General features: G+C 37.5%; 4 protein-coding genes across 4 annotated transcripts; all 4 read left to right on the plus strand.

Moving 5' to 3' along the window:
- The first annotated feature begins 6,370 nt into the window (after nt 1–6,370).
- On the plus strand, nt 6,371–20,982 carry LOC122051198 (probable receptor-like protein kinase At5g18500). The gene is made up of 8 exons (XM_042612186.1): nt 6,371–6,846; nt 7,895–8,569; nt 8,670–8,774; nt 9,021–9,143; nt 9,334–9,504; nt 9,594–9,723; nt 11,720–11,929; nt 20,571–20,982. Exons 2-8 carry the CDS (start codon nt 7,914–7,916, stop codon nt 20,703–20,705), a joined length of 1,530 nt encoding a protein of 509 aa, XP_042468120.1. The 5' UTR covers nt 6,371–6,846; nt 7,895–7,913; the 3' UTR covers nt 20,706–20,982.
- A 7,403-nt stretch (nt 20,983–28,385) lies between these two features.
- On the plus strand, nt 28,386–29,508 carry LOC122051202 (transcription factor MYB2-like). Its single transcript, XM_042612189.1, has 3 exons — nt 28,386–28,615; nt 28,689–28,818; nt 28,920–29,508. The coding sequence occupies exons 1-3, from the start codon at nt 28,507–28,509 to the stop codon at nt 29,398–29,400; spliced, it is 720 nt and encodes a 239-aa protein (XP_042468123.1). The 5' UTR covers nt 28,386–28,506; the 3' UTR covers nt 29,401–29,508.
- A 770-nt stretch (nt 29,509–30,278) lies between these two features.
- On the plus strand, nt 30,279–33,517 carry LOC122051200. The gene is made up of 8 exons (XM_042612188.1): nt 30,279–30,593; nt 30,709–30,817; nt 30,942–31,086; nt 31,407–31,455; nt 31,535–31,681; nt 31,810–31,903; nt 32,787–32,913; nt 33,039–33,517. Exons 1-8 carry the CDS (start codon nt 30,306–30,308, stop codon nt 33,502–33,504), a joined length of 1,425 nt encoding a protein of 474 aa, XP_042468122.1. The 5' UTR covers nt 30,279–30,305; the 3' UTR covers nt 33,505–33,517.
- A 465-nt stretch (nt 33,518–33,982) lies between these two features.
- On the plus strand, nt 33,983–39,981 carry LOC122051199. The gene is made up of 2 exons (XM_042612187.1): nt 33,983–34,139; nt 36,665–39,981. The coding sequence occupies exon 2, from the start codon at nt 36,770–36,772 to the stop codon at nt 39,725–39,727; it is 2,958 nt and encodes a 985-aa protein (XP_042468121.1). The 5' UTR covers nt 33,983–34,139; nt 36,665–36,769; the 3' UTR covers nt 39,728–39,981.
- The last annotated feature ends 32,108 nt before the right edge of the window (nt 39,982–72,089 follow it).

Here is a 72,089-nt window from a genome sequence, read left to right on the forward strand (position 1 = left end):
CCCCTATATATGCAATATAATTGATCTCTTGATAGATCTTTTTAACTAGCGAATCTGCATAATTCCACCACTACAGATCTATTGCTCTAATGGTATTAAAAAGACATTTTAAGACTTATCATTTTACACTAATGTCATTCTCATAATTTCTTAGATACCATAATATATCATATATACGGGTACATATCAATACATTTTATGCAATTAATTCAGTGAGCCCCAATTTGAGTATTTATATCTAAATACCCCTACATTTATAAGCTTCATTGGAAGATTCGTGACCTTTCAATGTCTTATAGAGATTTTTCAATTTTATCCCATTAGGGCTTGTGGTTTACTGAGAGGAAAACTTCCCCTACGATTTTCAAGATAAACTCAAAATTTATCAATATAGCTTTATCATCTTCTCAATGTTTTTGCCATCATTGTTGATTTGAAGTGAATGTGATATAAGTGATTATTGAATGTTGCTTTTCTCAAGAAATATTCCTTGAGCAATATCCTTCATTCTCTTCCTCAATCATTATAGATGATCTTACTTAGTTGATTTTTTTCAACTACATTTCTAGTATTTTTAAAACACTTCAAGGCCCTCAATCTTGTTTAATTCAAGTCTCTATAATTCTAATCTTCTAATTTCACCGAGTTAAAACTGTGGTTGTCTAATTAGGATGATAACCAATATTACACTTATTCTTAAAAAGTGCTCAATCTAGAAATTAAATATACATCACATGACCTTCCAATTTCACTGAGCTAGAGCTATGATCGTTTGATTAGAGTGCTGACCATGATTCATTTAATATTCGAGAGACACTCAACTCAAGAAATATACATTCTTTGGTCTTCCAATCTCATCAAGCCAAAACTATAATCGTTTGATGAGAGTGTTCATCAGGATTATATTTACTTTTTGAGAGACACTCGACTTAAAAAATATACATCTCTTGGTCTTTTAATCTCATCGAGCCAAAGCTGCAGTCATATGATTGGAGTGTTAACCATAATTGTATTACTCTTCGAGAGACACTTAACTCAAGAAGTATATATCCCTTGATTTTTCAATCTCATCGAGCCAAAACTCTGGTTACTTGATCAGAGTGCTGACCAGAATTGTATCACTCTTCAAGAGACACTCAACTCAAGAAGTATACATCCCTTGGTATTCCAATCTCATCGATCCATAATTGTAGTTGCCTAATTGGAGTGTTGACCATGATTACATTTATTCTTCGAGAGACATTTGACTCAATTTATTAGTCAATTGCAACATATGTGATGCAATCCTTTTAACTCATCTATTTTGACCTCTACTTGGGTCTTATTGAGTTAGACTCAAATCTAGTTTTTTACCAAGTGGGCTTAATTTTCTATCTGAAAATTTTCATTATCCCTCTTTTTGGATAATTTTATAGTCTATCTTTTTAAGACATGATTTTTGCATAGTAAAATTATATTCTTCATTGTGATTAACTCTCTCATCACTTAAGGTTCACTTTTAGATGCGCTAAGACATCTTTTGATAATAACATTAAAAGGTACATTTTCTTCAAGTAATACAATGTCTTTTACTATCATCGCTTGAAGACAATTACGAAAAATTACTCCAATTTCTCTCCAGTAGGTGTGAGACCCACGGTTGCCATAACTGTCAATATCGTCTTAAGATTGTTAGAGGTTTTTATATGGAGATGTGAATTTGCAATGTTGACCAATAGTTGGGCCTGGTTAGTTATCTCGATAATGAGTTGATGACTCTAACCGGTGGAGCTCGATATGGTGACATGGACTTTGTCTCATTTAAACTCTCGACATACCCTTTCGGTTATCGAGACACCATACCCTTTTGGGCAATAGACGTATCATTCTTGGTATCATCATTACCAACTTAATCTCGTCAATCATTGAATTATCCCTTCAGATATTGACACATCTATTGGAGCAATCCCAATGGTCCGTGTAACCATATGTTTTGGTGTTTAGGTAAAGAGTTTAAGTTATGTTCATCCTTGTATTTGATATGTGTATGTGAGTGTGCAGGTTTGCAGGATAAACATATAACTTAGCTTGATGGCTTCGGGTCCGGTAAAGCATGGAACATCTGAGGGACCATGGATAAGGAAACAAGGACAAGGACCGAGGGAAGCGACTTCGAGGCATACGCGAAGGATGACATTGGGGGCAATCCGTGGGCTTGAATGTATCCGAGGGACGAGAGCCAAATGAAGTAGGCTTGAAAACAAGAGGCCAAGGCTGCAAAGAAGCGTCAAGTGAGTCATAAGGATGAGAGTCCGAGTGCTGAGAGACTGTACTCGAGGTACTAGTCGACTGATGGAAATGACAATCAACTGGGAGCGAACAGAATGCTTCTATTCGCTCAAATAGTGTAGAGCAATTGACTGGTACTTTCACCAGTCGACTGGTATCAAGACGTTGGGTTGTAACGGTCAAATCTCCCCATAGGGCAATTGACTGACACTTTCACTAGTCGACTGGTAGGCGAGATTTTCCAACCCGTGGCCTATATAACCAAGCCTTGGAAGCTTAGTTAATGTTGACGAAATTAGTTGTGGATAATCTAATTAGTAGTCAACAAGTACTCAAGAGTTCTTTGAAATCCAAGAGGTCTTGGTGAGTGTGATGGTGAGTTTTCTCCACCCATAAGGAGACTTGAGCTAGTCGGAGTTTGTTGGGGACTAATCCACCAACGGATTGAGGGATCATCCATCTTACGGACAACCGTAGAGTAGGAGCAAGTTATCTCTGAACAACGTAAACGAGTTTGTTAGCGGTTTGCATCTCTTTCTTAGTCTTTAGCTTGTTTGTTTTGTGTTATTATTTCGCTATGCAAACTAACAAGTGTAGGAAACGATCAATTGGGGGCGTCGTCTATCCAACTCCCCTTCTAGCCGGCCATACAAGATCCCCAATAGCACCCTCTTTAGGTAAACTTATCCTTACAGATAAGAATATTAAGATCGAGGTGAAGGCTAGACCTTCTTTCTTTAAGACGATATTTTCCCGCTAGGTGCTTACGATTTATCGACAATTATACAACTTACGTCTCAAAATAGGAGCACTGCAAATTTTGAGCCCTGTCGAACTTTCAAAGCCTTGATATTCTTATGAGAGGAGAGAGAAAAAAGAACTCAATAAGAGAATTTATAACTTAAGAATTGAGTGTATAATTTATAACTTAAGAATTGAGTGTATTAAGTGGAAGGAATGAAGTTTCTTTTATAGAGACGAAGGGCTACTTCTAAGAGAAAAAAGATTTCTTCCCAAAGATAAAAAGACATGGAGTTTATCTTTTCACTTAAACCTTTTCAATTATTTAATAATTAATTCAATTAATTAATTTAATTAATTAGTTACTTAATATTTTATAAATATTAATTAATCAATTAATTAATATCATAATTATGATTAATATTTTAATCAATTAATGAAATTAATTATAATTATAATTTCACAACCCTCAATGATTATGTATACTCGAGTTATGTTCATGTAATCTCATATATGAGTTCAACTCGTGTGCGAGTTAAACTTCTGTCCGATCATATCAGATCATCTTTTAATTAAACATTAATTTCTCATCCACTCGAGAAATTAATTTACTATGATGTACCCATAAAATAATCATCTTATCCCTATTTAATTTGTTAGTCACTAAAATTAATTTTTCAACAACTTCTTCCTCTATATTTTCTCTTCTCCATTTTTCTCAAAAGCAACCGTATTCTTTTTATTTTTTCCAAAGTGTAACCCTCTACAAGCAGCAGCTTTTTTCGTCCATACGTTCTCTTCTCAATTTTTCTCAAAAGTAACTGTATTCTTTTTATTTTTTCCAACATGTAACCCTTTACAAGCCGCAACTTTTTTTCTCTTTGTCTAATTACAATAATAATTCAACTCTTTCTTCCTTCTTTCATATTTCATTAATTGAAACAGAGCGAGTGATACAGTATAAGATTTATTTTATTAGGTAGTGAGTTAGAATGATTATTTAGATAAAATAAAAATTTGAAATGCTAAATATTATGAGTAGACGAGAACACAAATGATTTTTTAATTTTGAGTCCTAAATAAATTTCAACTTAAAATCAAAGATTAAATATTTTGGGTTGTAAACCGTTCCCCACCTTTTTCCCTCTGCTGCAACTGCATTCCTCGATTCCACATCTAAGCGACTACGGATACCCATCTGCTTTGGCTTTTGAATTAGTTTTCAGATCTGGGAAAAGAGTAAAGTGTTTCCCTTGTTGTGTGCTTTGGAATCCACTTTGAGACGTTTCCAAATGCCACACTTAATTTTTATTCATTAATCATCAAAATAATATCCTTTTTTACTTTTATTGATCCGAAAGTTATAGTAAATAAGGGCGTCGGAAAGTGGGGACGAGCTAAGATTTTTTAAAAAATTAATATTATACCTCATTGTCATTTTTATCGGCCGATTCATCATTAGTCGTCATAAAAAAATTAAAATTGATCAATGTTTGAAAAGCCGACTTAAATTATCTATTAATCAGTATCAGGTTTCTAAAAAAATATCACTATTTATAAGGTTAAATATTAAAATTTAAAAATAAAATATATAATAATAAATAGACAATTAAATCGTACAATAAATATTAAATTAAAATTAGATCGGATTCCAACTAAATCCAATAGTTAAATGTAAAGATAAAAATTATATTGATTCAATTAATTTAAAATTGATTTAGTCTGAATCAAGTTTAAGATTATTTTAAACGTGTTTGATGATTTAAAATAGATTAAAGTATTTTTGAAAAAAATTCTCTTTCTTTTTTTGTTTTCCCCTGTCTTTTCTCCTTATGCATGTTGCAGCCTCAATCATATTGCAACCCTCACCATGTCGTATAGTACACTACCATCGTGCTTTCATCCATCTCTCTATTTGATTTTTTCCTTCCTCTTTTTCCTCGAACTTTTTTTTTCTTCTCTTTTTTCTTTTTAGCAAGTAAGAAACATAACATATGTCCTCTTCCAACAACAAGAGTAACACTCGGCCTTCACATCTTCTTCCCCTTCTCATATTTTTTTAAAATTTTATTGACACTATAAGAATAACCTTATTTTACCTTGTTTTGCTCTGTTTGAGCTGTCGTTGAACTCACTGAATTGTTACTCAAAATTGATAATGAAAAATATAAGCTCTCATTTTTTACTTCTCTTTCTCTTCTCTACTTATAACAAAATTAAACAACGATATTTATTTTAATTTTTTCCTACTAGTAACCGTTTACAAATAGTTCTTTTTACTCTTGTCCAACCATAATAACAACAAGAAGAATAAGTAGTTCCTTTATTTTTTTATGTTTCATTATTTGAAAGAGAATAGTAAAATATAATTTTTTTTTTCATAAATTGTTAGTTAGGATGATTATTTTAGATGAGAATGGAAGTTAAAAATGTTAAATATTACAAGTAAGATTATAAATAACTTTTCTACTTTAAATTTTAAGGATTAACAAATTATTATTTTAATAAAATTAAGGGCTAATTATTTTATGTAGTATTATTATTATTTTTAAAATTTATTGAATTCATCCGCTTTAATTGAAAATCCTATCCGCTTACTATAAATGTAACTACTATATTGCTACATCGTTAGAACATCCACATCAGATACTCTATTCAAAGATTTTATCTTAAATTTTAGATAGGGTAACTAAAATTTTTTTACATCAGCTACCCTATCCATTCCCTAAATTATGCATTTATGAACAGTATTTCTCTAAATTTAGGGAATGTATTTCATTCCCTAAACATTATAGAGGAGAGAGAAGAAATAAGGAATCTGATATATGATGTATTGAAAAATGGATATCTAAATTTAATAAAATAATTTTTTTACTCTAAATTATGTATTTTGGATAAGAAAACTACTGTGAATGCTTGCTAACACTATTATAATTGCTATAACATTTAGTAAATTACAAAGGGTAGAGTTTTGGCACCAATACAGTGTTTACTAATTTTAAAAATAACTAATTTAACACTATAAAAATTTTCTTTAACTATTAGGATAAATACTGAATGATCTATTAATTTAGTAATTCTAAATTAATCATACGATTAAGAAAAATTCTTCCACCAAGTATCATGCATACCGGCTTTATAATAACCTAGGAATAGGTGAGGATAATCATGTCTAAATCTTAATATACTGTTAACTATCTCTAACCACCTCCACTACTGGAGATTCTAACACTCATCAATGACGTTGAATTCTACACCAATATTTTAATTAAATCGAACAAACTTTGACTCAGGATGAATTAGTCGGATGATTTTAATTAATACTGACACTAACGATGATAATAATGCGGAATAAACCCACCATTCCAACTCTTTTACTGCACTCCATCTCCTCGCCTCCTCCGCTCCCTTCTGCCTCTGTTCTTGCCACCTACCTTTGACAGCTCCATCCCTCCCTCTCCCTCTTGCTCCCCCCCTTCTACCCCTCCTTCGTCGCATGTCCCATTTGCTTCCACTCTGCGAGTCCAAAAGCCATTTTTTTAGGGGGTTCGGCTGCTTCTTCCGAAGTCAGGGACGGGGGAAAGGGTTTCAGGGAGGGAGCTATTCCATTGCGGCTTAGATCTGTGCGGACGTTGCTTTCCAGCAGCGCCTCCGTTCGTGCCTTGCTGAGCCGTCTTCTTCCTTTGATCTGGTGGACTGACGCAGAGTTGCGCTGGAGTAGCGCTCGGCCCCGCGCGCCTTCTTTCTGATGGGGGTTGGCTTAGAAAGCGGAGTAGGCTGCTGAGATTTGTGCAACGGCGGAAAGATGCGATCTCGGTGAAGAAGTGGAGGTCAGAGGTACGTCAACGTGCGGGAGTTGGTGAAGTCGGATTTTTTTTTCTTCCGTGGTTATTTTTTCCTTTAACGTTGGTAGCTCAAGCTTCCATTCTAGGCATAAGGGCCATCTTCGAGTCGCTTTCCTTTTTTTTTCCTGGTCAGTAGGTCTAGATTTGGAATGCTCGTCTTGTGCGAGCTCTACTTTCTTATTGTTTCAGCTCCTGAAAGGATTCCTTATTTGTAAAATTAGGAATCGATCTTAGTTTTTGAACCACAGGTTTGTTGAGGAGGATAGATCCATCGAATTTTCTTCTATTAGGGGTCTGAAGAACTGGAGGAGGCTAATTTGTTCAGTTTATTAAGTTATTCGCACTCTATCTTATATAGTTGTGATCTTTCGGCAATGTTGAATTCCTTTGACCAAGTTTCGATGCATGGAAAATAGTTTTGCACTCAACCTCCTGGAAGTTTGCAACTGGAAGAAAAAAAGGTGTTAAATTGATCTTATGAGGCTGCTTTGTTATCTTAGTTGACTTCTGTAGTTGTGTTTGTTCCTTATCCTTCTACGTGTTCGTTTATGGGTTGTTGTTCCTTGTGTTCTTTGGGTTTCATTAATCCACTTATGTCATTGTCCCTTGCTATAGGAGCATTAACATGCCAGACTACCATTAACAGTTCCTGCCATTTGTAAGTAATGAGCCTCCTTTAGTCCTATTTAGCAGTGGCCCACAAGTAGACCTGTTTTGTTTTTCTTAAAGCTGTAAGCTTTCTTTATTGAATATATATCTAGAGCATTGTGTAATTTTATCTTTTCTTTGTTGTTTATACATGGTACCTTTGGCTTTGGCATTCCAATTCAAAGGAAGTGCCATGAGTTGGAACACAAAGCTGGAGATGATGTATACAGTGCTTCTTTGATTTTATTTCATGATTTAATTCTCTTCCTTAGGGTTATGTCCATTTGGATTCTAAATGTGTTATAAACTATTGTGTGAAAGAAACAATTCTAGCGGGCTTCATGCTTTTTGAACGGCAAGTGATAATTTATGTCAGTTGTTTCCCCTTACAGGTGATTTACTGGAAGAATTATGTCATCTCTGGGGGAACATTTGAATAATAAAACTTTTCTTTTGGGCCTTAAGCTATGGGTTGTAATTGGAATAGCAGTCGGGGTGTCTATGTTGGCTGTTCTTTTGATCTTAGTCATATGTCTTAATGCAAGGAGTCAGAAGAGGTTGAGGACTTCTATCAATCTCCCGGTTACCCAGATACCAGCAGTCTCAAAGGAAATTAAAGAAGTGAGAGTACAACAAACACCAACTAATGATTTTGTCTTACATGATGGGGTTCTTACGCATCGTGACAAATCAAACGAAAAGGAGTCAAATAGGGTTATTGCCCATTTGGGCATGGGAACATCAAGGCATGAGGATGAAAACAGTCACTCAGGTTCATCTCATTGCATAGATAAAGATGGTAGTTGCCATTCTGGAGATGAAGGACGTTCCGGAATAGTCACCACACGGAGGCAATCTTACCCTATGACTGCTCCATCACCTTTGACCGGCCTCCCAGAGTTCTCTTACCTCGGCTGGGGTCACTGGTTTACCTTAAGGGATTTGGAAATTGCAACCAATCGCTTTTCAAAGGATAACATACTTGGGGAGGGTGGTTATGGTGTTGTTTATCGAGGACAACTCATCAATGGTACTCCTGTGGCTGTTAAAAAGCTTCTTAATAATCTGTATGCTTTCTTTGCATCACCTTTTTTAACCTATATTATGTTGTTTTGTAATTTTTTGTTCAGCAAAGCTCAAAAGTTACCTTTTTGATGTTGATTATAGAGGTCAAGCAGAGAAGGAATTCAGAGTGGAAGTGGAAGCCATTGGTCATGTACGCCACAAGAATTTAGTGCGATTACTTGGATATTGTGTGGAGGGTACCCAAAGGTGAACGACAATAATTGTAAACTTTTAATTTTGTAGTATTTATGTTACCTCAACTTGCTGCAATAGCACTAACATTAATGATCTATTTTTTAATTCAAGATTTTGCTTTTATTTCTTAACATCTTGCTTCTGTATATTCTATAACTATGGTAACAAATTTTGTTCATGTCAAAAATACTTAGATATTAAAACAATTTTCAGGAGTTCTTTGTGCAACATTTTTATCTGTATTTCTCATATACTCAGGATGCTAGTGTATGAATATGTCAATAATGGAAATTTAGAACAGTGGCTCCATGGGGCTTTGCGTCAGAAGGGTTCTCTCACTTGGGAGGCTCGCATAAAGATTCTTTTGGGCACTGCCAAAGCGTAAGTCCGAATTCATTTATTTGTTCAAATTGAAATGCAGGTCATCTCCTTGCTTTTGTATTGGTTTGTTTATGACAACTACAGTTTTATTGTCTCATATTTTATTTTTGTCCTTAGTGCAACAAAGTCAATTCAAGTGATCACTCATGCTCTTAATATAATCAGAAGAAAAAACACGTTTTTTTGGCAGCCTTGCATATTTGCATGAAGCGATCGAACCAAAGGTGGTGCATCGTGACATAAAATCCAGTAACATATTGATTGATGATGAGTTTAATGCAAAAGTGTCTGATTTCGGTTTAGCCAAGCTGTTGGGAGCTGGTAAAAGTCATATAACTACAAGAGTTATGGGAACCTTTGGGTGAGTTCTCTTAGCACACCCCAGTTCTGCTATAAAAAATTGCTTTATTCTTTTGTTGGATTAACATTATGTATTTTTCTCGATTACAGTTATGTGGCTCCTGAATATGCTAATTCCGGGCTTTTAAATGAAAAGAGTGACGTATACAGTTTTGGTGTTGTTCTTCTAGAAGCAATTACAGGGAGAGATCCTGTTGATTATGGGCGCCCCACCAATGAGGTATTTGCATTGACTGCTCACACAAAACTTTGTTCAGTTTTTATTAACAAGTTACACAGGTTAGCCCTAGCATTCTCTGCAGATTCTGATTGTTTACCTATTTCCATTAGTTGTCTGCATTTGCTGGCAATCCTATCTTAGTTTTTTCCTGACCTCAATTGACATAGCTACCTAGTTGCATGAATGCTTAGAACTTCGAAGATTTTCAACTAAAGATGCATTCAACTTAGTTGGCTAGAATAATGGTTATTCTTAAGATTGCACAAGAGACATGGTTCATCATTACTCTTCTGAATTCCATAAAGCTTTGTTACTTGTTTCACCGTCAAAATATTTTTCAACTAGAACTTATCAAAACAAGCACACAGCAGTTTTAACTTTTAATCAGTGGCCATAATAATGTGTGTGTAAATTTATTGTTAAAGCATTCTTCATTATGTACTTGGCAATGGACATGCTTTTATGTCATATTGGTGAAATGATAGCTCGATAGCTTTTAAGTACTTTGTTTTCTCCTTTGGTTTTGATAAGTTTGTTTGCCTATTTATGTACTTTTTTTTTTTTGCATGAGCTAATCGGCTGTTATATAGTTATAGTTCTGACACAAAAAAGTGTTTTGTGAATTATATTGTAACTTTCTCCATTTTGACTAAGTTCATCTACTGTATCAATGGTTTTTCTCTTGTTACTTTATGGCTTGTATATTTTTGATTAAAAGTAATTTAAAATACCTTGATGTTAGTTAGAACACAGAACTTACATGGAATTCGATGTGGAACATTAATTGGGAGTTTTTGTTGTATGAATTTGATTAACGCATATAATCATATAATAGACTTAAGTTCCAACTTAACTATGCGATGAGAGATGGGAAGAAAACAACTCTATTAGAAGTTATACTTTTATGCCCAATGATACTCAAACTTGCTGTTTACCCATACCGTACATGGATACCGATATTGAAATAGAGTCCAAGAAGCTAGAGTCTTCTATGAGAACGACGAAGAAGAAGAGGAGAGGGAGGAAGATTACCTTCCATTGATGACTTCGTAGGTGATGGAAGTTTAACGACGTCATGCGGGGAGGTGAAACATAAGATAGTGAAAAATTGTAGGTGGTAGGTGTGCTTGTGACATGGAAAGCAAGAGCTAGAAGATTGCCGCAGGGAGGTGGGTTTGCATTGAGGAAAGGAAGAAGGTTTTGCATCATGTGTTGAGCGACATCTTTTCTCTTTGCTCAGCCTGAACCAATAAAAAACCAGGGTTGGCCTGTTGGCTGGGTTATATAAATTAATCCAGATATTGTAAATTATAGAAATTATACCATAACACTATGACTTATTAACTTAAAAGAACTTATATAATTATTGTATAGGTATACTTAGATAACTTAACTATAAATTATAAAACTTGTAATAAAATATATTTATAAATATAACTTATCTAACTTATATTTCTTATACTTAATTTATAGTATTAATTTAAATATTAATTTTAATTATTATTAGATCAATATCAGTATTTGAATTTTAATATTAATCATGACTTCACCTTAATTTTGACACTTTTAACGTGTCCCCGTGTCTTCATTTAAAAAAATCAGAGACTTGTATCCGACATATGGGTATGGATGTTTTTTCCCAAGTCTGAGTAACATAGTTATGTTTAGTTGAGTAATAGTTTTGCCTTGGTTGAAACTCAATATACACGTGTATCCCACATGGGTATGGATTCTCTTTCCTGAGTTTGAGCAACATAGTTTATGTTTAGTTGAGTAATAGTTTTACCCTGGTTGAAACTCAATATACACATGTTACCAACCTTAATTTGCAGCTATTAATCTGTGGCTTTTGTTGATTATACATGGAGTCCAGGTTCTTACCATGATCTCGTCTTTATGTGGCTTATCCAAGTTAAAAAAATACCCATATAACTTAGGCATACTAAAAAGTAGTTCACCATCATCTTGGCTCCATGATATGCTTGCTATTATGCAGGTAAATCTTGTTGATTGGCTGAAAATGATGGTAGGGAGTAGGCGGTCAGAAGAAGTTGTGGACCAGAACATAGGCACAAGACCATCAACAAGGGCACTTAAACGGGCTCTTTTGGCAGCTTTACGGTGTGTTGATCCTGATTCAGAGAAGAGGCCAAAGATGGGTCAAGTTGTCCGGATGCTAGACAACGATGAGCCAATTCCACGAGAGGTATAATCTTATTGGACCTTGCTCAGTATTTGTTTAATTCAGTTTTGACGCATATTTTTGAGAGGCTAGTTATCTTTTCAGCTCAAACAATTGCATGAAGATGTGTCTCTTACCTCTAAAGTAGCAACTAGTGGACATAGACATACTTGGATGCCTACATATTTTTTGATCTAGGTCTGATGTTCATCAAAATATGACACTTTTATTGTGCTATATTGGACAATTACACATTCGTATTTTGTTGAAACAAATTAAGGCTATGTTTATCAGAGATTTGTACTTTGGCATTATATATATATATATATATATATATATATATATATATATATATATATATATATATATATATATAACCAAAGAAAAGTTCAATTAAGCATGTTGATTAAAAAGAAAAAATAAGCTGAGCGGTGACATTTTTTGGTGTGAGTTCAGCTATACACAGTGCATGAATGGTGACCATTATCTCATAGGGTTCGCAAATAGTCTTGCATCTTCTGACTTGTCCATTGATAGAAGTTACTGCTCAACTTGAGCTTCAAATGTCTTGTTTATCAAAATTTTAACAAAATCAGCTCGTCTAGCTCATCGAAGATGATTTATAGCTCATATCTTAGTGGTTTTTGAACTGCTAAACAAGCTTATATATTCCTGAATGTTGTAATTGTCAAGAAGTTACAATATATTACAAAAGTTTTCTAGCTTAGGCAATCTAGCTCTGATCATAATTGGAAATGGGACTAGAGGAGTTTGAGATAGACAGAGTTCCTAGAGTTACGGTCAGTTAGGCCGAGTTTGCCCAAACTGAATTCAGTTCGGAGGGTTTTTTTGCTGGGTTAATTCAGCATCAAGGGTGGGTTTACACAGTTGAATCAGGCCCTTAGTTGAGGTAAGACCTTTTGGATAAAGGGATGAACTATAATGGATTTTTGAATTATCTAAGCATTGAGGGTTTAGGAATCCAAGTAGAGGAACGCAAGAGCTAGAAAGAGGTCAGAGGAAGTCCGAGTTGGAGAAAATTGTCACCCTTTTGCCATTCAAGCCCCTGAAATGACTAAAGTTCCCCTTCTTATAATCCCCAGAGTGGGAACCCTCTAATAGCACCTTGCCACATATACATATTCAACATAGAGACAAGCTGTTCTCTATTACAACACTCTCTCCGCTTGGCCATTTGCTGGCTCTGGATTGATTTAGTTTCATTCTTTGTGAAAAATGATATCCTTGCTGGTTGTATCCTGCGGCCCACGTGTTGCCGCCCAATGAATTATTGAGTTACTAGTAATTGTACACATTAATTACTACCCTATTAGTTCAAAGGGTCATTTCTCATAGAATTTTCACTGCATTATTCCCTTTTATTTATCTTCTCAATTTTTCATTTTCATAATTTCTTTGATTTGTTATCATTAAAGCTTAGTTTCGGGTCATCATTCTCTTTTCGACACTACACCTCCACAGTATAACTAGGACCTCCTGTTTACTTTCCCCGACCTCCTGTATACTTTCCTTACCTTTCTTTTCACTGCTCTAAAAGATTTTTTGCTCTGCTATTTCGGCCTCCTGGTGTCTTTGCATATCTTTTGCTCTGAATGCAGTAAGTCGTCTCTAATTCATATTCTTTTCTTTTATATAGCTTCTCTTTGATCTAGATTCTTGTAATAATAGAAACGACAAGGATAGATCTCTGGAAATAGAGAGACATGGTGCCAACTGAAGAGCTTCAGCCACTATATCTAATTGGGCTAGAATTCTATTCTTACCCTTCCTATTATTGCACCATGCGAACTAGGCCCTATAGAACACATATCATTAAGCATAGTTTGTGGGACCTATGCTACTTAGACACTTCGATATGAGTACCCAATACAGGTATAGGTATGGATTTAGGTGTCATGCACATATTTTTTTTTAAGTGATTGGCTCGGTGTAAATGTGTTCAAATTGTGGACATAGATAAAGGGATAATAATATAATATAACTAATGCCTAGAGTAAATTAATATAATGTTAAAATATTCATTGCAGAAGGAGAGCTTTGACGCAATGATAAAGTTGTTGCCATGTGACTTGTGGTCATGAGTTCAAGTTGCAGAAATGACGGCCCCACGGATATGGAGGGAGGTACATGTAGTTACACAGGCCATAAGCGCATGGTGGGGTCGTTAGTTCCTGAGAATCGACCTCTGACCATTACGCCAGAGATGTCATGCGTCCACCGTCTGTGTTACGCCCTGGGGGCGATAAGACTACATACAATAGACCCAATACGGTCTAACCCTTCTTGGAATCCTCACATTGGCGAAAGCTTCGTGCGAGCTGTCCTTTTTAAAAATATATATATATTAATACCAATATAAGTTAATTATATTTGACTAATTATGTCCTTAACAATGATATACAACTGTCATTTTATTAATTCTGATATATGATTATATTGAAATAATTTTGAAAATACAGTATGTATTAAATAGTTAATCCTATACTGTGCACAACTGCCGGCAGATTATTATAATTAAATTTGCTATATGAAAATAATTCCTTCTAATACTAGTTATAATCTATTCATTGTCCAAGGTGATTCATGAATAAAACAAGATTGAAGTACAATTGGAAAAAATTCCATGAAAGAGATAGAACAAAAGAATGAACAACAAGATAGCTAGGTAATTCATGTGAAGGTTTAAACCTTTTAATGGTAAGAAAAATTCATCTATTACAATCATTGCAATACCTATAATTAAAGTCACTGCATTTACAATAATCTCCACTTCCATCATTCAAGAAAACAAAGCAACAATACCTTATCATCATCAACAACATCAAGGAATTCCCCTGGACCGACACTATCAAAGTTGGAGGACATTTCGGTGCACTAACTACTACTCAATAAAGGCATAGCATAGTGTTCCTTCGCCATAACTCGATGAAAACTTGACACAAGGCTAAGCGAAGGAAGACTCAATGCAAAGCTGCTCTTACAAAATAAAGTATTAGCTGTTGGATCGAGACGCACGTGAGAGGGGGGTGAATCACGTGATTTTACAAAACAAGTCTTTTTTGTTTTTAAGAACAGAGCGAACAGCGGAAAACTAAGTAAGAAAGCGAAAATAGAAAAGCAAGTAAAAGAACACGCGTTCGATTTTATTTGGTTTAGAGGCTTCGGCGACTCCTATTCCAAGACTCAGGTCCCACGGACCTATCGATGGGTAATCCACTAAAATGCCTCTTCCGGTACCTCCGGAAGAGGGAATTGAGTATAAAAGAATTCGGAACAAGGGTAACATACTGCACTTATCCTTTTACAGTAATTAAGTACACAAATGAAAAAGATTACCAAACACTCTTTCACTAGGGTCGGCTTGATCTCTGTGTTTGGTCGGCTTCTTAGTAGTAGACGAGCGTGGCAGCGTCATAGTAGAGTTGTAACAGGAAGCCGGAGCGTTCGGAAGTCCAATCGGAAGCGCAGATGATCATACGAGTGTTGTGTGCCGAAGCTTGGTCGAGTCCCCCTTATAAAGGGTGTGGAAGGCGCCTTCCATAGCCATTGAAGGCGCCTTCAATGTGACAAACTCTATCCCGACTTCGTTGCGCCTTATATGCAACGAGGTTTAAAATCTATCTCGTGGAAGGTGGCTTCTATGAATAGTGCTAAAGCGCATTCCACTGCTTGAAGGCGCCTTCCATGGGATGGAAGGCGCCTCGGGTATAGTTCACTCAAGGCTTCTTTGCGCTCTTCTTGCCCTGTAAAGTGCTAGTCCAATAAACCAAATAATAACCTGCAAGACAAGTGTTAGCACAATAATACTTAGTAGTAAGTAGACTACGCCTCCCCAAGATCAAGATCTACTCAAAGTCTCAGTTTAGGGATCTAAAATAGACCTAAACTAGACCGACGTCTACTGTCTCTCAATCGGGACGCACCCTCACCGAGTCACTCTTCTCCAGTGACTTAGTTTTACTTACCATCTTGTAGTCGGTTTGACTAGTTTCTTGACCCACCAGGTCTTCATGCCAGTTGTCAGGTCCGCAGGCCCAACTGGACTTCTGCCGGTTGTCAGGTCTCACAAATCCAATCAGACTTCCCGCCAGATATCAGGTCGGTTCGTTGATCTATCTGGATTTCGCATCAGTTATCCGGTCCTGCAGACCTAGCTAGATTTTAGCCTGGTGTTTCGTCCTCTAGACTTATCAATTCTTGTACACTTGGTAAAATACTTAGATCAAAAATACACCTAACTTAACTCATTTGTCATTAATCAAAACCTGAATTGGACCATTAGTGCAAGCTGCACCAACATTAGCATGATTATAAACTCTCAATGAAGACCCAACACAATCACCTCATCATTAAAAGAACTTTTTGAACTCATGAAAGAATAATAGGAGGTTATTTGTCCCATCATAACTTCCTCAAAGGGAGGTCTAGGTTGTTTTGAAGGACAGGATTCCCAAATAAACATATTTAAATAACTTTTTCAAAATATTATGCTTTAGAATATTCTGTTAGATTTACTATTAATTGTTCCTTTCAAAATATTATGAATTAGAGTTTTTAGATTTATTATTAATTTCCTCTTTCAAAATACTATCAGTTAGGATAAGAACTATCTAAACTATTATGCAAATAACATGAAATATGGCGATTGTGATTCTAGTATCAAATATGATAAGCTTGTAGTGCTATTTTTGCTGTCATTAGGTACGTGACATTTTTTTCTTCTTGCTCTTGGCCTATCACCTTCACCACATCTTTCAATTTATTTGGTGATAGACCAACCACATTTGGGGAGTTTGGTGGGACTAACTACGCACAACAAAAATAAAAAAGGGGGCAGCCCAGTGCACGAAGCTCCCGCTATGCGGGGTCCCGGGGAAGGATCCATTGTACGTAGCCTTACCTTGCTTTTTGCAAGAGGCTGCTTTCAAGATTTGAACCTGTGACCTTTTGGTCACAAAGCAACAACTTTACCGTTGTGCCAAGGCTCTCCTTCGGACTAACTACGCACAACATTCTAGGAAAAAGAAAACTTGAAGATATGCCCTTTTTTCTTGATATTTGTTTTTCCCCCAAATTGTTATGAACATCTGTATGATTTTAGTTGGCATTAGTTTTTTTTAATGCTTTTGAGGAGGTAGAATTGCAAAAGTATGTTTTAAAAATATACAGATCTTTTTTTTTGTGTATGCCCACTGAAGAGACTTGACCTCTCGTCAAGTATCAAACTCATATCCCATCCCCACAACCATGTTGTGTTGACATGGGTTTGGGAGAGTAAATGGAAGATTCTGAGCATCAAAGCCATGCGAAAAAAACACACTGAGAAACCATGAACCAAATCTGTTAAAACTGAAAAGTAAAGTCCACATTTCTTTTATTCTTCTGTACACACAGTTGAAGTCCCCAGCTAACAATCAAGGAATACCATCCCACATTAGTCTTTTAATGAAACACCAAGGTCGTTCTCTGGACAACAACTGAATGCTTGTGTCTTGCCAAGTGAATGGTACTTCATCCCTTGAACTCGAAGAAACTTATGCTGAGACATACTGCTTGTGTCTATACACCACACTGATAGGCACCCTCTCCCTAAACCACATTAAGACAATACAGCCAGATCTACAGACAATACAACCAGATTTACCTGAAGCATCCACCCAATTGTCACTCCATTCTATACCCAGATTATCCACCCATCTTCTAGCATCATCATCATCACTAAAATCAGTCTCGTCCACCAAACTTGAACTTGGTTTCAACTTACATGACAAAAAGATAAAGAGGTGTTCTGAGCTAGCCTACCTAGTCAATCAATCCTCTTGAATTATAGAACCAATTTTTTCATGAAGGCCGCTCTATATCAACTTTACTTTTCAACTCACTAGAGAGCATCCTTTTTACCCTTATGCTGCCAAGAAGGAAGCAATGGATCACTTTTATTAGACTTTATTTTTTGCACAGCATCTTCCTAGAACTCCTACTGTCCTTAGAACAATTAACATCAACCATCACTTCATCCTCCACATTAGAATTGGCAATAATTATTGACATCTGCCTTTTGATGGAATTACTAACCTCCCCTGCCAACACATTTATATCATCCTCTGGCATAGTGAGCTCCAGCATAGAAGCAACAACAGAAAAACACATTAGACTCCCCCTGCCTAACAATCACATTAGCTCCACTTGTAGGAAGAGAGTCCCTTGACTGAAGCTCTCACCATATCTTTCACCAACCATCATCCACCACTACAGGCTGCTCAACATTCACCAAGCCACCTGATCACCATTTCCTTACAAGTTCAAATCAACATCTTTTAATTACAAGTTCTGCTCCTTAAAAGAGCATTAATCTCACAGACTCCTGTAATTCCCTGATCATCAGCATCAAACTACAACCTCCACCTCAAGAATAGGAAAACATCACCACTCCTTCCTACTATACCAAACATAAAATTTCTACCTTGGTTTCAACCCCATCTATGAACATGAACCCAAAGGCCATACAGCTACTCGAACCCCAATCTCCAGCTCTTTAAACTCTGTCTTTGATGCTCTACTCTGCCATTTACCTCCAATACCGTTGACACGACACAACATGTGTATGGGTATGAGATATGAGTTTGACACTTAAAAGAGAGGTTCTGACTATTATGTGCACAATCTGAACATTTTTTATGACATATGTTTGCAGTACTACCTCTTCAAAAGCATTTAAAAAACCAATGATCAACTAAAATCATGCAGCTGAACACAATGTTTGTAAAAAAGAAGAAGAAAACAAAAATTATGAAGAAAAGAGTGGATCTTCAACCTTTCTTTCTTTTGGAATATTGTATGTCGTTAGTTGCACCAAACTTCCCAAATGTGGTTGATCTATCTCTAAAGAAATTAGAAGATGTGGCGAAGGTGATAGGCTAGAGCAAAAAGAAAAGATCTGTTGTGAATGAAGATGAAGAGGAAGAAGGTAATGGGATGGAAAAGGAGGTGAGGGGATGGAGCATGAAGGTAATGGGCTGGAAAAAGATGGGATGGAGCATTAGGATGGAAAGTTCTTTGTTATGCAAGGTTGGACTTGGAAGGTGAGGGAAGAAGGATGACACACAGAGCAAACTCATGGAGCTTAGTGTATCCGAGAATTGAAGGTCTAACATAAGGAGTTCTCTGAGGTTGACTCATAGGTAAGGGGAGAAAGATGACACATGGAGTAAGCTCTTGAGGCTTGGTGTATTTTGAAGGACCCAAAGGCTGGATATGAGGTAAACTCGAGGGCAATGAGAAGCATCGACGAGGTTGAGGACCTCAAAGAATGAAATCCATGAAAGATTATGAATGATGTGTAATTTTGGATTTTTGCTTTGGCCAACATCATCAGGGATGATATGAATGATATGTTTTGCTAGGTAGGGGTAAACTACCGAGTGACTTTATTAAAACTTTTGACTGAGCACTGACATGATTTAGTTAACTGGAGGGTGAACCCAATTCGACTAGCTCTAGGGTTTGGTAAATTCAGTGTTTATGTTTGAGCAACAATTAATTGGATTGGTTTCCAGCAAGGGTGAACCTAGTTTGATTGGATGCTAGAGTTTAGTAAACAAAGTGTTTATGTCAGTTTGAGCAACAATCAATTGGGTTGGTTTTCGACTAACTGGACGTTTGAGGAGTCGACTAAAAGGAATTTTCAATTGATTGGAGATATAGTAATTGGCTACTCAATGGCTACATTTGCTTGGAACAATTGATTGTAGATGGGAAAAATAAAGTTGTTCAAGGGCTTCTTATTAAAGCTCTTGGGAAGCTTTGAGCTTGGGGGTTGAACGATAGTCTCAGATACACCTATAATATTGTGCTTTGATTGCTCAAAGTCTCCAAGGTATTGGATTAGGTTGCAAGGTTCAATTCAAACTCGTAGTAATCACTTTTACTAACATTTCATTTCCTATATTTGAGAGAAGAGATCTGATGTAAATATTTCAAGTTTCGGATTGTGAGAGGTATACTCAATACCTCTGTGAGTGAATGGGTTCTAGTGGAACCATTCTGAGGTGACACACTAGATGCATCATAGGCTGTGGATTATGAGTAGTGTCTTTGAATCATGTTAAATATGTGCGTTAGAGTTTTGTATTTCTTTTATAATTATTTCCTTTGTGTTTATACTTGACATGAACAATCAAACACACAAGCAGCACCCCACATGAAACTAACGTTTGAATTGTGTGTTTGGCTACACAAATTTATTTTTAGGATTACAGCTTTTCACCACCTCCCCCTCTAGCCATATTGAACCACACTCAAGGCCCGCCATCCAATCTTGACAAGCTTTCACTCCCCTAGATCATGCTATTCTATACTAGTTGAGTCCTACTCTACTCATGCGTCACTCATCAAACAGATTACTGAGTAGTCAGTGGGTAATTTTATCCACGTTGCAAGCAAAGCTTAAACCGATAATTAAACCATTAGGCAATTATTTAGCATCTTAGCAAATATTATCATTGCTTAAAGCATATCAGCAATCTTGTTCAGGACAGATGCAACTTTAATGTTCACAGATATAATATTTTGCAACTGAATCTCCACCTTTTATGTGCACAAATAGATTTGTTAAGATGAATCTCACCTATATGGGAGTATGCAGGAACGGAGACACCGTCGAAACCGTGCAGGAGGCACAGAAATTGACTCCCAGAGGGACAGTTCCGACACCGATAAAAGTGACAACCCAGATAGTATATACAGCAGCCGAAAGAGCAAGCCAGCTTCAAGCAAATGAGGTTCCAGCCGGTTGCATTCTTAGTTATCGCAAGCTGTTTCCCTCGCCACGACGACTCGTATATACCTGCTATCCCTCTTCCGAGAGTGGCTGGAACCTAAATGAAGTGCGGCCGAAAGGGAAATCGCATTCATGCATGTGTTTTGTATTTGATGTCATAGATGCACTCCGAACAGTGTGTGTGTGCAGAGGCTTTCAATTAGCTTCTTTATCAGATCATATGACCTTTGCTGAAATAGCTTCATTAATTCATGATCGGCTTGACAGAGAAAAATAATGCCTATCGTTTTCGTTTTGCACTGCTGGGTTTCTTCCCCTTTGAAATTTGCATTTGTCAAATCACACGTCGACAGGGAGCCATGCAAAATACATACTCTACTCTCTCAGTAGTTTCGTATGGTGGACGCCGGCCTCCAGCCACCAGCCACTGATGGCGGTGCCTAGACACGACTTGCACAGTTTGTCTTTACGTACGTGACTTGATATTCTACTGGTACCGCATAATCTTCATTTGGCACGCTATCCACGTGCACAATTTATCTGGTCATGGCTGGTGACAGCATTCACCTGGGGCATTAACAGGCGGACCTAGTGTTAAAAGAAGAATAGAAATAACATAAAAATATGAGAATAATAATTAATTTTATTATTCAGTGATAATATAATATATAAAGTTTAAAAAATATTCGGTCAATTAATTAATTAATAAATAATAAAATAATTCTAAAAATTATTCTGAGAATTATTCTAAAACTAATTTGATTTGATTTGATGATTTAATTCGGTCAATTCTGGTAATTCTCTTTTATCCTTTTTATCGCCCGACAAACTTAACGGGAGATCTTAGACGTTGAGTTTGCTTGCTAACTTGTTGAAACGTTGTCTGGATAATGACTTAGTAAAGATATCAGTAATTTGATCCTCAGCAGAGATATAAGAGACGGATAATTGTTGAGTTGCCACACATTCATAAACAAAATGAAAATCAATCTCCACATATTTTGTACGAGCATGAAAGATTGGATTTGCTGTGAGATATGTTGCTCCAATATTATCGCACCAAATTTTTGGTGCAATATTTGATGCAAGATGAAGTTCAGAGAGAAGTGATTGAAGCCAAATAATTTCAGACGTTGTATTTGCTATAACTTTATATTCTGCCTCAGTACTTGAACGAGATATCGTAGGTTGCTTCTTCGAATTCCATGAGATAAGATTTCGTCCAAGAAATATTGCATATCCACTAGTAGAGCGTCTATCTTCAGGAGAACTTGCCCAATCCGCATCACTATAGGTATGTAAATCTCGACACGATTGACGATATAAAAGAAGATCATGTAGAATAGTACCTTTGAGATAGCGAAGTATTCTTTTTACATTATCCCAATTTTGTTCAGTTGGAATATGCATGAATTGACAAGCACGATTTACTGCAAAAGTAATATCAGGGTGTGTGATAGTGACATATTGTAAGGCTCCAACAATTCTTCGATAAATCTGTGGATCAGACAGAGCAGGAGAGGATGAAGATGGAGAGTTGTTTATAGCAATTGGTGTAGAGATCGGACGTGCTCCATCCATTTTGGCTCTTTGAAGAAGTCCAGTAATGTATTTGCTCTGAGAGAGAAGATAACCATCCTCATGTGGAATAAGCTCAATACCAAGAAAAAAAACGAGCAATGCCCAAATCTCGGGTAGGAAATTCTTGATTGAGAAGACTTAATAAAGTTATGATGCCCTTGTGATCATTACTGGTTATCAAGATGTCATCCACATAAATAAGAAAAAATATCATAGATCCATTATTATATTTGTGAAATAGAGATGAGTCAGTCTTTGATCTAGAAAATCCTTGAGCTTGTAATCAATTGGATAGTCGATGAAACTATGCACGAGAAGCTTGTCGAAGACCATATAAGGATTTCTTAAGTTGGCAAACATGAGATGGAAATTGTGGATGAATGAACCCAGGTGGTTGCTCCATAAATACAGTTTCCTCAAGATGACCATGGAGAAACACATTTGAGATGTCCAATTGGCGTACAGGCCAATTAGAATTAACAGCTATCGATAATAATAGTCTGATAGATGTAATCTTGATGACTGGACTAAAAGTGTCATTGAAGTCAATACCTGGTTGCTGACTAAAACCTTTGGCTACAAGTCGAGTTTTGTGTCGTTCAAGAGAACCATCAGCTCGATACTTAAGACGGAATACCCATTTAGAGCCCACAACATTCATCGAGGAAGTGCGCGAAACTAAACTCCATGTTCCATTGCGAAGAAGTACATCAAATTCTATAGCCATTGCACTACGCCAATTTGGATCTTTGTTTGCTTGCGTAAAACAGGTTGGTTCAATAGATTTTGAAGAGACCACTATAGCTCGTGGAAGAGGATATCGAGTCACATTTGGTGGGCAACGTTCATAAATTTCACTAATGGGAAGCATGTGACGAGGATCATTATCATCTGAATCACTTGTTGATGGTGATGAGGAAGTAGGGTGACATGGTGATGTAGATGACGGACTTGCATTATCCGAGGATCCAGAACTAGAGAGCATATTATCTTCGACCGGCGAGACTTCCAAGATTGGAGCAGCATCCTGAGGTGATTCTGGTGGTATAGGGCCGTTATTAGAGAGTGGAGCAGGACCTAGGATGTCATCATTTCTGACAATATTAGGTGGTATTAAGAAGGTGCCACCTGTATCTGGAGGAAAGATCAAATAAGATACTGAAAAAGGGAATAGAGCCTCATTAAAAGTAACATGTCGCGAAATATAAATTTGACCTGTTGGTATATGTAAGCAATGATAACCATGGTATAAATTGTTGTAACAAAGGAAAACACATTGTAGTGAACGAGAGTCAAGTTTGTGTTTAAAGTAGGGGCGTAACCATGGATAACATGCACAACCAAAAATTTGAAGGAAAGTGTAATTAGGAGTTTGATTATAAAGTGTTTCAAAAGGACATTTATGATTGAGCAATGGAGTAGAGAGTCGATTTATGAGATATACAACAGTGGTAACAGCTTCATCCCAAAATTTACGTGGAACGATGCATGATGAAGAAGAGCTAAGGCAGTTTCGACTATGTGTCTATGTTTTCTCTCAGCAGAGCCATTTTGTTCTGGAGTGTGAGGACAAGAGACTCGATGAACAATTCCACAAGAGATAAGATGACAAGTGTGAAAAGTTTGATTAGATAAATGAATATATGTGTTTCCAAGATTAGTAATTTGTAAACCTGAGTCATTGCCTACTTGAACCGTATCTGAGCCATAATATGACATTACGTTTGTAAGGATATTATAATCCAATGTGACATGATGAGTTGCTCCAGTGTCAATATACCAATCAGTAGATGAAAACTCTAGGGTTTTACCGTAAGTAGGCACAGATGAGAGAGCTTTAGGATATGCTTGTGAAATAGACGGTTGTCTTGAGACTGTAGAAGCACCAATAAAATTTGAGGCAAATCTTTTAGGGCATAGATTTCCAGGATGACCAATGATGTGACAAATTTGACATTTTATCCGAGAGCAATCAAATCTTTTAGGGCATAGATTTCCAGGATGACCAATGATGCGAAAAATTTGACATCGGACTGAATTTTGTTTTTGGCTTCCTTGATAGTGTTGAGTATTTGACATCTAAAATAAAATAACTTATCTTGTAGAGAGACTGGATCACCGGAAAGGGGGCCTTTCACCTGGAGAAACTCCCCTTGGAGGAAATAGAAGCCTTGGCTGGAGCAACCACTTGTTGTCGACGTCGAGGTTTGGCCGACGTTCGGTGGACAGCGATGATAGCACAAAAGGAGAAGCCCTTTTTGTCATCTTGTTTTGCGGTTTCAGAAACTCCTCTTTTGTATTGGGCGACGGTAGAAAAAAGGAAGGGAAGAGGATGTGTGAGGAAAGAAAAGATTAATTAAAAGAAAAATAATAATAATAATAAGAGAATTGAAATAGAAACGTGATAATGGGTGAAAGGAGGTAGACACGGTGGTGGTGGGAGAATTAAGAGAAAGAGAAGGAATGAAGGATCATGGCTCTGATACCATGTTAAAAGAAGAATAGAAAGAAGATAAAAATATGAGAGTAATAATTAATATTATTGTTGATTGATATTTGCCCTCAAGACAATACAATATATAGAGTTTAAACAAGTACTCGGTCAATTAATCAATTAATAAATAACAGAATAATTCTAAAAATTATTTTGAGAATTATTCTAATAATTATAACAGAATTATTAGAATAATCCTAAAACTAATTTGATTTGATTTGATGATTTGATCCGGTCAATTCTGGTAATTCTCTTTTATTTCTTTTACTTAGTTTCCTCGTAGCGGTACGGTATAGGTATGAAGTGTTATCATATTAACTCTTAAGATCGAAATTTAGCATATTCGAGCATGCCATTTCTCATGTCTTGACGATCTCCTTTGTATTCGGTTAAGGATGGATTGACGGAGGTGCCGAAGACAAGTGAATCACCTTTTGTCACATGTTAACAGGCAGACCTAGAGATGATATAAAAGTTAAAATTAGGATGAGATAATAGTCAAAGTTAATATGAGGTGATAGTCAGAGCATCACCTTCATCAAGGCTTAGCTCTTCACTGGGCTCTAGGTCTTCGATATAAGGACGATCGACCTAAACTGACTTGAGCATCGTAAAACCTACGTGAGAGACCCCTTACTTGATTTTTGTCCTAACGTTCTATTGACTTTTTTGAGTGTGCACAGAAAGGAGCCGAAAGTAACGCAAGATGTCATAGTCTCTCCCTATTGAAGCTTTCTCCATGTCAACCGCAGTGTTACTTTTCCTAGTGCGCCATCTCTGTAGCTTCAGATAGATAATTTGCAGCTTTCAGTACAATGACTCTGTGTGAGATTAGATGACTTGCGATATATTTCATATGGTATTTTAGCATTAAATTAAAATAATAGAGGGTAAAATGGTAATTTAATAATTTTTTAAGGAATTTCTTTTTTAAAAAAATGATAGCAAACCAGGGCACTTGAAATAAAAATGAAAAATAATTTGAATTAATTCTTATCTAAAATATAAATATATATTAATTTATAGAATATTTATAGTCATTTTATATAAGCGACAATTACTCATAGTCATTTTATATAATAATTTTAAAACCTTTAATTTCTATTTTATGTAATTTAAATTAATTCTTATCTAAAATATAAATATATATTAATTTATAGAATATTTATAGTCATTTTATATAAGCGACAATTACTCATAGCCATTTTATATAATAATTTTAAACCCTTTAATTTCTATTTTGTGTAATTTAAATTAATTCTTATCTAAAATATAAATATATATTAATTTATAGAATATTTATAGTCATTTTATATAACCGTCAAATACTCATAGTCATTTTATATAATAATTTTAAACCCTTTAATTTCTATTTTGTGCCATGAAAACTACTATGCAACAATAAAGGGGTCATTAATGACAGCGATCGATTTTCCCCTTCGTCTTCGAGTAACGCCAAAAAACGACGTGGAACGCATGATTAACGCCTTAACGGAGACGAAGACCATTGCCTGGAAGATTAGTGAGGATAATTATACAATTATTAAATGCTTAATTATTAAACTGGAAAATTAATTGTCACTCTATTTAATTTCCTGTAATTTAATAATTTTGATAGATGTGATCTCTCCACCAATTTCTACTTCCATCCAGTGCCTTCACAAATTTGACTCGATCTTTTACTTCACTTGGAAAATAAGTAGAAGTTTACAGAGATGTTATTAGTCAATTCCTAATTGAGAAAAAAAAAAAACTTGTACTCATTCCCACTAATAATAATAATAATAATAATAATAATAATAATAATAATAATTATTATTATTATTATTATTATTATTATTATTAAATATTAATTTTTGAAAAAATATTAAAATTATACTCTATCAATAATGTAATATATTATTTTTTCACTTTAGTGATATATTATTCTAAGAGCACGAATAATTTTAATCAAAATTATATATCTTAAACTAGTTTTAATTAAAATTATACATCTTAGTTAAAGTTTTTTTTTATTAAAGCTCTTTGAGGGGTAATTTTTAATAAATTTTAAAAGAGGGACATGTATTTTATTGAAATGTCAGTATTACCCGACTTCTAGAATTTCAAAAATATATAGCATATTTTCGTCATACCCCTCCTTTCACGAAATAATCACAGGGGTTTGAGTTCGGGCGTCTTCGAGTTTTTACACGAATCTTTACTCTTTTTTTTTTTTAATTTACTTGGTGAATTTTTAAAACTTTATAAAATTTTGTCATAAGTTGGCTTACGATACTGATATTCAGTACAATTCAAAAAATATTAAATTTTTGATTGGGGTAGATTTATTAGTTAATTTCGTTCGAAATTGATTTATAGATTATACTTTTGTAAGTATTTTTAATATATTTATACCTTTAAAAACCCATGTAATTATTCAGTAAAAAAGAAGGGAAAAGTATATAAAAAGAATTTATTATATATTTTTTTTGTATGGTATGTTGCGAGCCGATATGAAATAATGTGACAGTCAAAATAAAGGTAAGATAACGGTTAAAGTTATGGTAAGATGGTCATCAGAGTAGAGTACATGTAGTTGACCGAGTCACTTGCACTAGATCTTAACTCCTCACTATCCATTCTTTGAGCACAAGTCCCTTAGCATACAGTCGAGTGACCTAGAGTCAGTCAGACTTAGGAAACTTATCATTCCACTCAGTACAAAGATATATAAAATAAACTTGGATGACCCTAAATGTCGATCAAGTATACGGGATCCAACTCCCCAGGATTACAATACAACTCAATCTACAATCAGTCGGTCCAAAAGTCGGTCGAATTTACAGGGTTCAACCCCCCTCATTCTTCAAACATAAGCATCTATAATAACTACTTGACAGAGAATATTTCGCCACTAAGATATATATAGAAAATAGAACATTCCTCTAAGGGTGTCCGTGCAACTTCCAATTCAGCAATCAAGGCATATACAAGAAACGAAACCTTCCTCTGAAGGTGTCTGTGAAGCTTCTATTGTCTGGCATTACTTAGTATATTCTGACATCGGATATTCTCAACCGTCTCATTAATACGAGGGTTACAAAAGACTGTTCATTTACATAAAACGGAACCTTCCTTGAAGGTGGCTATGCGTATTTCATTACTTGATATATTCTGACATTAGATATTCTCTTACACCTCATACTTACGAGGGTTCTTAGGGTCATTATAAAAAGGAAGATCCCCTTTCTTATCACCGGATTAATACTAATTTGAGCGTCATACCTGAGACCTCCCTTTCTAATTCTCACTTTAACGCACTTCCCTTTATTTTCTTTGTAGTGTATGTAGGAAGGAGTATTTCATTGTCAATTTTTTTCTCCATCTCAAAATTTGCTATTAATTAAAGATAGAGTTATCTATCCAGCGCGCGTTATTTCTAATTTTCTATGGATGATTTTTGAAATTAAGAAAATTTGGTATGTGAAATAAGTAATACCGAAACTTCCAGTAAAATGCTGAAAGATAAAAAAATTCCTCTGTTCTTCCTTCTCCTTCCTGTCAAACTGTCAAATCTTTTCCTCGTTACGTAATCATCAAAGCAAGCCGAAGCAGGAAGGAATAAGGATCCTCATCGATCTGTCTCTCTCTTATCTCTCTATATAAATAGGGGAGAGAAAGCGAAGAGAAGAGGAGCATAACCAAAGTCTTCTCGCCTGAGAAACACCACCTTCTCCGCGGTATATGGAGGAGCTCAGGCGAGGGCCATGGACCGTCGATGAGGACCTCCTCCTCGTCAACTACGTCTCCCAGCACGGGGAAGGCCGCTGGAACGCCCTTGCTCGCTCTGCAGGTAATTCACCAGTTTATTGTTGAACTAGAAATCCTTAATTATTCCTAACTAGCAAGCTTGGATTCGGAAACAGGGTTGAAACGGACAGGAAAGAGCTGTAGACTCCGGTGGCTGAACTACCTCCGGCCGGACCTCCGCCGAGGAAACATCACTCCTCAAGAGCAACTCCTCATCATTGAACTCCACTCCAGATGGGGGAATCGGTATATAATCCTCAACTCAGTCTAGATTTTGTTAATTCCTTCGCCGAACGATCGCGATTTGATAACAACCAATTAATTAATTTTCTGAGAATCGCATGCAGGTGGTCGAAAATAGCACGGCTGCTCCCGGGGAGGACCGACAACGAGATCAAGAACTACTGGAGGACCCGAGTGCAGAGGCGCGCGAAGCAGCTCCGGTGCGACGCCGACAGCGAAGCGTTTAAGGAGGAAACGCGCCGGCTGTGGATCCCGCGCCTCCTCGAGCGAATCCAGGCCGCTTCTGCAGTCTCTACGGCCTCCGCCTCCTCCTCCTCCTCCGCCGCCGTCCCTTGGCAGCCGGAGCCTGCAATGGTGACGATGCATAGCGCCTCTGGGTGGTCAGAGGATTGCTTTTCCCCGGCTCCCCAGCTCTCCCCGTTCCCGGGCGCCGGCGAGATGGAGCATCTCGCCGGCAGCACTGACGTCGTTCCCGGTGGTGGGGGCGGCTGGGCCGACTGCCACGTGGACTGTCCTGAGAGCTACGATGCAGGGGACTGGTGGTTGAGTGGTGATTACTTGTGGAGCGATATGCAAATGATTTAATTAATCCTTGTTTCTTGATCAATTAGAAAATGTGATATAATTTCCCTAATGAAATCATCAAGTCCAATAAGATAAATCGACAAACTGTACTTGTACTTAATTGGGTAAGAGGAAGAGTATTTTTTTTCTTCAACTTTATGGAGATATTCTTATCTTAGAGTATTAATCAACTCAATCCTATTTCCGAAGGTTATGTAAATCGATAGATGATTTATATAGTGATATTATCACATATAATTAAAGGCTGATTATCAACTGATACAAAAGCCTGCGGATTATGTATCCTCTACTCTCATAGTATATATTGAGGAATTAATGATACTCAACCATTTAAAATGAATATTATCATTTTTTTTATTGGAATAAAGAAATACTAAAATATTCTTCAAATGAAAAATATAATTGACATAAATAAATAATGCTATAGGCATGGAAGGTGCGTTGACATAATACATGTCACTCTTCCTAAGTAGTTGGTGACGGTTGACTAATTGGTGCTAAGACAAGCACCATGTGGAATTTTTTGGCGTAATCCTTGAAAAATAAATATATATATATGAAAGTATTTGTCACATCAGTTTCTTATTATAAGTTAACTTTAGTTGACTATTTTATCAATTAAACTTAATTGGTTAGTTAGGGAACTAAAATGAGAAATGAATGCCTAGGTTGTAATTTTTTATTTTTTATTTTTTATTTTTTATTTCCCAAGTAAATTGAATTAGGAACGAACAAAGTTTTCATATACAGGAAGTCAAATTACTAAGGAGTTGACGAGCCAGACCCAGCACAATTGAAAGGTCATGCCTAATTTGGGCCGAATTGGGGGTAAATACCACCCAACACGGCCCATATATCACGACTCCGCGCGACCTCGATTTAACGTGGTCACCGCGAGAACGAGAATGGATTCACTCATGCTCTCGCCTCTCCAGCTTCACCTTCGCCTCCTTCCGCTTCCAAATCCCTTCGTCGGAACCCGTAAAAACCCTAATGAATTCCGGCGGATCGGAAAGAGTTGGTGTTTTCCCCTCGCCGGAAACGGGAATCGCTTTGTAGTCTCTTCTCCCCTCCGCTCCTGGAGTCGCCTCGCGTACTCCACCACTGCAACTGCCCGGCACAAGCCATGTTCGAGATATGCCGTTCTCGGTGCTGGTTTCTCCGGAATGTCGGTGGCGTGGCACCTTCTCAAGGTAATTTCCTCCGTGACGGCTAAATGTATGATGAATTGCCTGTGTGAAGGCTGGCTTGTCAATCAGATCGATTCTTTTTAATCGTATTCACTTGTAATCTTGACACATTGTTTAGCAAGGATCCAAGGAAACTCGGCTTTGTATAGATATTTATGATGATGCTGGGATAGGTGGTGGCGCATCCGGTGCGTCGGGAGGGCTTCTCCATCCCTACTCTCCTAAAGGTGCCCACATTTATCTCTCGTTTTAGTAAAGCTCCTAAAGCACAGATTTCTGTTAGTCTTGTGACAAGTGCCGTTCATTAGGATTGCGGGATTTTAGATATTGTTGAGTTTGTGCCATTTGCAGCTAAGCTTCTTTGGAAAGGTGCTGAGTGTTGGAGCGAATGCTTAGATTTGTTAGTGACTGCAAGCAGAGTTGCGGAAGCCAGATCTTCCGAAGAAGTATTTCAATATTCATTCACTGACATTAGCGAGCAGTTTGTTTGGCAAAGGTAAACATATCCAAAATGTATATTGGTTTTTGTTTAATTGAAAATAAAATGAACCTTGTAGCTGGCTTTGGATCTGCTAGGTTTTATACCATTTACTCATGTTACAAGGAATTTTCATGAAAAAGAAAATGATGTTTTGGATGATCTCAGAAATTATTAACATGTAAAACAAAATCCTAGTTAGATTCAACTCTTACCTATTCATTTCTTCCAACATGCAGTAGCTGCCATCTACTAACATCTGCATACTGCAATATGTTCTCACAATGTTAAATCTCAGAGATTTTTCTAGCTGATTTCTGTGTCATATCATTTTTCAGGGGAATTGTAAGACCAGCATCTGAGAAGAATGCGGACATTCTGAGGGAGGTAACTCATTTGACATATGCAATTAAATGTGGTTCTTTAATCGTCTTTAATGAGTATTGTTGCTTCTTTAAATCATTAGAATGCTCAGAGTTTCCTTGAGAGTTGCTATCTTGAGCTTCTGGATAGGAATGCTGCCCAATCTCTAGTACCAGATTTGTTTGTGCCTGTTGACTTGGCTATTTATATGCCACTTGCTATGAATATCCATCCAAAGAGATACCTCCAGGTGCAAATTTAGTTCCATCATAGCCCATAGCGTATTATATTTTTTCTTAATTTTGATTAATGTTTCTTCATGTTAACCTTACTGTCTAATTAAGTTTCAACTTGACTATCTAACTAAGTGCTTTATAGGCGCTGTTTCTAGCTTGCAATGAGCTAGCAGAACATGAAGAAAATGAGATTTATCTATTCAAAGAATCTATCAACAACCTCGAGCAATTATCAGGTGAATTTCATTGTTTTGCTGAAATTATTGGCCCGGTACTAGGTGTTGTTTTTCATCTGGACAAGATGCTTAATATCTATAATGCCTCTTATTTCACACTATCCTTTTTTTTCTTGACAACTTTGTTGTGTAATGAACAAAGATATTTTATTCACATTGGTAAGTCTCTTGAGAATTGTTTTTTTTCTCGACATGTTTGCTTTTTGAAAACATATAAGCATCTTTTAATAAGCATATTAGCAATAATTAAATCTGGATTGACTCTATGGTTGAATCACCAGTAGCCATAAATTGTACTAGTGACCTGCTGATACTTGGAAGTTGGAAGTACTTTATTTGAAAACGCAGTGCAATGGGTACTGCTATGCTTATAAATTATCCTTGTTTTAACAGAGAATTTAACTCGATCAAGAAATAATTTGCTTTGTTTTCCAGGGTGAAATCAAGAAATAGATGTAAAAGCACACTCCAAAGAGAGTTAAATATCTTCATGTAAATTTACATCTGTGAACTTGAAGTTTCTCAAACAAAGTAATTGAAACAATTGCATATTATTTGCTAACTCATGCTAATTTTAACATTGAAGATAAAACGGTAAAATGATGATCTAGTTAAAATAACATAAATATTTTTATTAGTTTTTACCCAGAAATAATTCATTTAAAAATACCCAAAGAGTAAGCTGTCAATCTAGGTTCAGGTTACACATCTTTGGGTCTGTTTTTTTTTTTCAGTTATAGATTTTTTAAATGTTAAAGTACTTTTTGAATTATTCTAATTCCTAAATATTATCTGCATGATGCGAGTTATGTTTATACAATTGCGTGTTTGCATTGAAATGTCATATACAGTTCGATTTTAACTGCTAACTAGAAATGTGCAGAGGAATATGATGCAGTGATCATATGTCTGGGTGCTCAAGTCAACAAACTTCCAGAGCTCTCAGGAAAGCTTCCTCTGAGGACGTGCAGAGGTGTCGTTGCTCAACTCCATTTGCCGACTGATCTCTCGTATGTTCCCAACCCTATGTCCATTTACATTGTCTCAGACAGTGTCAGCATTCTTCGTGTTTGATACTCAAACCTATTTGATCACTTACATTTTCTAACTCGAAGTCGATCCAACCATTTTTCAGAGAAGAGTATCATCATCAAAGACCCGCAATACTATCAGATGCGTGGCTTGCATTTCGAGAACCACGGAACGTTTTCATTGGATCGACATGGGACTGGAATTCTACTAACTACTCATCAAGTGTCTCTAAAGAGGAAGCTTCAAAGGCCATGGAAGAACTCTTGCCGAAAGCCGCTACTGCATATCCACCGGTACAGAGCTGGTCCTTCGTCGGAGCACAGGCAGGCTTGAGGGCCATGCCACCATTAACACCTTATGGCTCTCTTCCTCTCCTAGGCTGTGTCAATGGCCTACTCGGTGAGACTGCCAAGAGCATGTATTGGTTGATTGGTGGTCTTGGTTCAAGAGGGCTTCTTTACCATGGTTTGGTAGGAAAATTGACTGCCCAAGCCGTTCTTTCTTCCAATGAAGATGTTCTTCCTTCTGAATTCACTTCATGGAAAAATGGGATCAAAATGAATTATTGATCTATTGGAGATATATATATATATCGTCCCAAATATGGCATAGGGCCGTTAGATTCATTTTTCCATGTCATGTGTCATGTCATATTCCCTAAAAAAGAAATATGCCACGCCCAACAAGTGTTTGGTGTTAGGTGATCCGTGTCTTTGCCGACCAGGGCAGGCAGGAAGGTGAGCCCGATAATTAATTAATTTATTTTTTTAAAAAAATTAAAAAATAGCTATTATTAATTTGTTAATAAAAAGGTATGTAAATCCGGCTTACTGACATGGCAGACCTAGTCCCGCACTAGGCCGGATATGAGCTGAGCCTGCGGACTGGAACCTGGGCAATTAATTAGACGGTTTAAGTTAACCCGGACCCTCTAGACAGGGGGCGGTCGAATAAATATAATTAGTACAGGAATTGGGACAGTGACAGACACAGAGGGGCTGGGCTCAGATGCCAGAGCCCGCCACAGCGCAGCTGCCGCTTTAGAAAGCGAAAGCACGTTGGAGCAGAGAGACGAGGACGGAGACGACAAAAGAAGAGAGCGACAGAGACAGGAGCGATCAAATCTCCTTCCCCTCATGTTCTTCGGTGGGCGGAGACTCGGACTCAGCTCTAGGGTTTCGTCTTCTCCGGCGCATAGGCCGTGGTAATCCCTGCTTCGCTCGAATTTGCCTGTGATGTCTTCTAATTTCGGTCGTCGGCCTCGATCCGATCTGCTCGCCTTCTCTCTGTCTCGATGACTTGATCTTAATGCCTATTTTTACTGGTTTGGGGTTTGTTTTTGGCGATTCCAGGAAAAAAAAAATGGAGATTTAGGTTTTCGATCATGTTTTTAAATATTATGTATTAAAGTAGAATTATGTGATCGGTTTGATTTTCCTCGTGGAATTTGTTCTCGATCTTCTCTTGCTTCATAATTTGTTCGCAGTTTATTTTCTTAAAAGTTGTCATTGCGAAGTAATCATGTTAACGTTGTGGTTGTAGTAAAAACAAATGGTGAAACTTTGAGTTTTACGGTTCTTCTGTAGGCAAGCTGAATTGATCATTTGAACTAATTCTTGTTCTTGTTACTATTTGTGGTGATCCTGGTTATGGGAGTATTAGATTTCAGATTTGTGTGAGTTATCGTTTGCAGGAAAACTTGATTTGTTTTAAATTTGCTATGGACAAATTAAGTGCTCTTGTTATGGTACTCTCTTAAGTGAATAGTGTATCCAAAGCCATTTTTTCTATCCTAATTGCTATAATTGAGGGGAAGCCACTGATTGTTTTTGGATGTTTAGGAATTATGGCTATATCGTTGGGACCTGGAACGTTCATTTCTTAATATACATGTTGCGTTCTCATCTCAGGGATCACTGGATTGTAATTTTTTAGATGCATAAGGAATAAATTTAGCTGCAAACTGCTTTATTTGCTTTATTTGTGTTGCTAAATTCTTTAAGCCTGGTCCTCTTTCCACAGTTGATACTTCCTTAAATTTTTTTTGTGGTCCACACCTGTGGGAGCAATAAGTATTGATGTCTGATATATTCCCTATCTGTAGGAAATCTACGATTATGTATATTTGGGCTTTGACCAACATGAGCACTAGTACTCATCATTTAGTATTGCTGATGCCATTTTGGATTTACTTTTTAAAGAGATGTTACAGTTTAAGGAGCTATGCAACTAAGAAATAATCTTCTGATACACTTATCATATTTTGTCATTTTTGCGTGTGTGTGTTCAATGAATTGGATGTTTGTGTTTACTGAAGAACTGTAGTAGTTAACTTTTCGTAATTATTGTGTGGCAAATTCAGGACCCTAGGGTTACTTGGGGGGAAATGGTACTAAAAGTAGCCATAAAACATTAAAAACCAAAATGCATCATTAGCAATAAATTGATTTTATGACTACAAACATATATATCCAGTTGGTATCCTTGTAATTTAGAAGTTTGGATAAGGGTGTCTCATTGTGATTTCTCATTATGATTTATCTAGCAATCTGTTTTTCAATCTTTTGAATTGTGGATCATATCAACACATAAGCCGTGAAGTCCAACTAAAAGAACTGTGGAATAATTTAAAGCGTTTCAAGACAAATTTTGAATCATCTGCTGGATGCATTCCATGTGTAATATCCAATGGAGCTTTCCTCTCAATCAATTTTGACTCAAGATTTCTTTCTCTAATTCACAATCAGGACTCATGAACTGACACAACCTTTATGTTATCTATTATTTTGTTCTGTGAGAGACAGTTCATTTTCTTATGTGGAAAAATGTTAGGTTCACTTATTGTGTAAATCTATGTATACTTTTTTAATTTATTTTTTTGGTTGAGCCTAGTAGCCTCCATTGGGTATTACTTGGATGACACTACTGTTTTATGTGCTTTTGTGAACCATGTTTTATTGCTTTGAATCCCAACTTCCTCTTCTGTAAGTTTCTATTTCGACATCATATGTCTATTTGTTTAATTATGAGAACTTAGGAAAGAAAATATTAGCTATAAATATATTCTATATCTGTAATTCTATCAGTTGATCCTCACACTGACCTGGCATTACTAGAAGCTTGGCCAGGAGTTGCCAAGTATGAGTCTTATAGGTATTGTCCAAAAATTGTTTTAATTTTTTTTCCATCGTATACGACCAAAAAAAAATTACAATAATTGTTAGAGAGATTCAAATGTTTACCAAGTGTTTTTTTTTTTGACAATGGTTATGCAATTCTATGAAAATGAGATTGCCAAAGAAGTCATTCTTCCCAGTGACTTTGAAAATGATTAATAATACTTGTTAAATTTTGCAATGCAGTAATTAATTGTTGCCAAGTATCAATAATACTTGTTAAATTGTGCAATGCACTAATTAAGTTTGCAATGAGAGTCTCTGGAGTTGCCAAGTATGGGTCTTATAGAGCCTATACAACAGAAAAACTTACAATATCAGTGAGAGAGATTCAAATGTCTATTATCGAGTATTTTTGTTTTTTTAACAGTGGTTATGCAATTATATGAAAATGAGATTGCCAAAGAAGTCACTCTTCCAGTGAGTTTGAAAATGATTAATGATACTTGTTAAATTTTGCAATGCACTAATTAACCTTATTATTTCTTCTGAAACCAAGCTTGGTTTGGTATTTGTGAGTTGACTTCTGATTGAGCTGTGCTATATATTGCAGAAAATTCTACTAGTTTATCCTCTTATTACTTGCTTGGTGATGATGACTTGCCGCAAGGAACTGGATATTGAATTTTTTACTGGCTCATTTATCTTGTGAGTCAGAATGACTCTTGAGGATTTCTTTACCCTATCGGAGATGAGAGATGGACTCTTAAGCATTGCTAGGGTTGAAGAGCTACTCTCCGTTATTCAAAAGCTAAACGATCATGTTACAAATAACTTGGGTGATGCAGCAAGACAATGGTCTACGGTTGCAAGTGTTTTAGCAGCTACTAACCACAAGGAATGTCTTAGTCAATTTGTTGAGTTAAATGGTCTTTCTTTTCTGAAAAAATGGCTTCAAGAAGCACTAAACAGTAACACTGATGAAAATGGAATTGTTGTTGAGGAATTGATCCTTTCATTATTGGCATCATTTGAGAGGATTCCTATAGACAATAAAAGAATATCTGTCTCTGGAATTAGAGCTACAATTGAACTTCTCCTTGATCACAGAAGTACTGCAATTAAAGAAAAGGCACAAGTATTGCATGATAGATGGGATCGTGCAAAAAAAGATGATGTATGCTTTCATGATCAGGATAATGTTGGGATCAGTCAAAAAAATCAAGCTGGAACATCTGAGGATGTGCAGACTAGTGAAAATGGTTCAAATTCAGCAAGTCCACCTGTCACTATTCCTCCTTCCTTCGTATCTGGTGAAGGAAAAGATGGAGCAAAATCTGCAGTCCCTGAATCACAGGTCTCAAACGTCATGAGTTTGCTTGATTCTAGAAATGAGAGGGGTTCTTTATGTGAGCAATTTCATTCCACATCTTTGAACACAATCCTTTCGAAATCTGTTTTTGTAGAGGAGAATTCATCGAGGTCAACCCTTGTCTCAAACTCATGTCAACAAAAATTGTCTCTTATAGAAGAGCCTTCTGTTTGCAATGCAGAGGAAACCCCACCTGCAGGCACTTGTTCACCTGTTTGTCTGAAAGGAGATGCAGACAATCAGCGTGATGTATCAGAATCCAAGGATGCCCTTCATACTGTGAAAGAAACTGATATGGATACTAAAGAAGTCAAACCAAGCAAATCCATCGAAGCAAGCGATATTCATTCATCTCCTGTTCTTCCTGCGTCCAATGCAACATCAGCAGTTGCTGCAGAGCTACCTATCTCATGCACGTCAGTTTCTTACATTGGTGACTCTTCTTCTTCAAGGGCGATGGAACTTCAGTCTGGGGTTGTTGACAATGGGCAAGACAAGTGTTTGACGACTACCAACGAGTTCATGCCACCAGCAAATCTCACTACTTTTCAAGATCCTTCTCTTAATGTTAGCATTCGTGACAATAGTGGTGATTCTCAGTTGTCTGGTCAGAAGGTGGAAGCCATGAGTAGTGTCAATAGGGATCTTGATTCTGAACTCAATTTCAAGTATTGCAAAAGTCATTTTTCAGCGTCAGCTGATTTTCTAAAAGCTGTGAGGTCCACCAATTCCAATAAAGAGGTCAACCAGAAATCTGGACTAGAACTTGAATGTCTAGATGATGCTCTTGAGGTTGCAAGGCAAGTAGCTATAGCAGTGGAGAAAGAGGTGGTTAATTATAGAGAAACCTTCTGCAGTTCTCCTAATGTAAATTCCAACGAAGCATATGGTTCTGAAGATGACAAACAGAAGGTACTGACTGAGCAAGTAGGTAGGAACAGTTTGTCAGCTGGAACTGAGCATACTGGCGCATCATCTCCTGATAAGGGGTCAGAGATCACCCAGAATATTAGTTCTGATCAAGAAAACTTTGATCAAGATGTAGAATCATCTGAACCTAAAGTTCCTGCTCAAGAATCTGTTTGCATGGCTATTGTGGATGGGTGTGCCTTTGATCTGAATGCAAATATTTGCAACGACGAACCTGAGCACTCAACAAAGGCCAGTCCAAAAATGCCTTTGAATGTGTCTGCTCCAGTAGCAGTTGTTGCTTCTTCAAAAGGACCTCCAGAAGTGCCTGCTACTCTTCATTTTGGAGGTGAGTTGGGGTGGAAGGGTTCTGCTGCAACCAGTGCTTTTCGACCAGCATCTCCTAGAAGAACTCCAGATGGTGAAAGGACATCATGTGCAATGCAGAAATCAATTTTCCTTGAAATAGATTTGAATGTGGCTGAAAGGGTGGATGGGTTTACTGATGAACCCACATTGCTGAGACAGTTGCCTTCTTCCTCTAGCCATCCATCTGGAGATTCGTGTATTGAAGTTGGTTCAAAATCAGAGAAGCAGAATTTGGATCTTAATCGTATCGGGGATGAGGACATGTCTATGCTTCCGTTCTCATCTTGGAAGCTGAATATTCAAAATGGAGAACGGAGCCTATCTTCAGCTTCTTCGTCATCTTATAAACACTCTTCCTATCGAGACTTTGATCTAAATGACAACCCATCTTCAAGTGATGCTGGTTGCCACAGCTTCAGGCAGTCATCTACAAAAGCTCCTGAAACTTTTGGATGGAAAGCACCACATGAACTGGTCAAAATAATGGGATCAGAAATTCCGATCACAAGAACAGAAGATACAAATCAACTGCAACATTTGTTCATACCAGATGGGCTGCAAATGGAGCCTGCTGTGGCCACCAGACCATCACTACCTTGCACGAACATGTCAGCACTTTCTTACGGGTATGGTGGACTTCCATCTGGACCTGCTATGTCAGTTCCAACAGCATACTATTCACCCGGGAGCATTCCTTACATTGCAGAAGCTAGAGGAGTGATACCTGTACCTCATGTCTCTGTCTCGGGACATGCTGGACTATCCGGCAGACCATCACACTTTCTTTTCGGCACAACCAATATGCCCTACATGGCTAGCCATGGGATGACACCTCCAGAGAGTGGGATCAGAGGTGGCATTTTTGAACATCAATTCTTTCTTCAAGGGCATAGAGGTTGGACGGAAGAACAAATGCAGTCTTCTACATCTGCGGTGCCATCAAAGCGGAAAGAGCCAGATTCAGGGTGGGAACCGCCTCCACCACCATCCTTAAATGGCTTCAAGTGGATGGCATCGAGGCCTTAATTTCCGATTTTCCAGAGGAAAAAGATTCATTGAAGGAAGACTCTGACGGCCAAGGAGGTAGTCTTTTGATCGATTATCAAATAGTTAGTTGCTTACTAATTTGGACGTTTGAGTATGGAGGAGGACCAGCCATGATGTGACTTCAAAAGATGGTTGAATTAATAAGTTCATAGATAGTCTCATAGTCCTAATGAGAAATTTGATTGTTGTAGGTTTGTTTGTCTATATCTAAAAATGCATTCCATTGCCATTTATTAGTGTGCCGAAGAGAGGGCTTAGAGCAACTAGTAGTTAGCCCCTTTCGATGCTGATGTCATTGGTTGGAGAAACCTTCTTCTCAAAAGGGAGTCATTGATCAATTTATAGAAAAACATGACATCTGCGATGGAAGAAATCATCACAAAGAGTGCTTGTTGATACGGCACAACCTGCATTTGTTGATGATACCGAAGTTTCTACAACAGCCAACGTGGTCAGGAATGTTTACTTCAGCAGGCTCTGCAAAGAGCCAAATGCACATAATGCTCAGAGAAAAAAAAAGAAAAAATCCAGCCTCGGAAACAGTAGTAGTGGACTGTGGCACAAATTGCATAGCTTAGCAGCTCCAGGCACAAACTGAGAGTTTGGAGACACTTTTAGTATTGTCCACAATGCAAACCAAGATATCACCCCACTTTGGAGACAATGAATCTATCACTTAAACAAGGTCATCCTAAAGCAAGCGCAAACCATTTGCATTTGGATTTATAAGAACTTATTTATTTATTTATTTTAAAAAGATGTTAATACTCTTTCACTCAAACTTATATCTTAAACTTCCTTGTATATCCAATGGCAACATTAACATTTCAACACTTAAAAAAAAACTTTTGATTTATCAAACTTTCAACATGATAAAATCTTACATTTCTTCACTATCATATATTTAAAAGCAGCACAGCTCGTCGCTTAACAATCAATATCATATATTTTTTTTATTTTATAAGAGAAAAATCTTATAATACACACGGTTGATAATCATCTGTCAAATATCTTACAGTTGCATCATTATCCGGGGAGAGAAAATTATATTTTTAGTCCTGTAATTTATATTTTTTTCAATTTTAATCTTGTTATGAGTCAATTTATATTTTTAGTCCTTTAACTTATAATATTTCAGTCATTTTTTCTTCTAAAATTGAAATTTTTCAATGGAAAATGATGAATTATAAATTGAATTTAGAGATTTTGATTTTTTATGACCCATGTGCTTTTTATATTCCAACCACAAACTAGACATTTTTCATAAAAAAATTTCAATTTTGAAAAAAAAAAATTGAAATTGAAAAATATTACAAGTTATATGACTAAGAATATAAATTAACACATAACAAAATTAAAATTAAAAAATATATAAATTATAGAATCGAAAATATAATTTTCTCTATCCGGGGATTTAAAAAAAAACATTACCTTTAAAGGGAGGTCGGTAACCTTCCCCTTTCACTCATTTGCAGCCCTACTACCATCATCACATGCCCATGTGGCCGGTCTGAATGTCGGAGGGTTCCATCACTTTCAACTTGAGTTGAGACTGATGTGAAAAAGTTTTGACGTTTCCCAGACGACTCATATAAAATTCTGAAAATTTCAGAAGTATATTCTACTTTACTTTTTTAAATTAAAAAACACATTTAATTTCAAATATTATTCTTCCTGCCAACGGCCGCAATATCAATTTATTTTTGAACATTTTCCTAAAGGACATATTTGAATTTCAAAATTATTGAAGATGCACTTTTCATCCAAAATATTCATCTTATTAAAAATTTAAAAATTATGATCCACAACCATATGTGATCGTTAAGCTAAGCGGCCACACAACCCAGCAATCATCGCAACAGACAATTACATACAATGAGGCGGTCTCACGCAACCAAGAGGTCTCATAGTTGAGTGATCACCAATTCAAACCCCTAGATGGCCAAGAAGCCATAGTCGCCCGACCAAGCCACTAGGAGGACAAGCGATCACATGCGACTAGGAGACTGCACGTGGCTAGGAGGTCGCACAACCAAACGATCGCTTGACCAAGCCATAGGCAACCAAATGATTGCTCGACCAAGTCACTAGTCGATCAGGCGACCACACGCGTCCAAGAGGTCGCAGTCAAGTAACCACTTGAGTAGCCGCACGTGGCCAAGAGGTCGTAACATAATTTTTTTATATATATTTTTAAATTTTTTTAATAAGATAAGTATTTATAATATATATATATATATATATATATATATATATATATATATATATATATATATATATATATATATATATTCTTCACAAAAAAATGCACTTTTTAAGAAATTCCGACCCTTTGAAAAAATACCATTCATTTTGCCCTTTGGAAAAATATCATTCATTTTTCTAAGCATCCGAATCATAGGCATAAACATAGTATTAAACTTTTAAAATAAACACCATAATATTCTAATTTTTCGAACCCCACACCACAATATCTTCCACAAAACTTCCAAAGATTATATTTTTCATTAAATTTATTTTTCTTACTTTTAGTCATCTGCCATAATAGATTTCAACTACAATTTATTCGATTGATTAAAGTTTGATCAAGAAGTCAAACACTAGCAAAACAGACTTTGATAGAATCTTCTTAATGATGAATCGTCCATCATAATCATCCTGCATAAAGAGAGAAAAAAAAGTTCTTAGTGACCACATCTCTCCATTGCGAGGTATAAATCTTGAGTTTCAAAAGACATAATATTACCAGTATAATCTGGAGATTAATTACTTTAAAATATAAATCTATAGCGACTAAAACAGTATTAATAATCTGGAGACAATAGTACTCCGTTCCAGCAAAAATCAGTACAGAAAATGATCTAACCAATATGTTGAATAATGAATAACCTGAAAGTTGAAATAAGATAAAAAACTACTTCAATGGCTCCAGACTTTTTTCCTGAATTGATAAAGCCAAAATTTTGTCAGAAGCTAATAATATGTTCTACTTCTTTTTCTTAGACTTGCTTGACAGCCATTGTGCATAAGCAGTTCCTTAAACAACAAAAACCAATTGAAAAGGATTGACAATTCGATGTAAAGACTGAAAGAACAAAACCGTCAGTAAGATCAGTGGACAGCATCACTATTTTCCAATTGAACATTCTTCAGTTGTGCAAATTAATAAATGCCTGTAAGCACTCATCCATATGCGATCTCTTTGTTTTCTGGAGAGGGAAAAAAAAAAAAGGCTAGTAAGGCATCAACATAAACCAGAATGAGCATATTTAGAGAAAGTTATGCTAAAACGTGAAAATTGTTGGGACATCACTTCCTACATTTGTTAGCGCATAGCAAAAATATAAAACAAAACAAAACAAAACAAAGAAATAGAAAGCTAAACCTAAAAGTAATAATCAAGACAATCAAACCTCTAATACATTTATGTAACATGGTTCGGAGATCGCTGTTGGTGTAATATTTCCTAGGTCAAGGTTGACCTGGTTGACTAAGCTTGAGAAGGCTCAAGTTTGAGTCTTGATGTTTGAGTTTCAATGTTTGACAATACATGAAGACTTATAATACATGGAGATTGCAGGTGCAATCGTTCATTTAGGGAGATTGTTGGTACAATTCTCCTCTGGTCAAGGTTGGCCAGTTAGATGTGAAGAAGAGTCAAGTAGGTCAAGACTGACGGGATACTTGATTGAGAAATCCTGGTGAGTGAAGCCAGTGCATAGCACAGATAATTTTTGAAAAAAATATGAAACCACAAATAGTGGAAGTTCAGACTTTAGAAGAAACAAGTCGAGGAGCAGGATCTTTTGGTTCCACAACACTAATCTCTGAGGATAACATCCAAGAAGCGGAATGCTCAGAACCATCTCCAAATCATGAGTTAATTTTCTCGGCTAAAAGGTCCTTAATCAATCAGCTTTACAACATGGAGGTAACAATACAAATACCAAGCATTAATGATATGAAAGTACAGGCAATACTGGATACAGGAGCAACCACTTGTTGCATATGTCGAGATGCCCTTCCAAAGAATGCCTTTGAAGAAATCAGCTACAAAGTGGTATTTTCTGGTATCAATTCTCAGCAAGAATCTTCCCAAAAATTAAAGGCTGGATATATGATAATTGGGGTTCACAAATTCAGAATACCCTTTACTTATCAACTTGAAATGAATATGAAGGATGGTATCCAGATGCTAATTGGTTGTAATTTTATTAAATCCATGGCAGGAGGGCTCAGAATCGAAGGTACTGAGATAACTTTTTACAAAGAAATTACTACTACCAATACCTCTCCTGAAATATTTGTATCTACTAAAGCAATTCCTGAGCTAGAAATGGATGAGGAAGAATTTCTGAACATATATAATGATTTACCAAAAAAGGTTTTGGTAGGGATAGATTTCAAAATGAAATATGCACCTATATTTTGTTGGAACCCCAAGGTTGTTTTGGTGTGATCAACAAGTCAAGTTAGGTCCTGCGTTGTATTTAACCTTGTGTCTAAGTGTGCAGGAGCTTAGGAGCACAGGTACTCGAGCGAAAGACGCAGCTAGCGAGAAGGACGGCACGCGGTGCGTCCGAGGGACGAGGTGCTGCGGAAGAGTACACCGGCGGACGAGAAGGAAGCGCGCGCGGTGGTTCCGAGGGACGAAAGCCGGAGCGGAAGATTGCTCGGGGAGCAAGAGACGCAGCTAGCGCGAAGGTCGGCACGGGGTGCGACTGAGGGACGAAGACTGCGGATGAGTACGCTGGTGGACGAGAAGGAACACGCGGCAATTCCGAGGGACGAGAAGCCGGAGGGAAGCACGCTCAAGAAGGCCGGAACATGGGTTCAGGTGAGCCCTATTCCGGAAGGCCGAGATCACCCAAGCAAATGGAGCCGGAGCGAACAGACCCGGATCGAGACGAGCTGAACCGGAGTCGAAAAGTCAACTTATGTTGACCTTAGGGCTCCGGGAGCCCGGAACCATTCCGGGCGCCCGGAACCGACTGGGGCGCCCGGAATCAACTTTTCAACAGGATCGAGTTTTGACTCGATCCGACCGTTGGGGGATAAAATTTATCCCCCCCCAGGGCGCCCGGAACTCTTCCAGGCGCCCGGACCAAGACTATAAATATAGCCTTGGTCCAAAAGCTTAGACGGAACTCACTGATTGTAAATCCAGTGCTTGCACACTCTCTTTTAGTCTAAGCTTCTGTTTTCTGCACTTCAACGCTGTACGAGGCTTCTCCGCCCGAAGGAGTTTTATTGAGCTTAATCTTCCTTGGATTAACAACCACATCGGTTGTAACCAAGTAAATCTTTTGTGCCTCGCTTTTCTTTATGCTTTTAATTTATCTGCTTAACTTAATTATGCAAGTGTTAGCCTAAAGAGTTCGAGGAGGGTTTGTTTTCTTTTTTTTGTGTTAGCAGGATATCTAACAACCCCCTCCTAGCCGGCCCAACGGTCCAACAAGTGGTATCAGAGCCGAGTACGCCTCAGAAGGACTAACCGCCGTCTGACGCAACAAAAACGATGGCCGGAGCTAGCGACTACCCACCTGCATTCGAGGGGGAGTTTTCCATCTGGAAACAAAACATGGAGGTATACCTTAACTCAGATTCTGATATTTCTTTAATAATGAAATTTGGTTATGAAGAACAAAAGAACACGAACGGAGAAGGACTCGATCTACGCCTCTGGAACGAAAAGCAATGTGAGGAGTCTATGGCAAATGGGCGAGCAAAATATTATCTTCTGAATGTAATACCAAGGGAAGATTTCAAAAAGGTCGCAGATTATGAAAGCGCAAAAGAACTTTGGGAAAAGTTCTTGTAGCTCTACGAAGAACCTTCAGAAGCTGACACCTCAATAGACACCGAGCCACCGACAGAAGAGTCCGAAATCGAGGTAAGTACTACAACAGCCGAAGTACATCCCGAGATCGATGAAGGGGGAGAATCTTCGGAAGAAAGCAACTCGATAGGGGGAGAATCAATTACTGACAAGGTAAGTCAGGTATGGACTCGAACCTCTGATCAATTGAATGATTCAATCGAAGAATTGCCTGAAAATTTTTGCGAATCATCGAAAGAGTTTTTTATATTAGAAAATCAATTGTCAAACTTATCCTGCAAATTTGAAATATTATCGAAAGAGTTCTTCGAATTTCAAAATATCTTAACAAAAGAAGTTTGCAAGTTGGAAACTTTGCTAAAAATCTTTTGTGAATCACAAAGAAGTTTTTCGAAAGAATTATGCAACTTAGAAATATTATCGAAAACTTTTTCTGGTCCTAAAAATTTGGAATTACAAATTACTTTATTGAAAAAGTTTTATGAATTAGAAATTGATTCATCGAAAAATATTTTCGGATTAAGAAACCTATTATTAATAGATTCCTGCAAATTCTTATTGTTAAAAAATTCTGGCAAATTACAAAATATTCTTTCAAACGAATTTTGCACATTGCCGAAAGATTTTTTTTATATTATTGAGGAATTTTATCAAGTTAGAATTTATGCTATTTGAATATTTTTGTGAAGTTGAAATTCAAAAAATAATAGAAATTAACTTGATACAAATTGTTACATGTTTAATATTTGTGGCTTTATATTTGAAACAGTGTGATTTAAGAAGTTTTGATAAATTAAAATGGAAATTTAAATTCTGTTGATAAAGAGCATTAGAACAACAATTAAATAAATGCAAAGAAAATTTTTTTTACGTTATCAATTTTGCTAAATTTTCTTAGAATGATTTTTTTTTGTGAAAATTATTGCAAAATTTTCAAAGTTCTCGAAATTGCTCTAAAAGGATCTTAATGACTTAGAAATTCTTTTGTTTAGAGGTATTTTTTTCTAAGTCTTTAACCCTTAGATTGTTTTTCTTGAAACCCCATTTTTATTGTGATCAAAGGGGGAGAAGAGAAAGTATAAGTCTAGGGGGAGGTAGAGAAAATTGAAATTTTCTGTTAAATTCTGTTAAAATTTAATTTTATCTATCATGTTGCATGTTATTGCAATAAACTGTTTAATTTCATATCTATTTTTGTCCCTAGCTTAACTTGGGTTGATCACACCAAAAAGGGGGAGATTGTTGGAACCCCAAGGTTGTTTTGGTGTGATCAACAAGTCAAGTTAGGTCCTGCGTTGTATTTAACCTTGTGTCTAAGTGTGCAGGAGCTTAGGAGCACAGGTACTCGAGCGGAAGACGCAGCTAGCGAGAAGGACGGCACGCGGTGCGTCCGAGGGACGAGGTGCTGCGGAAGAGTACACCGGCGGACGAGAAGGAAGCGCGCGCGGTGGTTCCGAGGGACGAAAGCCGGAGCGGAAGATTGCTCGGGGAGCAAGAGACGCAGCTAGCGCGAAGGTCGGCACGGGGTGCGACTGAGGGACGAAGACTGCGGATGAGTACGCTGGTGGACGAGAAGGAACACGCGGCAATTCCGAGGGACGAGAAGCCGGAGGGAAGCACGCTCGAGAAGGCCGGAACATGGGTTCGGGTGAGCCTTATTCCGGAAGGCCGAGATCACCCAAGCAAATGGAGCCGGAGCGAACAGACCCGGATCGAGACGAGCTGAACCGGAGTCGAAAAGTCAACTTATGTTGACCTTAGGGCTCCGGGCGCCCGGAACCATTCCGGGCGCCCGGAACCGACCGGGGCGCCCGGAATCGACTTTTCAACAGGATCGAGTTTTGACTCGATCCGACCGTTGGGGGATAAAATTTATCCCCCCAGGGCGCCCGGAACTCTTCCAGGCGCCCGGACCAAGACTATAAATATAGCCTTGGTCCAAAAGCTTAGACGGAACTCACTGATTGTAAATCCAGTGCTTGCACACTCTCTTTTAGTCTAAGCTTCTGTTTTCTGCACTTCAACGCTGTACGAGGCTTCTCCGCCCAAACGAGTTTTATTGAGCTTAATCTTCCTTGGATTAACAACCACATCGGTTGTAGCCAAGTAAATCTTTTGTGCTTTTAATTTATCTGCTTAACTTAATTATGCAAGTGTTAGCCTAAAGAGTTCGAGGAGGGTTTGTTTTCTTTTTTTTTTGTGTTAGCAGGATATCTAACAACCCCCTCCTAGCCGGCCCAACGGTCCAACATATTTCAAAGGTTAACAGAAATGGGGTATATATGTGATAATCCCTTAGAACATTGGGCAAAAAATAAGGTTGTTTGCACCTTAGATATTATAAACCCAGATATCACCATACAAGATAAACCTCTGAAACATATAACTCCTGCAATGGAGTCATCCTTTAAGGTGCACATAGACTCTTTGCTCAAGTTGAAAGTAATACGTCCTAGTACAAGTAGACACAGAACAATGACATTTATTGTCCAATCAGGAACTATAGTGGATCCAAAAACTAGACAAGAAACTAAAGGCAAGGAAAGACTGGTTTTTAATTACAAAACTCTGAATGACAACACACATAAGGATCAATATTCCTTACCTGGAATAAATATGATATTAAAGAAGATTGGGAATAGTAGAATATTCTCAAAGTTTGACTTGAAATCTGGTTTTCATCAGGTCATGATGGATAAAGATTCTATACCCTGGACAACATTTTTAGTTCCTCAAGGACTATTTGAATGGTTGGTAATGCCCTTTGGATTAAAAAATGCACCGGTTGTTTTCCAAAGAAAAATGGATTTCTGTTTTATGGGCTGTGACGATTTCTTGGTAGTCTATATAGATGATATACTAATTTTTTCTGAGAATGAAGAACAGCATTGCAGGCACTTGAATCAAATGCTTGATATCTGCCAAAAGGAGGGGCTTGTATTATCACCAACCAAAATGAAAATAGCTCAGCCTGAGATTGAATTTCTAGGGGTAGTCGTGGGAAATCGGCGGATCAAGTTACAACAACACATAATCAAAAAGATTATTGATTTTGATGAAGCAAACCTTACTTCTTTAAAGGGATTACGATCCTTCCTGGGAATATTAAATTATGCGAGATCACATATTCCAAATTTAAGCAGGTTATTGGAGCCTCTTTATTCAAAAACATCGCCGCATGGGGATCGAAGGTTTAAGGCCTCGGATTGGGCCATAATTAAAGAAGTAAAGGCCTTAGTAAAAACCCTTCCTGATCTTGAATTATCACCAGTAACTGCATACATTATTATTGAAACAGATGGTAGCATGGAGGGATGGGGTGGCGTTTGCAAATGGAAGCCATCCAAATTTGATTCCCGAAAAGAAGAAAAGATTTGTGCTTATGTAAGTGGCAAATTCCCGGTGATAAAATCCACAATTGATGCAAAGATTCATGCTTGTATGGAAGCCTTAACGGCCATGAAAATTCATTATTTTGACCGAAAAGAAATTACTCTGCGAACAGACTGCCACGCCATCATCAAGTTTTTCAACAAAACTGTAAGTAATAAACCATCTCGTGTGAGATGGATCACGTTTGTTGATTATATGACAGATACTGGAGTGGACATAAAATTTGAGCACATCGAGGGGATAAACAATGAGTTGGCAGATGCATTATCAAGACTGGTGCATCACGTGGCAAATCAAGCGGTAATCACGGAGGAGCAAAGTAAATTATTAAATCTTGTCGAAGACTCATTGGAGGAAACAAAGGACGCCCATACCACCGTCAAAGGACTTCTTGGACAAACTATCAAAAGGTTATTCGCTGACTCATCAACCTTTGAAAAAGAAGAATCTCTTTTCAAAAAGAGATTCGGTGGAGCAACAACTTTTGAAAAAGAAAAGAATTGAGCCCCGGGGAGCCATTCTTTTCTTCAAAGAAGTGGACACCTAGTGCTTATCTACTAATATTCCCGATAAGGGATAATAAAGTGGGAATATGCTGAATAGATAAAGGATAGATAAAGATGGGGGGGGGGGCCAAGAATGTACCCGGTCTTCATCTAATCCTTATCCTTTCAGTCTATAAAAACCCACCCTCTAGAACTTAGAAAGACAGACGAGCATAACTCGGAGTCTTACTAAGAAGTGTGTGCTTGTAAGAAAATCATGTGTGCTTGTAAGAAGTTTTCTCCCTCTAAATGCTATACTGAGTTCAAGAACCCACTAGTGGTCAAGACTCAGTTATTTCCTGGGTTTTAGAAAACCCTCTAAAACCCAGGAAATAACTGAGTCTTGACCACTAGTGGGTTCTTGAACTCAGTATAGCATTTAGAGGGAGAAAACTTCTTACAAGCACACACTTCTTAGTAAGACTCCGAGTTATGCTCGTCTGTCTTTCTAAGTTCTAGAGGGTGGGTTTTTATAGATTGAAAGGATAAGGATTATATGAAGACCGGGTACATCCTTGGGCCCCATCGCATCTTTATCTATCCTTTATCTATTCAGCATATTCCCACTTTATTATCCCTTATCAGGAATATTAGTAGATAAGCACTAGGTGTCCACTTCTTTGAAGAAAAGAACGGCTCCTCGGGGCTCAGTTCTTTTCTTTTTCAAAAGTTGTTCCACCGAATCTCTTTTTGAAAAGAGATTCTTCTTTTTCAAAGGTTGATGAGTCAGCGAATAACCTTTTGATAGTCTGTCCAAGAAGTCCTTTGACGGTGGTATGGGCATCCTTTGTTTCCTCCAATGAGTCTTCGACAAGATTTAATAATTTACTTTGCTCCTCCGTGATTACCGCTTGATTTGCCACGTGATGTACCAGTCTTGATAATGCATCTGCCAACTCATTGTTTATCCCCTCGATGTGCTCAAATTTTATGTCCACTCCAGTACCTGTCATATAATCAACAAACGTGATCCATCTCACACGAGATGGTTTATTACTTACAGTTTTGTTGAAAAACTTGATGATGGCGTGGCAGTCTGTTCGCAAAGTAATTTCTTTTCGGTCCAAATAATGAATTTTCATGGCCGTTAAGGCTTCCATACAAGCATGAATCTCTGCATCAATTGTGGATTTTATCACCGGGAATTTGCCATTTGCATAAGCACAAATTTTTTCTTCTTTTCGGGAATCAAATTTGGATGACTTCCATTTGCAAACGCCACCCCATCCCTCCATGCTGCCATCTGTTTCAATAATAATGTATGCAGTTACTGGTGGTAATTCAAGATTAGGAAGGGTTTTTACTAAGGCCTTTGCTTCTTTAATTATGGCCCAATCCGAGGCCTTAAACCTTCGATCCCCATGCGACGATGTTTTTAAATAAAGAGGCCCCAATAACCTGCTTAAATTTGGAATATGTGATCTCACATAATTTAATATTCCCAGGAAGGATCGTAATCCCTTTAAAGAAGTAAGGTTTGCTTCATCAAAATCAATAATCTTTTTGATTATGTGTTGTTGTAACTTGATTCGCCGATTTCCCAGGACTATCCCCAGAAATTCAATCTCAGGCTGAGCTATTTTCATTTTGGTTGGTGATAATACAAGCCCCTCCTTTTGGCAGATATCAAGCATTTGATTCAAGTGCCTGCAATGCTGTTCTTCATTCTCAGAAAAAATTAGTATATCATCTATATAGACTACCAAGAAATCCTCACAGCCCATAAAACGGAAATCCATTTTTCTTTGGAAAACAGCCGGTGTATTTTTTAATCCAAAGGGCATTACCAACCATTCAAATAGTCCTTGAGGAACTAAAAATGCTGTCCAGGGTATAGAATCTTTATCCATCATGACCTGATGAAAACCAGATTTCAGGTCAAACTTTGAGAATATTCTACTATTCCCAATCTTCTTTAATATCAGATTTATTCCAGGTAAGGAATATTGATCCTTATGTGTGTTATCATTCAGAGTTTTGTAATTAAAAACCAGTCTTTCCTTGCCTTTAGTTTCTTGTCCAGTTTTTGGATCCACTATAGTTCCTGATTGGACAATAAATGCCATTGTTCTGTGTCTACTTGTACTAGGACGTATTACTTTCAACTTGAGCAAAGAGTCTATGTGCACCTTAAAGGATGACTCCATTGCAGAAGTTATATGTTTCAGAGGTTTATCTTGTATGGTGATATCTGGGTTTATAATATCTAAGGTGCAAACAACCTTATTTTTTGCCCAATGTTCTAAGGGATTATCACCTATATACCCCATTTCTGTTAACCTTTGAAATATAGGTGCATATTTCATTTTGAAATCTATCCCTACCAGAACCTTTTTTGGTAAATCATTATATATGTTCAGAAATTCTTCCTCATCCATTTCTACTCAGGAATTGCTTTAGCAGATACAAATATTTCAGGAGAGGTATTGATAGTAGTAATTTCTTTGTAAAAAGTTACCTCAGTACCTTCGATTCTGAGCCCTCCTACCATGGATTTAATAAAATTACAACCAATTAGCATCTGTATATCATCCTTCAGATTCATTTCAAGTTGATAAGTAAAGGGTATTCTGAATTTGTGAACCCCAATTATCATATATCCAGCCTTTAATTTTTGGGAAGATTCTTGCTGAGAATTGATACCAGAAAATACCACTTTGTAGCTGATTTCTTCAAAGGCATTCTTTGGAAGGGCATCTCGACATATGCAACAAGTGGTTGCTCCTGTATCCAGTATTGCCTGTACTTTCGTATTATTAATGCCTGGTATTTGTATTGTTACCTCCATGTTGTAAAGACGATTGATTAAGGACCTTTTAGCCGAGAAAATTAACTCATGATTTGGAGATGGTTCTGAGCATTCCGCTTCTTGGATGTTATCCTCAGAGATTAGTGTTGTGGAACCAAAAGATCCTGCTCCTCGACTTGTTTCTTCTAAAGTCTGAACTTCCACTATTTGTGGTTTCATAATTTTTTCAAAAATTATCTGTGCTATGCAACTTCCATGTGCCAAAGAGAGAGTATGTTCAGAAAAATTGAAAATTAAGATACTTACTTCTCCCCGAAAATCAGAGTCAACGACACCAGCGTTGACTAAAAAATTCTATCTGTATGAAGCACCAGATCTGGGTGTTATTCTTGCATAATAATCATCAGAAAATTCCATTCCAATACCTGTTTTCACCAGTTGTTGTTGTCGTGGCATAATATGAACCTCTTCATCAATAAAAATATCCAGACCAGCTGATCCAGATGTTCTTCTGATAGGAATTCGAGCAGTGGCAGTCATGCGTTTGATATTTAGAATTAGGTTGGTATTCTGCTGTATTGCCTTTCTTTCCATAGTGTTTCTTAAATAGACTGTGTAATCCAATAAGTCTTGGATTACCCGCTCTTCTTTGTCATATGGTGTAATAATTTCAGCCTTCTTTAATGTTAATGACTTATTAAGGTAAAATGGTCCACATGCTGGACATACCGTCATCCTGCAAAGTAAACAATGAATTCTCATGGTTTCTGTAGTTATTAACTTACAGAGAGTGCAGCAAAGGTATTTGCTGTCCGTAATAATCTGATTTTCCTCCCATTGATGTGGACAATTTTTCATTTTCTCCCCCACATAAACTTGACTTCTCCCGCCGCAATTTTCTGCACCAAGCATAAAAATAGTTTCTTGAAGCCATGGTGTTTCATCCAGTAATAAATTTACATAACTTGGTCCTGCCTCCCCTTCTGAAAAGGAACATATAGCATCAGAGTCAGGCTCATTAAGAACAACTGATAATATATCATAATTAGTGGGTAAATCTAGCTGATCTAAAATAGCGTCTCTGGCAATATTGCCTGTCTGCTTCTTACAGTCTTTTGCAAAGTGCCCTGGTTCACCACAGATGAAACATTTACACTTCTTTTGTTGACTGCCTTCTTCTTTTTGAAAACGCGCACATGTGAGTCATATGGTTTTCCTTTATATGTTTTGGCCTTCCGCAATCCAAATTTCTTTTGCTTATTGTAGTACCCTGGGATGGGTATTTTACTACAAAAGGCTAAATCCTTTACACTTTTTTGTATTGCTGCCTTTTTACATATTTCAGCCAAATATTGGTATGTAAAATGAATTCGTGGTATTATACCAACCTGATTTGCTGGGTACTTAGCTTTGAAGGCAGCTTCAATTTCATTCCCGATGATTGGCGGCATTTTCCTGAATAATTTATCAGACAACTCTAGGCTTATAAACATCCTGCCAGATTTAGCTGCCAATATCTTATAATCATTCAGATAATTAAAAATATCTTTCATGCTGTTACAAGTTAATCTTTCAATATCAATATAGGCTTGATCTGTTCCACTGTGGAACCTTGATAAGGATCTTCTAATAAGAATGACCTTCGAATTGCAGACAAGATGTTCTGCGTTTCTCCGGCCATTTGTATTAGAGCCTCATACTCCGCAGCATAGGCCATTCGCCATTGAATCCACATTTTCTTTTCATTTTCTCCTAACAGATTTTCAATAAATTGTACCTTCTGTGCATTGTCAAGCCATGTCTTTTGATTTACCAGGTTATTTGTGATAGACTCCCATCTTGATATAACTTCCGAGTATTGTCCTATATCTTCTGGTAAGATTAGTATAGCTCCATCATTTGTTTGTGCTGATGGTAGTGTCCAAGGCTGATGATTGTAGCCTCGTGGCTTGAATCTTCCATTGAATGCAGGTGCTTCTATTGGATCTGTTCTCATATTAACCTGTGCAGGGGGATAATTAACTTGTCCCATAAGGGGTTCTTGGGGAGGATTGTACTTGGATATAGCACTAGTACTTGACAAGGCTTTTTCTGTAGCTTGATTCACCATACTTCGCAGAATAGGATAATCTAATGATTCCAATTGTTCCATTAGAGAATCAGTACCCATATGAGCTACTTCTTCTGTTAGTTTGTCTTGTACATAGGGTGCCCATTCATTCAGTTCTCCTTCCCCTGGTGAGGTACTGTCTTCATCATTTAATGATAATTCCTCTATTCTTTCTGTAATTTGTTGTGTTGTCTCTCTTTGTTCTTCAACTTGTTCAACTTGTCTGACAACTTGCTGCCAATATTCATTAGCTTCCTTATTCTCTTCATCCCAATAAGGAGGTAACTGTTGTTCTTCCTGTAATACAGAATTAGGAGACAGTAATGGATAATCATTATCTAAATTCTCCAAACCCAAAAAGTATGCTTCCTGTTCCTCTTCTTCTTCTTATTCTTCTTGATTTTGGAGAGGATCACCTTCTGGAAGGTCTTCTAGATTAAATTCAGGATCTTCATCCCATATAGTGTCTTCCCAAATACTAGGGAATAATATTTCTTCTTCATCCTCCCAGCCCGTTGGAGGGGGCATTTCTCCTGTGTATGTTTCTGGAATATCATAATTAACCAGATAATCATACTTACCACTTGGTTGCCCAAGCGTATCCCATCGTCCAGTGTTGAACTTCCTTTTATTTTTCTTTTTTACCTTTTTGATTTTGACTTCCTCCTCTTCATCATCATCATTATCATCATTCCATTTGTTCCAGTTATCCATGTCAGGGTAATCATATTGTGGTTCTCCTATCAAGACTCCGGCAAATTCTTCCTCTCCTTCATCCTTGATTTCTTCAATATCAAAATTGCTCATTCTCCTTGGTTGAGGATTTTTGGTTGCTTGATATCCCTGAAAGGTTAAAGCTATTGAGCCATCTAATAATGACGTAGTTCGTACCTCCTGCGAATTTCTTGTTTGATTAATAGTTGGTGGTTGCAATATCCACCTCATTCCTTGTAATTCAGCAATAGTTGGAAAATCCTGGTGAGTGAAGACAGGTGAAAGACCTAGTGAGTGAAGCTAGGGAGAGGAGAAGTCCTGGTGAGTGAACCTAGGCAGAGGAGAAGTCCTGGTAAGTGAAGCTAGACAGTTGGAAAATCCTGGTGAATGAAACCAGGTGAAAGACCTAGTGAGTGAGGCTAGACAGTATAAAAATTCTAGTGAGTGAAGCTAGGTGAAAGTCCTGGTGAGTGAAGTCAGGCAGATGAGAAGTCCTAGTGAGTGAAGCTAGGCGGAAGGGAAGTCCTGGTGAGTGAAGCCAGACACGTAGAAATCCAGGTGGATCAAGGTTGATCGGACACCTGGTATTGAGAAGTCCAAGTAGGTCAAAGGGTTGACCGGATACTTGGCATGAGGAGAAAAGTCCAAGTAGGTCAAGGGGATTGACCGGACACTTGGTGAGGAAGTCCTAGCTGGTCGAGGGTGACCGGATGCTAGGCATGATGTCCCAAATCAAGTTGATTCAATCGATCAGCCGATCGATTGAATCATGTCCAATCGATCGGCTGATCGATTGGACTGGTGTCGGGACAAAAGCCTCTCCCAATCGATCACCCGATCGATTGGGAGCCTCCAATCGATCGGGCGATCAATTGGGAGGCTAGAAAATCGCGCGATAGCTCTGGAAATCGTGCGAGACATGTTGAATCGATTGGACAATCTATTCAAATGATTTCCAAGAGCACAGAGGCACTCTAGATTGATCAACCGATCGATCCAAAGCCTCCTCAATCAATTGGGAGCAATCCAATCGATTGGGATCCGACCGTTGGCACTGGATAAAGCCGTTGTGAGCGTTTTCTTCAACAGACTTTGGCCCGATTCTTCTCCGATCTTCACAACGACATCTCCAGAGCTCACCGCCAGTTCTTGAAGCTTATTGGAGCAAGGTGTTCTTGCACTTCCAAAGTCAAGAGGCATTCCAAATAAGAAGGAGAAGCTAGCTAGGGTTCATTGTGTAAAATCTTGTAAGATTTACTTGTATTTGCTTCTTCTTTTCTTCTTGTTATTGTGTGAGTTTGTACAAGGCTTCTCCTCCTCCGACTGCGACCGAGAATGAGTGTTTTCTTAGTGGAGAGTGTGTCGCGTGTGGATCCTTGGATTAGTCATCTCTTCTTGAGGTAGATACCAAGTAAATCTTTGTGTTAGCGTTGTATTTTTATTTCTTGTACATTCCGCTGCATATCATCACCAAGAAACAAGCAACGGCAAGCGCGACGAGCTATTCATCCCCCCCCTCTAGCTACATTTCGACCCTAACAATCGCTTACTCCTACTCTACGGTTGCCTGTAAGGTGGACGACTCCAATCTGTCGATGGATGATTCTCCGAAGAACTTCTGGCTAGCTTGCGTAACCTCACCACAACTCACACAAGACCAAACTTGATCACTTGCGCACTTGGAGATTCTAATTAAGGTTACCCACCACTAATTTCGTCAACCATGACAAAGCACCACGAGCTCTATTAAATAGAGTTCGGGAGGAAAACACCAAGCTATTTTCTCGCCACCAGTTGACTGATAAAGACACCAGTCGATTGATCCTAAATGGAATTTGACCGTTACAGGCCAACGACTAGATACCAGTCGACTGCTACAGTTTATCAGTCGACTGATACAGTAACAGTCAACTGCTACAGAAACTACAGTACCTGTTGGTTGCTAACGGACTGCTACAGTACCAAACAACTGTTTTCGCAACCATTGGGCACATAAACATTCTGTGTCCTGCCCCAATTGACTGGTCAAACCCTAAGCCTAGGATTTGACCCTGAGTACATTCACTCAACACTTGTCCTCGCCCGACCAATCTAGACTTAGCCTTCTAGCCTCCTCCATCAGTCTCGCGTTCCTCGGATGCATCCCCATCCTTCACACCTTGCCTTCGGTCTTGTCCTTGTTGTCGGGTTTTTCTTTGCCAAGAGGCTCCTCACCTCCGGGACTTTATGTTGGTGCAGCGGAGGCCGGCAAGAGGGGGGTGAGTTGCTGTAAAACAAAAATAAAAATACCCTCCTAGGATTTTAACTCAGAAAAGCAATAGTAAAATAATAACAATTAAATTAACAGAAGTAAAAAGAAACTCAGCAATTAACCTGGTTACAACCAAGGAGGTTGTTAATCCAGGGCGATGAAAAAGCGCACTAGAAGAATCTCCTTTGCTGAAGGCGGAGAAGCCTTTTACACACTAACGGCTCAGAACTATTGCTAGGAATTAAGTACAGAGTTGATTGTCAAAGTTGTTATTGAATTCCTATCTCCAGGGGCCTTTTTATAGCTCCTGGAAAGTCTATCCCGAGGGTCCAAGGCGCCTCCAACAAGGTTTAAGGCGCCTCCAGCTCGGTCAGCGGATAAAATTTTATCCGCAGCGCAAACGGTCAAAACAGACTGTTGAAGGCGACCTTGGAGGCGCCTTCAGCAAGGCTGGAGGCGCCTCCAAGCTTGATGGAGGCGCCTCCAAGCTGGCAGCTCAACATTCCAGCTTGTTTCTTTGCTCCACTTTGACTTCCGACGCTCCGATCTTTTGGGTGATTGCGGCCAACCGGAATAGGGCTCACCCGAACCCAATTCCCGGCCTTCTCCTCGAGCAGCCTTCCGTCCCGGCTTAACGTCCCTCGAACGCCGCGCACGCTCTTCACGCCCACCGGAGTACTCTTCCGCAGCTCTCTCGTCCTTCGGACGCACCGAGCCCGTCGGCTCCCTTCCCGTGTCGTCCTTCTCGCTAGCTGCGTCTTCCGCTCGACTTCCTGTGCTCCTAAGCTCCTGCACACTCAGACACAGGGATCAAACACAGCAGGACCTAACCAACTTGGTTGATCACATCAAAACTACTACGGGGTCCAACACTTTAACCATTGTCAAGTCACACTTGGACTTACATTGCCAAGACTACATACTTGGACTTACACCGCCAAGACTCCTCTTGGACTTTTCTCCTTTACCAAGATTACACATGGACTTTCCTTATTGTACCTGTATCCTGCACACTCACAATATATATCAAATACAATAATAAACCTAACTTAAACTTTTACCCAAATATCAAAACATAGGGCACTTAGATTGCTCCAGCAGAAATTGCACTCCCCAAATGAGTTTTAATGTTAAAAGCATAAACGGATCACAGGAAATAAGAACATCAAAGCATCTATCATAGAGGGCCAGAAGGTTCTCTTATTAGATGGCGAACCACGTTCAGGATAGACCTCTTCGACAAAGAAATTGCAATTCATTTTCCTTTCTAAACTGGTTATGTCTTTGTACCTAATATCAGGCCTGAACTCATTTTGTGGAAAACATGTTTGCAAATAGCATAGAAAGAAGTAATTGATCAAGAATACAATTGCAAGTCTTCTTGCCCCTGGATCTGATAGACCTACTGATCTTGTATTCTTGTTATGAACATGAGTTAGAATACTGTTAAGAGGATACTGCAGAAAGCAAACTTTTCTAGCAGACTCTTTTATTAGTATGTAACCTGTCTTCAAAAATGGCTCTAGACCAGCCAGTTCAACCATTTAAATTTGAATGGAGGTTACTAGTTGGATTAATAAAGGCACTCCAATTGAACAGAACTTTAGGCCTGTGCAGCGCAAAAATCACAACTGGAGGTAGTGACCAGTTCAACCACCTTGGTCCTGGTTTGGAAGCCCTGCACGTAACAAATGAAGATTTTAGAAGAGCAATTTGAAAGACTTATTCAGGTAGGTTTACATAAAAGGTTGGCTCTTAATCATTATCTTTTTACTACAGTAGTAAATGAATTAACCAATCATATTCATCCTTGGTGTGTGCTATTTTCAGATGATACAATGGCAGCTGATGAGAGTGTATTCCAGTTAAATAAGAAGCATATATGGAGAAAAAAAAAATAGAAATTGAAGGTTTTAAGATAAGTATAACAACAAATTGGATATATGAAATTGTTGAAATAAAGAGTTTTTTAATATTCATCATATTTCAGGAGAATTACATATACTTATATAGCCACACAACCCTAAGCATCAACTTATTAACAAAAGATAAAAAGACTTATCTACCCTTGCTTCTCACAACACTCCCCTCAAGTTGAACATATATATCAAACATGTTTAACTTGCTAAGAGAAGAGTCAAACACAACTTGGGGTATAACTTTTGTAAACATATCAGCAAGTTGATCCTCAGACTTAACATAAGGCAGACATAGCTCTCCAGAATCAAGTCTCTTCCGAATAAAGTGACGGTCAATCTCAATGTGTTTAGTCCGGTCATGTTGTACTGGATTATTTGCAATATTGATTGTTGCCTTGTTCAAGTTTGAAAATTTGACTGTTGATCTGATAAGTACGCAGCATATCATGTCGACGTCCATACATCTGCTCCAGTGTCTTCCACATGTCGTACGCTATTTTGTTATGAAGAATGACTTGTTTGATGCCAGAATTAACAGAGTTAAGCATCCAAGTCATTAATTGAATATTGTCACGTCACCAAGTGCGAAAACTAGGATCCTTTTCATCTGGTTTCACTTTAGTGCCATGAAGAATATCAAGTTTATCATGACCTTCGACATAAAGTTTAACAGCAACTGCCCAAGATGCATAATTTTGTCTCAGACAATTTTTCTGATACTATCTGAAGACTGGACCCTCCAGTGCCTGCCATTGTGAAAACCTATTGTACTTGTCTTGAAGAAGACATAGGGTTCGCAGAAATCCCCGAGGTTTCGCTAGCGTTGTCCGCCATTAAAATTTTCCTGGAAGGGGCGGCGGCAGTAGACTGGGCTGAAGAAAAAGAATTCGAGAGAAGATGAAGTGCAGGAATTCACAGCAGTTTGAAGAAGCTGCTGCTCTCCGGTGACCAGCAGATCACTACAGCTTTGCCGGTGAAGTTGGGGCGGTGGCAACCTTGTGGGCACCTTCGGGAAGAAGATCTGCACGTGGCAGAGAGAAGGGAAGAAAGCTTGGTCGGCGCCAGGAGATCGCGATGAAAAAAGGAAGAGGAAAGCTTGGTCGGCGCTAGGGCAAAGAGGAAGAAGATGCGCCGACGGCTAGGGTTAGGGTTAGGGTTCAAAACTTTGCTCTGATACCATGTTGAAATAAAGAGTTTTTTAATATTTATCATATTTCAAGAGAATTACATATGCTTATATAGCCACACAACCCTAAGCATCAACTTATTAACAAAAGATAAAAAAGACTTATCTACCCTTGCTTCTCGCAACAGAAATGAAGTTTACTAAAAAGAAAAGAATCCATAGAATAGTTAAGGAGGATTAATAATAGAATCGTTATAACAATTTTAGATATTTTGAATCTCTAATTACACAAAAAGATATTGATGCAGCTAACATTAATAAAAAGAAGAATTAGTCGTCAAAATTGAGAGAAACTTTCAGAGTCTTATGTGATCAATGTGTTTCCCTTAGGCTGAAGAATTAAGTTTTATAAGACTGGGCTATGCTCTACTTTGTGGTTGGGAGAGTGTTGGGCAGTTAGGAAGCAATGTTGCTAAGCAGAGAATATTAAGAAGGATGTTTCCTAGTTACTAAAAAAGACAAAAAGAATATTAATATTAGAAAGCAATAGGTGTAGCTTCAACACAAGATAATATGAGACAAAATCAGCTATGATATATATATTAATTTTCAATGACCAATAGATTCTAGAGAGGAGTTGAAGCCATTAGTGAAAGATATAAAAGGTAAGAGGGAGAACAAAAAAAATATTTAATAGATTTGAAGATTGCCGGTAATAGAGCATCACATAGAGCTCAACAAAAGGATATCATTCATATTGCTGACCCATATAATTAGGACAAATACAACTTGATGACGAGATGCAAGAAATTACATAGTCTCACATTCTCTCTTGCATTTTATGGAAAGTTCAACTTAAGAAGCTAGAATAATAATTATTTATCAATCAAAACTTCCAATCATTTGAAGTTTAAGATTAGATGTGTATTAACTGCCAAATAACTGCCAAATGATGATGTACCTTTGAGAACGGTTGAATTTGACCATATGCCTACAATCCCAGGAAGAGAAGATCAACTCCAAGGGTCACAAGGAAAACCGACCCAATGCTTATAAATGATCCAGTTTCAACAACTTCAATTGTACCATTATAGAAAACATTCTGATATGGTTGCTGATCAATCTTATAGTTCACTGTTGCCACCAAGCCAAACAAACCAGGCTGCAACAAAAACAAAGAGTAAGATTCATAAAAAATGAAATAAATTCCAGTGTGCACTCATGTCAAAAATTTATGCAAAGTGCATCTTTTCCTAGCATCAGTAATTCATTTTAGGTTCTTTTCTTAAGAAGAAAAAATAATCTGGAAGTATGGGTGGGGTAGCGAACTGTACTTAACCACCTGCAGGTATTTGCTGACAGCAAACAAATACAGGAATGTAGCAATCTTTTAATTAAAAATGTCAAACATTTTAGTTACCTGCTTAGTAGCTTTTCTATTACAAGCAATATGATACCCTGACATACAGTGAAAGTGTTGAACGGTTACGCAGGGCTATGCTCTTTAAGTACAAGGACATCCATCAATTAAATTTACCATGAAAATTACCTCATTGAAACCCCTTGGTTAGCAGGATAGAATTAATAAGGAATTGAATAGTTATTCTTGGGAATGAAATGAAATAGGAATAGAGTAGGAATATGTATTGAACTTTGCCTTACCACTTGTAGGTTTGATTTGCATGAATTGTGAATGTAACAGAAATGGGATTAAACAACCAAAATATCTCTACAACCAGAAACTTGCTTTTGAAGAGATCAATTACAACTTATCACAAAGTAGTATAGTATTCTTGGGTATATAAAAGGATTAGGTAAAAGGTAAAAGGTAAAAGGATTAAGAGGGAATAACTATCTGCCAGAAGATGATATTACAGGTTAATTTTGTTACCAAATGCAAGGATAGTTTCATAAGAATAGAATAGCTATTCCTGCCAACTAAAAGTGATGTTAGATTATACATAAACATAAAAAATCCATTTCATTAAGATTTAAGTAGAAAAAAAAAACATTTTTGACCAAATTTGGAAGGTGCGCACATCAGCCCTACGCCCCTACCTGTATTTCTAGTTGAAACTATATATGTTTAAAACAAGCTAAATTCCAGGTGTCTCTAAAGATTAACTTAATAGATCTATTTAAAGGAAGAACAATCATATCTATAAGAATCAATTCGTGATGAGAGAATGATAATTTAGATGATAGTTAATTGTATAAAATCCTCATCCACTAACCAACATAAGATCTATATATGCTATCAGAAACTATATATGACCAAAACAAGCTAAAACAACACTAGGGTGTTCCAGAGACATAAAATCCAATAATTGAAAGACAAGAAACAAGACAATTGTTTGATACAACTACATCAGCACAAGATTGGCCTTTGTTGAGTTACAAATGAACTGAAATAAGGATATTAGCAGGCTTCAAATTTTTGTTACTATTTGACCCAATAAAAATATCAACTTGATTTTTTCACTTATGCAACAATTGTAAACCTTAGTGCAAGTTTATCAACTTCCACTTAACTGATACCTTATATATATATATACAGCACACAGTGAATCATAAACAAAAAAAATCACAATAGATAAATTATAGTACATACACAATCTAATAAATCATGAGGTACTAATCCGACACCTAGACAAAATTAATGACAAGGTATAAAGTATACAAAATTCACCAGCATCACGGATAACTCATAACGGGATCAATAAACCAAGCACTGATAGCAGATGAAAAGAATGTATTTGATGGACATAGTACAGCATTAGTACTTTCACTTTTGGGAAAAAATAAGTGCATAACAGGTATCAATGGATACACACCTGCACAGTTAGATTATGCACCGACACCTTATGAAATGGAAGATGAAGGCTAGCATGTATAGCAACGACATTAACTGGCGATTCAGCTGTACTTTTTCCAGAACAAACATCATGTTAGATGCACAAAATACAACATCCACAACAAGAAGAGTGTAGTGTGAAAAGGCACCAAAAAATTGCAAATCATATATGGCCTCAGTTTATGCACGTAAAGGTCACCCCCAGAAACAATATACCATCAAACAGAACAGAATTTCCATGCAGAAAGACATTAAATGAAGGGTGTCTAAGGTAGAACGCAGGCACATGCTTTTTATTAAGTAGTAATTTTGTAAATCAAATAAAGCACTGTATGTCAATTTTGTTTTTTCTGTATATTGCTACAATTTACATAGAAAAGTGGATAAGTAGTTAACTGAAAAAAACACAAAGACAATTAATATATAGCAAATATTTTTATTATGCATATGCTTTGATTCAGTGATTTCCCAAATGGGTAGAATTTGGAAGTAGAAATTTTGTAACACAAAATCTGTCAATAAAGAGAATCCGAAACAATCATGGGAAACAAATGTATGTGAAATGGCAATAGCAGAACTGTCAAAAATCAAAATAGATGATCAAAGACAATCCAGGGAAAGTAAGTTCATGAATTTAAATGAGGAGATACTCTTAGTTTTTTGCAGAACGGTAAATATATATAAATGTCACCAAACCAATACAAGCTCTAGATGTCTACAAAACGATAGACATAGATCTGAACCTTGTGGAGCAATCTCTCAACACAAGGTACATCACCCTCAAAACGACATCTATTGCGACTTTGTCATAAAAGAAAGATCATACAAGTGACTGCTAAGTATCAAGCCTTCATTAGCCAAACGTTGCCTCGATATAACCTCCGGAGTGGTCGAAATAGGCGGTGAACATATGTCGATAACTAAGCCAGGATCGCACCTTGTCCCACAACGCTCGAGTGGTGGGGCAGCGAAAACAAATGTGGGCGTTGGACTCCTCTTGTTGTTTGCATAGCGAACACAGCTTGTAGGGCTTATATGGCATTCTGTCCACCATCTTCCAGCGTCCGTGAGCCATCAACCATAACGTGAAGTGATGCTTGGGCAGTAGTCCAGGTTTCCACACTATCAACGCCCAATACACATTGGCCTCATGCGGTCTGAAAAGATCATATGCATTGGCAGCACCATGCTTTTCCACAGCAAACCACTCGATCAATTTCATATTTGCAGCACCTTGACTTCTGTTCTTTGCAAGAGTACACAACACAATCAGGTTAAATAAATACTCAAAGGCTAAAAATTAAAAAAATAATAATATATTATGCTTAAATTTTAAAGTTGTAGAAACCTACCGTCATTATATAAACCAATATTCTAAAAAGCGCTAGGCGGTAGGCGGGTAGTCACCCGCCTCGAGCGCCTAGGCAATATTTTTTTCTCACGAAACTCTTGCCGATCGATCTATTGACAGTGTTCAATCGATTGGATCAGTGTTCAATCGATTGGACAATCGACAAGCAATTTGTTTCCTCACGAAACTCCAGCCAACGATTAACCCAATCAATTGACAATGTTCAATCGATCGGTCAATCAATTCTGAAGGCTTCTCTAAGAAAAAAATATGCATAATTTAATTTTAACATACAATAAAAATAGTCCAAAATAGCAAAAAAACACAAACTGACAAGCAACAAAATATTAATTCAAATTCAAAATATTAATCAAAATTTAATTTGTTCAACTTCAACATACAATGAAAATAGCAAAAGTATACAAAACAACTCATATAATCCTATATCCCTAATTCTTCTTCTAGTTCATCTCCACATTTCTCCAACACTTCCTCTGTATCGGATTCAAACTCAAAAGCCATAACATCTTCCTCTTCTTCATCCAATACAAATTCTTCTTCGTGAAGTTCTCTTACATCTTCAATATCTGTCTCAGTATTTTCATCTCCCTCATCAACAATCTTATCCTTATGACATAGTTGCTTCATTAGAAAGTAGCACATCAACTCCTTTTTCTTCTTGTCTTCTCTTTTTGTTTATGATCTTTGCATTGAATTGAACATAGATTCAAATGTTCAACCTTTCGATATCTAGTATATTTCTTTTCTTTCTATGGATCTACATTAAATAAAAATAGTAATATTGAATACATATTTAGACATTTAGTAATTGCTAATTAGTAGTGACACAATAAGTAATTAAGTATTTACCCCCTCAAAAGTAGGGTTGTAAACAAGCTGAGCCGAGCCGAACTTTGAGGTGTTCAAGCTTGTTTGATAAGGTAACCAAGCCGAGTCGAGCCGAGCCGAACTTAAAATGAACCAAGCTTTTGAAATGAGTGTTCAAGCTTGGCTTGATTTATTTTTTATGAGCTTGATCTTCTTTGAAGCTTGGCTTGAACTTAGTTCGTTTAGATGTTATCAAGCTCTCAATTCAAGCTTGGCTTGAGCTTGGCTTGAGCTTGGTTCGAGCTTGGCTTGAGCTTGGTTCGAGCTTGGTTTGTTTAGATGTTATCAAACTCTCAATTCAAGTTTGTTTGATTGTTTGAACTTTTAGTTGTTTAATTGATTATTGAGCTTGATAATTTAAATTTATTTATTTATTTTATTTTTTATTTAGCATATTGAAAAGAGTTTTATTAATGAATATGATTCGTGAACATCGTTAACGAGCTGAACACATATGTGTTCAGGCTTGTTTATTTAGCTTAACGAGTTGTTCAAGTTTGTTTGTTTAATTAATCTTATGTATATTGAACGAACATAAACAAGCTCTTACCAAGACAACCACCAAACTTGTTCACGAACGCTTAGTTCATTTACAGCCCTACTCAAAAGTACTCCAATTTCTCTCACAACAAGAAGAACTTGTAGTTAAAGAAAAGATCCTTTTAGCCATCTTTTACAATTTAGGTACACCATTTCCAAAAAGATGCCACCATCCAACAAAATAAAAACAAATCAAACAATAACAATAAGCAAAATCCAGAAACAAGTAATAGAAATTACAAAATAAAGTAAGCAATTATTACTTAGTTCTTACTCAAATCATATTTCTCATCGCTTTTTATGCATCCAATTATAGTCAATGCTCTTTCAAATCCCCCGCTTTGTTGATATACTTCAACAACTCTACATTTACTACCTCACTTTGATTATCAATATCATCGGGAAAGAATGCTTCAACACAAGTGAAAAATTCATTCGTGACCACTTCTTCACTTCCTATGCTCCAGTCATTGAAGGAGTAATAAGGATTCAAGAGGTAAGCCGCCAAATGTAGTAACTATCAAGCCAATTACGACTTTTCTCATCAATAATATCAATAATCGGACGATAGTGAAGCTCTTAATTTTTGAATGTCACTTTAATCTCCTCTCTCGCTTTAAGTAATTCTTCATACACAAATCCCATATATGGCTTCTTATCCCCATCAACAAGACGAAACAACTTAACTAAAGGAGCAAACACCTTCAAGCAAAAACTTACCATATTCCAAAAAGAGTCACTCATAGTGGTATTAAATGCCACCTTTCCCCTTTGCACTCTTTGAATGTTGGCATGTATTCCATTCTTCACTAGCAATCATAGCTCTTAGTTCACTTTTCTTCTCCATCAAGCTTTGCAAAGTTAGAAAAGCGGTTGCAAATCGTGTTACTCCCGACCTCAATATGTCCTTTCTTTTGGTAAACTTTCTCATCATTAACAATGTCTTGTGATGTGCATAAATAAAGATTGTCAAGTTCTTTGTCTTCTCAATCACCCCTTTGAACTTAGGTTGGTTCTCAATTCCTTGAAGCATAAGATTGACGGTGTGAGTTGCACATGAAGTCCAAAATATATATGACCTCTTCTCCTTCAATAAATCTTTTGCCGTCATATTATTTGAAGCATTATCTGTTACCACTCGAACTATACTTTAGGGCCCAACTTCTTCAATGCACCTGCCCACATATTCAAATATATAATTCCCGGTGTGTGCTTCATCCGATGCTTCCCTAGAAGAAAGGAAAGTTGTGCCTTCTTTACAATTGACACATAAATTCATGATACTTCTTCTTTTTCGGTCGGTCCAAGCTGTTAGGACCAAAAGTAGCTAGAGGGGGGGGGGGGGGGGGAATAGCTCGTCGCGTTCGCTCGTTGCTCGGTGTTGCTTGTTCCTTCAAAGATGTGCAACGGAAATACAAAGAAACAATCACACAACGCTAACACGGTTGGTTTACTTGGTATCCACCTCACAAGAGGTGACTAATCCAAGGATCCACACCAACACACACACCCTCCACTAAATAAAACTCTCCTTTATGGTAACTACCAAGGGCGGAGAAGCCCTACAAGACTCAATACAAGAAGAGAGGGAAAGGATACAAGAAATACAAGCTTACAAGCTTACAATGAGTATAAACCCTAACCCTAGCTTCTCTTCTTGGCTTTGATCCGCCTCTTGACTTGGAAAACTTCCAAGATCCTTCAAGAACTGGCGATCTGAGCTTTGTGAGTGCTGTGGAGGAGCTAGTGAGAAATCTAGAGTGAATCGGAGAAGAGATGCCGAAGGAAATGAACGCCTGCGGCCTTTATCGACGCCAACGGTCGGATCCCGATCGATTCGAATATTCCCAATCGATCGGGGAGGCTTTGGATCGATCCACGGATCGATCCAGAGCGCCTGGATCGATCCATGGATCGATCCAGCGCTTATCGCGCAGCAGTGGCGTCCCAATCGATCCACCGATCGATTGGAACATCTGGATCGATCCACGGATCGATCCGGAGGCTCTCTGTTCGCTAGAGAAGGCCTGGATCGATCCACTAATCGATCGAGTTCCTAGATCGATCCACTGACCTTTTCAACACTTGGGTTTTGCCCAAAACCAAGTTCCAAGCCTCTCAAACCAACATCCGGTCAACCTTGACATGTTGGCACATCATGCCTAGCATCCGGTCACTACTTTGACCTGCTAGGACTTCCCACCAAGTGTCTGGTCAATCCCTTTGACCCACTTAGACTTTTCTATTCATGCCAAGTATCTGGTCACTCCCTTGACCTACTTGGACTTCCATCAGATGTCTGGTCAATCTCTTTGACCTATCTGTATTTCCTCGTGCCAAGTATCCAGTCAATCCTTTGACCTACTTGGACTTCCCAACACCAGATGTCCGATCATCCTTGATCCATCTGGATTTTCCCTTGCCTGGCTTCACTCACCAGGACTTTCACCTAGCTTCACTCACTAGGGTTTTCCATCTGCCTAGCTTCACTCACTAGGGCTTTCACCTGGCTTCACTCACCAGGACTTTCACCTAGCTTCACTCACTAGGGTTTTCCTTCTGCCTGGCTTCACTCACCAGGACTTTCACCTAGCTTCACTCACTAGGGTTTTCACCTGGTTTCACTCACCAGGACTTTCACCTAGCTTCACTCACTAGGATTTTCACCTGGTTTCACTCACCAGGACTTTCACCTAGCTTCACTCACTAAGACTTTCACCTAGCTTCACTCACTAGGATTTTCCTTCTGCCTGGCTTCACTCACCAGGACTTCCCTGTCAAGTATCCGGTCAACCTTGACCTACTTGACTCTTCTTCAATCAATTTCTTATTGTCAAACATCTAAACTCAAACCAAGACTCAGCTTGGTCACCCAGGTCAACCTTGACCTGAGGGATGTTGCACCAACAATCTCCCCCTTTTTGATGTTTGACAATACCACAATAACACTTACAATACCACATGTAAGTTAGGCTAATCCTATAGTCTCAATCTTCATGCCACTAGGTAATGAAACATATAAATTAAGCTCTTCATTCTCCCCCTACGAGGGCACACTCCCTCTAGGTAATGAAAGCCTAACTTACACCCATTCATAGGTCCTTTCATTCTCCCCCTATTGGCACACATCAACCCATCTTTGGGCACACATCAACCCATGCCCCAATTTTGGGTACACATCAACAAATGCCCCATTGTTGAAAACTCTCCCCCTGAGAGTTGCTCATCGTTGTTCACAACTTCACTCGTTGTGGTCAACACGATAATGAAGGTCCCATACCCTTCATTTATCCTTAACTTCTCCCTCAATGTAGACAAATACCCAACCTTGAGCATTATCTAACCACTTGAGTTCCCACTTGAAATAATGAGGATATCCACTCCTCATTTCAAGTTCAAAAGCTCATACATGAGCATTTTCTTTAAAGAAGGTTAACCACCTTCCAAGGTTCATGAAAAGTAATTTTTCATGTCTTTAAAGAGTCCCTCCCCCTAAAGACATGGTGGTGACTTCTGTCATTGCACCAACAATGACTTGGAATCCCTAAACCTTTAGGAAACCCAAATTTAGAAGTTTTGAGGTTCAAATACTCAAAATTTGAAACAAACCTCAACCTAAACTTCAATGAAGCCTTCCTTAACCAATCCATCCTTGTTTTCACATGAAAACATCCTTTGTATGTATACAAATGTATTTTAGGGGTTTGGAATGGTTACCTAGACTCAAAGAGGTTCAAAGATGCTGAAATCAAGCCTTCCCAGCCAAAATCAGCAACTTGGATCGATTGGAGTTGGGTTCCAATCGATTGAACCTTTCTGAATCGATCCACTGATCGATTCAGACTACCTGGATCGATCGGCTGATCGATCCAGCGAGCTTCTGCTCGCGGGAGACTTGCCTTCTGAATCGATCCACGGATCGATTCGGGCACTCCAATCGATCCATGGATCGATCGGAGCTCTGATAGTTGCTGAAATTCCATTTCAGTCAACTTCAGAAAACCCCTAGAAAATTCTACAAAAATCCAAAAATCATGAAATTTCGTGTAGACATTATTTAGGGCATATACTATCAAAGAAAAATAGTTTTCTATGAAAATACTTCATATTTTCAAAGATTGACACAAACTTGAAAACTTGCAAAAACTTTAGTGTTTTTCTTCAAGTTTGTGTCTAACTATTCAATGGTGATTACTATCAAAAGATAGCCTTCACCAAGGTTTTCCAAAAACATTTTAAAAACATTTTCAAAACCAATATCCCATCATGTTCCTTGGGCATAATGCACATGACTTGTACATTAGCTTTCCCAATGATGGGAAAACACATAACTATGTGTTTTGATGAACCTAAAACTCAAAAGAATGCACTAAATCAACATCTTGAGTTTTGTTCATCTTTCTAACATCTCACTTGTATCTAATGTGCACTAAAACACATACAAGTCACCTTATAGTCCTTGTGAGATGTGAGATTTTAGTTTTGCCCTATTCTAGGGATCATGCATATCTATCTAGGCATTTTAGAGATATTAGACATCCACCTAGGATGTCACTTGTTAATAAGTGTTGTTAAATGCCATTTGTCCTTAATTACAAGGAATTAAACTTAATGCATGATTATGTTATGGCATACATCAAAGTAAAATAATTTTCAAAAGAAAAATATTCTATAACTACATGATGTATGAATGTCATGACATGGTATTTTTGGATTTTTCATAATAAAACATGAATGCAAAACTAGACATGATGTCATGGCATATGATGGGCAAACAATCATGGCAAGATTTAGCATAAATAAAATATACCTAGATTAACTATCTAAGTATCCTTAAAGTCTTAGCTAAACTTACTACTTAAACCTAGATTGCCCTAAAGTGCTACAAGAGAATGCCAAAGCCTAAATTGGCATTTCTAATTTCCTTGATTTAATGTATGCCAATTGAAAATAAACATGTCCTCAAATGTTGGCATATTCCATTTTTCCTCAAGAGTGATTACATAAATCAAGGCCCGGATTGCCTTAAATTTCCAAGAGAATACCAAAATCCCAACTTGGTATTTCTCAAGGTTTTCCCAATTTGTGCCATTTTAAGATAAAATCAATTCTTCCACCATTAGGCACATTTTACTCTTTCAAGGAGTAAATAATAATTCCATTTCATTTTCAAAGGTTAACACAACCTTGAAAATGCTCCTTGAGTGTCAATTTCCTCAAAGTTGGGTTAACTACCCTTCTAATCGGAGTTGACACTCTCTAACCCATCTATGGGGTAGAGAAGATGCTCCTAGGAACCCAAAACCTATTGGTGCTCCTTGGATGCTCTAGGTATTCACTAGGGATAACCTCCCTAGATACCTTCCTAGTGACCTTGTTTTGCTTCTTAGAAGCCTTGGTCACTTTTTCTAGGTCAACTCTAGGGATTTCTTCCCTTGTGACCTTCTTTGTGACCTTCTTTGACTTCTTAGAAGTCTTAGTCACATTTGTTGCAAAAATACTCTTAGGGATGACTTCTCTAGTATTTTTGACTTGACCACGAGACCTAGGGTTTGTTCCATAACTATATGGAACCCTATGGTAAGAGGGCACATTCTTCTTAGCCTTGGGTTTGTATCCCAAACCTCTATGGCCATTAGATGACCTATGTGCTCCCAGACCTAGGCTATGCTCATTTTTCCCTTTTAGGATATTTTCCATACTTTTTAGGGTCTTTTCCATTTTATCAAGTCTTGACCTCAAGACTTGATTTTCTCTCACTAAGTCCTTAGTATTTGACCCATGAGCATTTTTGTTTCTAGGCTTGTATCTAAAATCCTTAGAGTTTTCGCCTAGATTTTTACCTACAATCCTAGCCTTAGGTGTAGTAGTTTTAGCATGAAAAGCTATATGTTTTTCTTTAACGCTATCATGCTTTCTATTTTCATGGTAAATAGCATTAAAATAATATAAATTTGAACTATCATGCTTTTTACCATAATGTAAAGGAGTAGGCTCAATAAATGTTACCTTCTTCTTTACCTTAGAGGCTCCCCCTTGACTAGAGCTTCCTTGAGCCTTGA

Source organism: Zingiber officinale, chromosome 3A (genome assembly GCF_018446385.1).
Source record: "Zingiber officinale cultivar Zhangliang chromosome 3A, Zo_v1.1, whole genome shotgun sequence".
Lineage (NCBI taxonomy): Eukaryota > Viridiplantae > Streptophyta > Magnoliopsida > Zingiberales > Zingiberaceae > Zingiber > Zingiber officinale.

What these genes read in the sequence shown, in the direction of transcription:
- LOC122051198 (XM_042612186.1), top strand. Translation starts at nt 7,914, where the DNA reads ATGTCATCTCTGGGGGAACATTTGAATAATAAAACTTTTCTTTTGGGC. An exon ending in TGTGTGGAGGGTACCCAAAG is followed by an intron (nt 8,775 to 9,020) that starts GTGAACGACAAT and finishes TCATATACTCAG; the next exon opens with GATGCTAGTGTATGAATATG. An exon ending in ATGGGCGCCCCACCAATGAG is followed by an intron (nt 9,724 to 11,719) that starts GTATTTGCATTG and finishes GCTATTATGCAG; the next exon opens with GTAAATCTTGTTGATTGGCT.
- LOC122051202 (XM_042612189.1), top strand. Translation starts at nt 28,507, where the DNA reads ATGGAGGAGCTCAGGCGAGGGCCATGGACCGTCGATGAGGACCTCCTC. An exon ending in CGCCCTTGCTCGCTCTGCAG is followed by an intron (nt 28,616 to 28,688) that starts GTAATTCACCAG and finishes ATTCGGAAACAG; the next exon opens with GGTTGAAACGGACAGGAAAG. An exon ending in CACTCCAGATGGGGGAATCG is followed by an intron (nt 28,819 to 28,919) that starts GTATATAATCCT and finishes AATCGCATGCAG; the next exon opens with GTGGTCGAAAATAGCACGGC.
- LOC122051200 (XM_042612188.1), top strand. Translation starts at nt 30,306, where the DNA reads ATGGATTCACTCATGCTCTCGCCTCTCCAGCTTCACCTTCGCCTCCTT. An exon ending in ATCCAAAGAGATACCTCCAG is followed by an intron (nt 31,682 to 31,809) that starts GTGCAAATTTAG and finishes AGTGCTTTATAG; the next exon opens with GCGCTGTTTCTAGCTTGCAA. An exon ending in CATTTGCCGACTGATCTCTC is followed by an intron (nt 32,914 to 33,038) that starts GTATGTTCCCAA and finishes ACCATTTTTCAG; the next exon opens with AGAAGAGTATCATCATCAAA.
- LOC122051199 (XM_042612187.1), top strand. Translation starts at nt 36,770, where the DNA reads ATGACTCTTGAGGATTTCTTTACCCTATCGGAGATGAGAGATGGACTC.